General features: G+C 45.8%; 2 protein-coding genes across 3 annotated transcripts; both read right to left on the reverse strand.

Annotated features, from left to right (window-relative positions):
* Nucleotides 1-10639: 10639 nt before the first annotated feature.
* bnip3lb (BCL2 interacting protein 3 like b) lies at nt 10640-26528 on the reverse strand. Its single transcript, XM_062553917.1, has 6 exons — nt 26278-26528; nt 20680-20974; nt 18297-18369; nt 16049-16152; nt 15663-15812; nt 10640-13293 (listed from the first exon to the last, which is right to left on the reverse strand). Exons 1-6 carry the CDS (start codon nt 26354-26356, stop codon nt 13245-13247), a joined length of 750 nt encoding a protein of 249 aa, XP_062409901.1. The 5' UTR covers nt 26357-26528; the 3' UTR covers nt 10640-13244.
* A 2016-nt stretch (nt 26529-28544) lies between these two features.
* On the reverse strand, nt 28545-51786 carry ppp2r2ab (protein phosphatase 2, regulatory subunit B, alpha b). 2 transcript variants are annotated; one of them, XM_062554338.1, is made up of 11 exons: nt 51499-51786; nt 50886-50975; nt 49159-49236; nt 45120-45217; nt 44249-44414; nt 42610-42722; nt 39497-39674; nt 38836-39000; nt 34791-34960; nt 34288-34379; nt 28545-30488 (listed from the first exon to the last, which is right to left on the reverse strand). In XM_062554338.1, exons 2-11 carry the CDS (start codon nt 50917-50919, stop codon nt 30209-30211), a joined length of 1374 nt encoding a protein of 457 aa, XP_062410322.1. In that variant the 5' UTR covers nt 50920-50975; nt 51499-51786; the 3' UTR covers nt 28545-30208. The 2 variants fall into 2 exon arrangements, with proteins under 2 accessions (XP_062410322.1, XP_062410323.1); XM_062554339.1 differs by lacking the exon at nt 50886-50975 and having other exon boundaries at nt 51499-51785.
* Nucleotides 51787-72089: the final 20303 nt, after the last annotated feature.

The following is a 72089-nucleotide window of genomic DNA, read 5'->3' on the forward strand; positions in this document are numbered from 1 at the left end:
ACCCAGTCTGGTCCCAAGATGGAGTGCAAAAGTATCAATATATTAATGAATTTGAGTTAACACTTGTTTGGTCACAATGGACAGGCATATTTCATAGATTGGTTAATAACAGACAGTGGGAAAGGAAATGAACTACTGGATGCAATAGATGATACATAATCAAGCCATGATGACACCGTCCACTGGTACAAGCACCATGACATCGTGTCCATCCATCAGCCACACTTCTCCTGTGCTCATACTGCACCAAGCCATGTCCTGCTATTGATCCATTAGGGCCATCAGTGGGGAAGGGAAATATTGCAGTGGATTTCAATCACTACTACTGAGAGCAAGATGACTCCCTGGTCTTCGCTTTCTCTTACCCACCGTGTGTATGTGTGTGTGTGTGTGTGTGTGTGTGTGTGTAAATGCATAGAGCTTTCTAAGCCCAGAGGAAATGTGTGGCACCACCTCCATTTGGACAGGAAAGAGCCATGGAATAACCTTAGGGTGTTGTCCACTCAGGCTGGTGTGTGTGTGTGTGTGTGTGTGTGTGTGTGTGTGTGTGTGTGTGTGTGTGTGTGTGTGTGTGTGTGTGTGTGTGTGTGTGTGTGTGTGTGTGCGTGCGCATGATTGCAATAGCATCATGCCATCCCAACAGTAATTTGAGTTCAACTACAGATAACTCAAATGATCATTGATCCACAACACTCTGAATGCATGATTCGTGTCTCTCACATGTCCATGGGTTTGGCATTACTGTAAAATACTGAATACTTAATAATAAATATCATATGAGATGTTTTTTTCTAACATGACAGAACAAAACGTTTTCCCCTCAAATACAGTACCATTCTCTCCATTGGTAATGATGCATAGAATGCCATTTAATCCAGTCAAAGATTTTTGACAAGCGAATGAACTTGTAGAACACAAATAGAAGATGCACCGTGAGTTTGATAATCAGCTTAACCTCCTTTGCAAATGCGTCAATGGCTGACATTCCATTCCATGGTGTGAGAGGAATGCACCCCAATTAGAGTCACCCCTACATTAACCTACTGTGGATTAGAATAGACAGGGATGCATTGGTCATGACTGTCACATTCAGGCACAGTTGACAAAACTGAGCTTCCAAAACAATAGCATACAACAATAGCATACAACAATAGAATACAAACTAAAAAAAACATTAGAATACAAAGCTGCTGTCAAAGGGTAATGTCACAGTATCTTGTGGTATGTAGAGAACTTTGTCACAACCCCAGCAACAAAAATGCCAACAAACCCTTTCTTTGAATATCAGAGCAATGCTACTTCTAATTTCATAAAATAACAAATAATAATAATCTCAATAAATCCAAGATTGCAAATTGTGAGCATTCAACATTGTATACATTACAACATTGTTTTAGCAGCTAAATAATTAATACTTTAATTAATACAGATTAATACTAGGTGTGAACAATATCCTAATCCTAGAATAAGTCCTCATTCAAAAGCTATTATAGTAGCGAAGCTGTAAATGGCAACAGAGAGAATATCATCCATAATGCAACAGAAGTTATTCACCAAACAGGATGTAGGCCTTGGACAGTCGCTGACCGGTGCAGAAACACTGGTGATTACACTGCTGCTGTATGTGTATGTGTGTGTGTGTGTGTGTGTGTGTGTGTGTGTGTGTGTGACAAAGAGAGAGAGAGAGAGAGAGAGAGAGAGAGAGAGAGAGAGAGAGAGTACTGTACTGTATGTCATTTTACTCATGTAAAGTTGATTATTAACCTGTTATACCTTTGGCAACAATGACTTGACACATTCATGCCAATAAAGCATTATTTGATCTGATTTGATTTGATTTGATTTGAGAGAGTGTGTGTGGTGGGGGGTTGTGGGGCTCTGTTATATGTGCCTGCCTGTGTGTATTTATGCATATTTCTCCCCAGCAAAGGACGGTGCCCAGGGTCAATTAAAGGTCTATTAGGAAGGTGGAGTAACCACTCTCCCCTCCACCCCTCTACTGCACCACCACTGTGCTAATGGTCCCCACCAGCTCGGGTGGAGGAGGATGGATGAACTGTCACACAGCGCTAACATGCTCCTGTCAGACATGGGTGGGACTGGCCGCCCAATGAACACATACAGTACACTGAATGCATCCCATAATGTTCCAGTGGCCACACATGGGCGTGTATAGGGAATTAGACACATAGATAGATGGGTAGATAAAAACATAGATAGATAGATAGATAGATAGATAGCCAGCCAGATAGATAGATAGATAGATAGATAGATAGATAGATATTACACTTTTTTTCTGTGCTAGTGAAAGAACAGAAAGAGCAGGATTGGGATGCTGCATGAAAGGGTATGAAACGCGTCTGTCGGGATGACAGCGGCTAATTCCACCAGTACTTGCCTTGTCGTGAATGTTCTGAAGCGCTTCCTTGCCGGTGGTGTGACGGATCTCCACTTTGGGTCGCGAGATGTCTCCCTGCTTCTCAATCACCCGGCCGCCCGGTGTGACGGATCTTCCGCTGGCGGACAGGGCATCGAAATCCAGGGTTTTGCTGTCGCCCGAGCCCTCCACAGGGCAGAACATGCCACAGAATTTCTGCCGTGGCTTGGGGCTGCCCGAGCCCATGTTCTTGAAGAAAGCGGGTACATCCTCGGTAGCGGCCATTGTTGGGGAGACAAGAGAGGCTGATCTGTGTGTTCTTCTGGGTGAGAAACGGCTGGTCGCGAAAAGATGCAAGTCAGAGCCACCACCGCCTTTCCGGTGAATGCAGGTGGTCCCTCTCTCAAGCCTTGAACATCAATATGCGTCTCTGCTCCTCTGGACTGAAACGCACATAAAACATTTGCACTTCAACGGCTGATGCAGCGGTAACAGGCTATAGGTGCCACCAATTCCACCCATAGGTTTATTTATACATAAATTATTTATCAACTGTCCATGGACTTAGGTCTTAAACATGTTACGAGTTACGGTCAGCATCATTATAAAGCCGTCCAATCAAGAAGTCAAAACTATCTGTTGCATACAATTATTGGCTACAACACATGCAAGCCGTTCGAAACATGACAAAATACATAGAGCGTCTAGACGACACTTTTCTTACAGTACAGTAGATCGTTTAATATTTATGGCAATACTGAGGACGGATCTAGGCGAGATGTGAGCTCAATCTAGCGTGCATGATGAGCGGAGACGTTAAGATGCAGGCTACCTTAGAAGAGTCTCCCACTCACACACACAGGCGCGCAGAAGCAGGGCGGGAGTAACCGGAGGATTTCTCCGGAAGTGCAGCAGTTAGAAAGTGGCTGAAACTGACACGGACACCTCAGGATTCCTCGTCCCGCTCTCTCTGATCGTTTACCGATTCATCTGATCGGGAAAAATACGCCCCGAGAATGACGTCTACGTAGGATGAATAAGCACATACGGTCAGGCAAAAAAAAAAAAAAAAAAATCAGACTAGCAAAAAAAAAAGAAAAGAAAACACGTAGATGAAAGTTCTGATTCATCATAGTATGTAAATGACAGTTGCATGGGTCTTAAACATTGCTTGTCTTTATTAATGGTGTGATTGGAAGATGGGGCAGCCCTTAGTGTCCGAGGCTCTGCACACCTTTGGTGGTTTGCTGCGTCACGGTGGACGGCGAAGGGCGCTGTCCCTTCAGCACCAGACTGCTGTCATCCCGACGGAGATACGGGTGCAGCACGCCTCGAACCGGGCGTTTCGGAGGCGTTAGGTGCCACGGTAGTGCACATGAGAAGCTTAGCAGTGATGTTTTACATTAGAGCAACATACTGTAGGTTCATTCACTAGCGTGCTGTTATAGGTTACCTATGCTAAACCAGTAGGCTACTCTATCGCTTACACTGTCGTCAGTTTCCCCTCAACACTAAGCCTTTCAAATGCAAATAGTGTTTTTTTTTGTCTCTTTGCTTTGTATTTCAAAAACAAACAAAAACATTCGGAGTTGTAATTTCTTATGGAGTCGTCTGTGAAATGTTGCACCGTGCACACACTGTACCGACACACTGTCACAGACCGGCGCACACTTTTCGGCCACTGTCTGTGCGCTGTCCTGACACGACAGCAGCCCCAGCACAGAGCAGCGCCCGGTTCCCGAACACAAGGGCGTTTTGTTCTCCTCTCCAAAAGCAGTGCCATAATTGCCAGAGCCAGGGGCCAGTTTCCATAACAACGCAGAGACCAGTCTGGCATCCTCTCCCCCGGAGACGAGCGCGCTGGGCGGGAGGCTGACAGGAAGACGGGGGTGGGGGGTGGGGTGGTGACGGGGCGGGGTCATAGAGCAGAGCGAAGTTTCAGACACAAAAGAACCCCTCCCACACACACACACACACACACACACACACACACACACACACACACACACACACACACACACACTCTCTCTCTCTCTCTCTCTCTCTCTCTCTCTCTCTCTCTCTCTCTCTCTCTCTCTCTCTCTCTCTCTCTCTCTCTCTCACACACACACTCACACACACACACACACACACACACACACACACACACACACACACACACACACACACACACACACACACACACACACATACCAGACACCAGCCAATCTTAACCAGGCGGATGCCATGACTCCTCCCTCCAATACGTTACCATGGGTTACAGGGTGGTGGCCGGCTATATGACAGAGACAGAGATAGAGGATGCATGTGTGTGTGTGTGTGTGTGTGTGTTTAGAGTGCAGTGTAAACTCCTCCTGCCTGATTAGCTTGTTTGCTCCCCAATGACCACCTCTTCCTCTCACTCTCTGGCACACACACACACACACACACACACACACACACACACACACACACACACACACACACACACACACACACACACACACACACACACTCACTCACTCACTCTCTGACAGGGAAATGTTTTCCAGAGGACGCTCTGGATTAGTAGTCGTGGTGACGTTAACGTCATGACACGGCTAATTGTGCGGAAGAATGCTGGCTAAAAGCAAGTGTAATCAATCTTTGAAAACACACAAGGCCAAACAACACACACACACACACACACACTCAGAGGGTCTGTAACATCCAGCTCTCCTCAAAGAGAAGCCTGGTTAGCATATAAATTGCAATGAGGTATGAGCAACTTGACGATTTGTCTGAAGCTGGACCTTTCACACACACATACCAGTACCCCGATTTCTAGTTCCACACACACATACCAGTACCCCAATTCCTAGTTCCACACACACATACCAGTACCCCAATTCCTAGTCCCACACACACACACACACCAGTACCCAGATTCCTAGTCCCACACATACACACACACATACCAGTACCCCGATATACCCACACACACATACCAGTACCCCGATTCCTATTCTTACACACACATACCAGTACCCCAATTCCTATACCCACACACACATACCAGTACCCCGATTCCCAGTCCCACACACACATACCAGTACCCTGATTCCTAGTCCCACACACACACACACACATACCAGTACCCAGATTATTAGGCCCACACACACACACACACACACATACCAGTACCCCGATTCCTATACCCAAACACACATACCAGTACCCCGATTCCCAGTCCCACACAGACACCCCCATTACGCCACCCCAACTACAGAGACATCATTAGCCCAAGTCTCCAACTCTACTCAAGACCCCCCAACACCCATCACCAGAACACCACCCAGATCCCCTCCTCCATACAGACACCTCATCACCAGAACACCACCCAGATCCCCTCCTCCATACAGACACCTCATCACCAGAACACCACCCAGATCCCCTCCTCCAGAGAGACCTCATCACCAGAACACCACCCAGATCACCTCCATACAGACACCTCATCACCAGAACACCACCCAGATCCCCTCCATACAGACACCTCATCACCAGAACACCACCCAGATCACCTCCTCCATACAGACACCTCAATACCAGAACACCACCCAGATCCCCTCCATACAGACACCTCATCACCAGAACACCACCCAGATCCTCTCCGTACAGACACCTCATCACCAGAACACCACCCAGATCTCCTCCATACAGACACCTCATCACCAGAACACCACCCAGATCTCCTCCATACAGACACCTCATCACCAGAACACCACCCAGATCCCCTCCATACAGACACCTCAATCACCAGAACACCACCCAGATCCCCTCCTCCATACAGAGACCTCATCTCATCACCAGAACACCACCCAGATCACCTCCATACAGACACCTCATCACCAGAACACCACCCAGATCACCTCCTCCAGAGAGACACCTCAATCACCAGAACACCACCCAGATCCCCTCCTCCATACAGAGACCTCATCTCATCACCAGAACACCACCCAGATCACCTCCATACAGACACCTCATCACCAGAACACCACCCAGATCCCCTCCGTACAGACACTTCATCACCATAACACCACCCATATCACCTCCTCCATACAGACACCTCACCTCATCACCAGAACACCACCCAGATCCTCTCCTCCATACAGACACCTCATCACCAGAACACCACCCAGATCTCCTCCATAAAGACACCTCATCACCAGAACACCACCCAGATCACCTCCTCCATACAGACACCTCATCACCATAACACCACCCAGATCCCCTCCGTACAGACACTTCATCACCAGAACACCACCCAGATCACCTCCATACAGACACCTCATCCCCAGAACACCACCCAGATCCCCTCCATACAGAGACCTCATCACCAGAACACCACCCAGACACCTCTCAGATCTACTCCATATCGTCATGGACTGTCCTTCATCATTTCCTCATCCTCTCTGTTCACCATGTCTGTGTCTGAAACATGAGTACACACGCTGGGCAGTGTGCATTTTCCGGAAGTTACGTCAGAATAGACTGTCCGAAAGTCAAGCGCTCTCACTAGTGGGTACTTCGTTTGGCGTGATTTCCAAGCGTGCATCGATGCATCTTTTTTGGCCTCAGATATCCCATAATCCATTGCGCAGCGCAGGTCAAGCTCCACACGTCATGCAAATCGTCAACACACCCCCCTCCCCGAATCAGGTGACGCCAACTAGTTTGTGCTGTCCAAATGTAGGTAGGGACGCTTACTGAGGAGCAAGCTAACTGAGACGCTACTGGAAAGAAGGTACTATCCAGCGTGCACACTTGACTTTTGGACACGGCCCATGTCTGTGTCCCACTAGTTTTTCCATACTCCTTCCTTGGCTTTAATGTTGTTCCTTATTTCATTATGCTCTAATAGCTTCCTTATCCTATTGCTTTCCATCCCTGGGTCTTTTATGCCCTGCTACAGCCCAACACATGTTTATGTATATTGTTCTCAAGGTGTCACGCTAACTGGAAGCATTGTAATTTTTTATTTTTATTTTATTTTTGTGTTGTTACTCCTTGTTATTGCTGTAGACTTGTTGCTGTCTTGATTTGATGTGTGTGTGTGTGTGTGTGTGTGAGAGAGAGAGAGAGAGAGAGAGAGAGAGAGAGAGAGAGAGAGAGAGAGAGAGAGAGAGAGAGAGAGAGAGAGAGAGAGAGAGAGAGAGAGAGAGAGAGAGAGACTCACCCAGGCAACATGATGATCACACAGAATGACAGGTTGCCCAGAGGCAGGACAGCGTGCCGATCACAGAGCTTAAAATGAGGAGATGGATGATATAATGATGTCTAGAGGAATACATAGTGATGATGTAACCAATGACAATAATGTTAATACGCATTTACGAAATAAACAATAATATTAATAGGCATTTGAATAAATAAACGAAGATATGACAATAGCTGACACACAGACTCAAATGATGCTCTCATGCAGTTCTGCAGGTTAGAGACTGGCTGTACACTTCCCCATCGACTGAACCTTCTTGCATGAGGGCACACCTTAAATTTCAAGTCTTGGCCACTAGAGGGCGCCTGGTGGTTCAGCAGCAGCACAGCAGGCCTCCACCATGCAGAGGAGAGTGGAGGTGGGTGGGGAGGGAGTGGTGGGACATGAGCTGAGATGGGGAGAGAGTGTGGGAAAGCAGAGACTGCACTCAAGGGCTAAAATTGATAGAAAACTGTATTCAAAGTGCCGATAGAGCATTACAGGCCATATCAAACAAATAAACAAACAAACAAACGTTTCGGTCCTGTAGCTCGTCCAGCCTGTTCAGAGTGCAGTCTCTACTTTTCTACTACCTGACTGAACCTTCCTCTTGGAGTGACGCACGGCACTGGGCACAACCAAACTATTAGACAAAAGGCGCAGACCCCATCTCTATCTCCGAGAGCGTGTGGGAACCACATAATGAGATAACAGCATCAAGCTGCTGGGCGCTCATGTGTCTGTTTGAAGTCCTTCAAAACTAGAGAAGCTCGGAATCCTCTTCATGTCCGTGTTTTCCATGGGTGTATAGGGGACAAGGGAAGTGTTCAGATGTGACCAAGGAAAACCAAGTCACACACTCACACACATGCACACGCACGCACACACACACAATAGATTGGCACCTGCTGGGGGCCTTCAGGGAAGGTCCCCTCCTGACAATTGATTGATGAACTGTGGGTCAAAGGTCACATTGGTGGGCGTCCAGGAATGAAAACACACTCTGGCATGCACACACACACACACACTCCCATTCATAGTGAACACAAAACACACAGGTGCACAAGAGAAAGTGACTGACACCAGTTAAAGTGTCAGTAAAGTCAGCACACCATAGCATCATAATAGCACTGAGCCCAGACCATGATAGGCTATACCAGTGAATTATCAGAACTGAAGAACAATGTTGTTGGGGATCACTTTCAGACCAATTTAGAGAATGATAAAAAGCTAACAGCCAATCAGAACCCATCACATTTTAGCCATCACATTCATTTTCACGAGGAGAGACTTTTCTATCATTGGTCAGTGTGAACATTTATCGTTATCGTAATCGTTATCATAGTTATCGTTCTTGGTGTGAATGCGTCTTCATTCTGTACTACAAAGTGCACAGCACCTTGCACTTACTCTGCAAATACAAAACAACAAACACAGTCACATATAAATAATATGGGTATGCACACAAATACACACACAAATATAACTTTATATTGGCCCCCACACAAAAATAAAATCACAATCACAAACACAGTCACATTAATAGTACACACACACACACACACACACACACACACACACACACACACACAACCACTGGCATTGACTCAGGGTGCTAACCAGATTGACAAATAAGCACTCTGGGAATAACACACACACACACACACACACACACACACACACACACACACACACACACACCTCTGGGGCCAGTGAGAGGGGCTGTCTCTGCACCCGCTCCAGAAATAGAGCACTGGAGGGACATCAACAAGCGCTGTTGTGTGAGCGCCCGCAGGGGAATGTGGCGGCTGGAATGTGTGTGTGTGTGTGTGTGTGTGTGTGTGTGTGTGTGGCGGCTTCTAGAACGTGCCGTGAGTGAGGGCCAGTCCAGTGCTCAGTGGCCAGCACGGCGCGGCATAGTGAGGGGTAGCTTAGCACCACAGACACACTAGCATGACTTGCATAACTGCAGCCGTTCGTCCGCTCGGACCAGAGAGAGAGTCATGCGCTGCTGCTGCTACAGTTACAGCAACGCAGAGTGCACACACACACACACACACACACACACACACACATACAGACATACAGGCTACAATGCAGTCTAGTCTAACACACACACACAAGTTGCAAGGAAGTCTATAGGCATCCACAGCCACACAGGTTGTAAGTCAGTCATGTCGCACACACACACACACACAAACACACAAACAATGCTGACAAAGCGATTCTGGAGTTTGACGAAAGCCTTCATTACGCAAGCTTCCTGCCACTCGCTCTGCAGCAGGGTGGAGTAATGCTAGGGCATAGGACCAACCCACCTCAGTGTGTGTGTGTGTGTGTGTGTGTGTGTGTGTGTGGAGACTGTGGACCAAGCTGGCTTCCATTTCTCCAGCAGGCCACAAACACAACACACACACACGACTCAGCCTCAGGATCCCACTAAGGCAGGCCACACACACACACGACTCAGCCTCAGGATCCCACACACACACACACACACACACACACACGCACACACACACAAGATCCCACTACAGCAAACCACTTTGGCTGTCATCACACACGCCTTGGGGACAAACACTACCATATGACGTCACGGAACATCATTGACAAGCTGAGAACTACTGCGGCAACTGCCAAACACACACACACACAAAATAGAAAAGCTGCAAGATAGTCCAGTCACACACACATACACACATTACACAGCCACAAACACACAGGCTGCGTTTTGACCTGACAGGAACTGGACTAACCCAGAGTTAACTTTCAGTGAGCCAAATTTCCATTGCCTTAATAATGGACAACAGGCTCTAGAAGAGACCAGGAGCCGGCAGTACACACACACACACACACACACACACACACATATAAATAAATATATTTAGACATAGACATCCATTCCCCTACTGGGGCCTCATGTAGTATGTTATGGGGTTCAGTGAAGTCTTGGTGCTGGGCACGCACGCACGCACGCACGCACACACACACCTGAATCTGAAAACATAGAGAGCCAAATGGACAATCAAACGCAGAAGACCAGTTCATTAGGAGCAGTTTGTTCTTAAATTTTTATTGATAAAATCTGTTCAATTGTCCAATCAGGGATGGAAAAAAATTAAATAAAAAACAAGTACTATATATATTTTTATTTTACAAATCCTGTAAATCCATGTCTGTCTTTGCCCTCCTCCCACTTCATTCCAGCTGCAGATCCATCTAAAACACACCGCTGTTGGTTTCACCTCCGAGCAGTCCTGAGCCACTTCCTCTGTGCGTTCAGTTCGTTCTGAGTAGCTTCTGAGTCTCCAAACACAAGAGGAAAACAAACACACAACAAAAAGAAAAAAAGAAAAAAGAAAAAAAGAAAAACCAACAACAAAAGTCCAAACACTTAACACAACACTCTGAGGAGAATGAAGAAATGCAAAATGCTAAATGCTGTTTTTACACCTTGTTTTCCCGGCAGCCAAGAGAACTCAACCCTGACTGTGTGGCACCAGAAACATCTTGCGCCCAACCCCACCTCTATGCACTACGAGACACTATGATACACTATGATAGCTATATGACCCCTCCACTCATGCACTAGGGGACACTATGTCAGATCTAACACCCATCTAGTAAACCACTATGAGATACTATGATACACTACGATAGCTCTATGCCCCCTCCATTTTCATGCACTTTGAGACACTACGATAGCTCTATGCCCCCTTCACTCATGCACTTTGAGACACTATGATGAGAATAAAAAGCTGCAAGGCTGTACTACACAGGCACAGGGGTCTTCTGCAGGCGATGAAGAGAGAAATAAATGTATGTATCTACGCATTTATCTGGTGCCTAGTTCCAAAGCCATTTGCAGAATCGCCACATGCAAGGACCAGTCTCCCTGGAGCAGCTTAGGGTCCAGTGCTCAAGGGTGCAAGGGTGGCAGTTGGGAATGAAACCCATGATGTTTGTGAGGTCTCAGTTAGGAATGAAACCCATGATGTTCGTGGCTACTGCATGCTACGCTAGGTGGGGAGTGGGGTCCAACAGGTGTTTGTGTGTGTGTGTGTGTGTGTGTGCATGAATGATCCTCAGAGAGAGGGTCATGGGTCAACCGGTGTTTGCATCCTCGCATCACACCACCCACACCAAGTGCATCATGGGAGTGTGGCGTGGGGGGCGGTGGGGTGGGGTGGGGGGAACCTCACACGCAAACAAGGACACAAGCAGAGAAACTCATCTCTGAGCACGTAAACTACCACAACAACAACAAGCAACACAGAGTTCCAACGAGTCAGGAGGTCACTCTGACCGCGTCCTTTTCACCTGGCCATGACCGCACCTGCCTGGCCATGACCGCACCTGTCTGGCCTGGCATGATATGATATGACGATTTAAAAAAAAAAAAAAAAGACAAGCGTGGGTGAATGCCAACTTGAAGCCATCGGGTGCAGTGCCCTAATAACACCACCACTGCCACACACAGCCCACACGGGTCGGCTTGGCGTGCCGTTTCCATGACAACTCACAGAGCAGGCATTTGTTCCCATCATGCATTTCTCTTCTTGTTAAAAGATAAGACAAGGGACATTAGCAAAGAAGGTACTTAGAAACAGTGTAGGGTGAGATGTGTGTGTGTGTGTGTGTGTGTGTGATGTGAGTGTGTCTGCATGTCTGTCTGTGTGCACATGTGTGTGTGTGCGTGTGTGTGTGTCTGTGTGTGTGTGCATGTGTGTGTCTGTGTGTGTGTGTGTGTGTGTGTGTGTGTGCATGTGGGTGTGTCTGTCTGTATATGTGACGGAGGACCAAGCTGGTCTCCATTTCTCATGTCCTCTCAGGCCACTGAATCCTCTACTATGTCCAAACACACAAAAGCTTTCCAAAAGTCACTGCCCTGAACACACACACACACACACAGCAAACAAGCTCTCCAAAACCACTGTTCTGGGCCTTAACTGAAAAACATAACTACATATGAACTGAAACTTAGAGTAACATGCACTTAAAGTCATCTGGAACAAAAATGCATTTTCACATTTCCAGATTTTTGGGGTGAGTTTCCATTCAGGATGCAGGAATAAGTTGTGTGTGAGAGTGTATGTGTGTGTGTGTGTGAGAGAGAGTGAGAGAGAGAGAGAGAGAGTGTGTGTGAGCACATCTTGAACTTGCTTCTCTGCTAACGAGCTGACACGACTGGACAGACACGACTCTCGTCTTCCACAAAGTCACGGCAGGAACTCGAGCCACCGCTCACAGCTATTTGGCTTCCACGGCATCCGTCTTCCTTTCATCTTTCACAGGACGCCCTTCGTCTCCTTCTCAATCAGACCAACAGCCGGGAGAGGGAAAAGAAAACAAAAATGGGGGAAAAAAACGGGCTTCTCTTCTCCAAAAAACATGGCACTTCTCTGGCCTGAACATATATGGCAGGTGGGCCGCAGAGAGGAGGAGAGGAGGAGGGGAGAGGAGGAGGGGAGAGAGGGATGAGGGTCAGGGGGAAAAAAGGGGGGTAAAAAAAGGTGTGTGGGGGGAGAGAGGGAGGGAAGGCGGAGAGAGGGAGGGGCGCTCCTTTGTACAAACTGCAACATTTGACTCCCCTTCCCCAAATCCCCCCCGGCCTCAATGGGCAGGGCCCCAGGCACTTTAGTCAGCTGTCAATCAAAAGGAGCTGGCGGGAGGCGTAGTCAGCCTTTTCCCAATGTACACCCTGCAGAGAGCGAGAGAGAGAGAGAGAGAGAGAGAGAGAGATAGAGAGACAGAGAGGGAGAGAGAGAGAGAGAGAAAAAGAGAGAGAGAGAGATAGAGAGATAGAGAGAGAGAGAGAAAGATGGAGGAGGAGAGAGAGATGGAGAGAGAGGGAGAGAGAGAAATGAGAGAAAATAGATGGAGGGAGAGAGAGAGGAGGAGGAGAGAGAGGGAGAGAGAGAAATGAGAGAAGAAAATAGATGGAGGGAGAGAGAGAGGAGGAGGAGAGAGAGGGAGGGAAGGAAAGATAGAGAGGGAGGAAGAGGAGAAGAAAGAGAGGGACAGGAAATGAGAGACCAAAGAGAAAGATTAGTCATGATGACAATAATAAGAGTGTGTGTGCATATGCACTTGAGCTAGTGTGTGTCTTCCAGTGAGTGTTTATGTGTGTGAATGTATCTGTGCGTGCTTCATATTGAGGGAAGATTGCGCACAGAAAGGCACCAATCCAAAATAGATGACCATGACCTACTGTGCTAATTTATGACCTGACTCACAGTTAGACTCAGTGGCACAGATACCTAGGGTGTGAGTGTGTGTGTGTGTGTGTGTGTGTGTGTGTGTGTGTGTGTGTGTGTGTGTGTGTGTGAGATGCTTGTGAGACACATAAATCTTGCATACACACAACAGGGAGTCTTCAGTTAGATAGGTGCAGACTTTTGTATCCACGGCAACAAGCACACAAGAGGCTTCAGAGAGCCTTTATGTCTGTGTGTGTGTGTGTGTATGCATGTGCTTTCAATCTAAGGGCCAGACTATGTGAGATAAGCAGCAAGGGCCTGTGTGTGTGTGTGTGTGTGTGTGTGTGTGTGTGTGTGTGTGTGTGTGTGTGTGTGTGTGTGTGTGTGTGTGTGTGTGTGTGTGTGTGTGTGTGTGTGTGTGTGTGTGTGTGTGTGTGAATATGTGAATGTATTGTCATCCCAGTTCAAGTTTGGGCTGTTGGAACGATTTTTGGTAGTCTGGTAGTTAAATTGAATATTAAAAAAAAAACCAAATACTAATCGAATGTTGAAATTTCTAATCAATTGTGTGCTTTCAGGGATTTTTTTTTTTGAATGTGCTGTCTATCTAACAAATCTGTGAAAACTAAATGTTTTTGCTACATCTGATTTAAACAGAAAAGTAAAAATGTTGTAATCTGCAGAAAATATATAGGGTGAGGCCCAAATGAAATATCACTCAAACAAAGAGGAGTCTGAGAGCACGATGGCTATCGCTACACCCTGACCAGCTACAGTAGATCTGAGGGAGAGGGGCCGCAGCTGAAACAGGGGAGAATTAGCCTAGCGCCTTTTGGCCTCCTCTATGGCCTGTGCCTCTGAGGCATGCAATTAAGTGGTAGAGGTACAAGCGTTCAGTCAGAAGTCCAATAGTGTGTGTGTGTGTCCATAACCCAGTCTGAGGCCAAGGGGGTATGTATGAGATGAGCAGTGTGTGTGTGTGTGTGTGTGTGTGTGTGTGTGTGTGTGTGTGTGTGTGTGTGTGTGTGTGTGTGTGTGTGTGTGTGTGTGTGTGAATATGTGAATGTATTGTCATCCCAGTTCAAGTTTGGGCTGTTGGAACGATTTTTGGTAGTCTGGTAGTTAAATTGAATATTAAAAAAAAAAACAAATACTAATCGAATGTTGAAATTTCTAATCAATTGTGTGCTTTCAGGGATTTTTTTTTTTTTGAATGTGCTGTCTGTCTAATAAATCTGTGAAAACTAAATGTTTTTGCTACATCTGATTTAAACAGAAAAGTAAAAATGTTGTAATCTGCAGAAAATATATAGGGTGAGGCCCAAATGAAATATCACTCAAACAAAGAGGAGTCTGAGAGCACGATGGCTATCGCTACACCCTGACCAGCTACAGTAGATCTGAGGGAGAGGGGCCGCAGCTGAAACAGGGGAGAATTAGCCTAGCGCCTTTTGGCCTCCTCTATGGCCTGTGCCTCTGAGGCATGCAATTAAGTGGTAGAGGTACAAGCGTTCAGTCAGAAGTCCAATAGTGTGTGTGTGTGTGTGTGTCCATAACCCAGTCTGAGGCCAAGGGGGTATGTATGAGATGAGCAGTGTGTGTGTGTGTGTGTGTGTGTGTGTGTTCCCTATTCTGAGGGGCAGTATGTGGGAGATGAGCAGTGTGTGTGTGTGTGTGTACCCTATTCTGAGGGCCAGTATGTGGGAGATGAGCAGTGTGTGTGTGTGTGTGTACCCTATTCCGAGGGCCAGTATGTGGGAGATGAGCAGTGTGTGTGTGTGTGTGTGTGTGTGTGTCCATACCCTATTCCGAGGGCCAGTATGTGGGAGATGAGCAGTGTGTGTGTGTGTGTGTGTGTGTGTGTCCATACCCTATTCCGAGGGCCAGTATGTGGGAGATGAGCAGTGAGGGGATAAACACTTTGAGGAATTCAGCAGAGAAGATTCCGCCTTTCTTCATCACTCCAGTCTTCCTCATGCTCAACGTCAAGGAGCGCCGCGGGTGACGGAAGTGGAACTCTCTACAGACACACACACACACACACACACACACACACACACACACACACAGAGAAACACATCAGACTTGATAGACACAATAGAATGGAATAGAAAAGCCTCATCCATTCCACATTCCACAGCTGATCCTGATCAAGTGTTGTGTCTCTCACTATTACAACTACACACACACACACACACACACACACACACACACACGCACACACACACACACACACGCACACACTCTTTCTCTTACTTGGGTGGAACGTTTTCTGGTCGACTGGACCAGTCTGCCACCCAATCAGAGTCCTTCATAAGGATGTCCTCCTCACGCTCCCTCTCCAGAATGTCCACCTCCGACTGCAGAGAAAACAACATGATCAGTCAGACACACACACACACACACACACACACACACACACACACACACACACACACACACACACACACACACACACACACACACACACACACACACACACACACACACACACACACACACACACACACACACAATTCCTCTCCAGAATGTTCACCTCCGACTGCAGAGAAAACAGCATCAGAAGCGTACACACACACACACACACACGCACACACACTGTCCTGAATGTCCACCTCCGACTGCAGAAAAAACAACATTAGAAGCGAGCACACGCACACACACACTCACATACCAAACACACCCTCCTGCAGAACAGCCAACCTCAGACACATCCACACATTCCACATCTCCCATGAAACTGCCAGCGATACACAGTTAGGCCAAGATACAGCAGAAAAGTGTGTGTGTGTGTGTGTTTTAGGGTGCCTTCATTCAGCCCAACAATCCACAATTAGGCCAAAACAGCAGAAAAGTGTGCGTGTGTGTGTGTGTGTTAGTGTGTCTTCAGTCTATTCATGCTCATGACGTCATAACTACTGGCTGGCTGGCAAGAACATCCTTCTCTAGCAACAACACCCAGTGAACTAATCAAGGGTCTTGCCAGGACGTCACCAGTTTTACTATACGAAAGTTTGTGCTTTAAGGTGATAATGACATGCCAGATAGTTGTTGTGTGATTTGATGCACTGACCACCAAAGAAATAAGCCAGGGTTATGTTTTATTTATCTAAACTACTTATCAAGCAATCATTTGCTGGCAGGCAGGGTGCACATATTCAGATGAGGACTTTATCACACAATAGAACACGTATATAGCCTATAGTATAGCGACAAACATGCAAACGGTAAACATGTTTGTCACCATTTCTGGCTCGCCAAGTATCCATGGTAGGCACCTGACTGCAAAGTATGACTGAATAGCAGCCCGTCATATCCACAGTTAGGCCAAGACACAGCATAAAAGTGTGTGTGTGTGTGTGTGTGTGTGTGTGTTTGTGTGTGTGTGTGTGTGTGTGCCTTCATTCTACAGCAGCCCAGAACATCTGCTGACTGTGGTGAATACACGTGTTTCAGGCTGCGGTCATCTAACAAGGCCTGCAGTTCAGCAACCTCACAAATGTTATTAAAGAGATCGCGACGTCCTGCCAGATGGATATGACTGTGTGTGTGTGTGTGTGTGTGTGCGTGTGTGTGCTGATGCAAGCAACAGACAGCATATCTTTCTCAAGAGAACAGAAAACATAAACACTATGAAAGCAGAAGCACATTATCATCACATTCCCACCCAAGAGGAACTAAAGCACAGTGATCCACAAGCTGCTAATTACACACTGGAACCATATCCTCCTACACAGTAGAACTGGGAACCACATCCTCCTACACAGTAGAACCGTATCCTCCTACACAGTAGAACATGGAACTGTACCCTCCTACACAGTAGAACATGGAACCGTATCCTCCTACACAGTAGAATATAGAACCCTATCCTCCTACACAGTAGAACATGGAACCGTATCCTCCAACACAGTACAACTACAACTATACCGTCCCAACCAACACTATGTTGTTTACACACACCCTAGCTCTGCCTGTTTTACAAACACTCCAACTATGCCTGTTTTACAAACACTCCAACTATGCCTGTTTAACACTGGAACTGTGTTACACACACTCCAACTATGCCTGTTTAACACTGGAACTGTGTTACACACACTCCAACTATGCCTGTTTAACACTGGAACTGTGTTACACACACTCCAACTATGCCTGCTAAACACTGAAACTCATGGGTTGCCATTGAAACATATACGTGAACACATTAGGCATGTGAATTGAAGGGTCTGTGTGTTGTGCACGTGTGTGTCGGGGTGTATCTGGGAGTGTTTACAATAAGTGTGTGTGTGTGTGAGTAATGAGCGTGATGAACTCTTTGTTTCAAATCATGGCAAACACACAGCAATGTACGTGCTAGTCAACAGAGCTAGTTTGTTTGTGTGTGAATCTGGGTGTGTGTGTGTTTGTGTACTGTATCTGGGTGCTTCTATGTGCCTCTGTGTATGTTTGGGTGTGTGTGTGTGTGTGTGTGTGTGTGTGTGTGTGTGTGTGTTTGTATGTGTCATACCTGACTATCTCTCCTGTTGTCCGCATCAAATATGATCTGGCCTTCGTCCAGGGGAGTGTGGGGCCTTGGAGGACTGAAGAGAGCACACACACACACACACACACACACACACACACACACACACACACACACACACACACACACACACACACACACACACACACACACACACACACACACACACACACACACACACACACACACACACACACACACACACAGTTTGGAATCATTTACGTAAGTCTCAAAACTACACATCAAACACAAAACACACAAGCACACACAGCTAGGAATCACTTCCTTTTTTAAAGCACACTTTGGTCTTTTTGACTCTACTGAGACAGGAGAGTGATGAGTGCCTGCATGCGAGTGGGGAATAGATGGAGTGGGGTCAGGAAATGACCGTGGGCTGGACTCAAACCCGACGGCACTAGGACACCTATGTGGTTCATCCCTCTAGAATGGTAAGGTTCTATCTAATCTGACATTTTTGAGAAGTTGCAACATTATATCTGATGAGGCTTGTTCCACTTATCAAGATAACTCTATGGAGTTCTGAAACTGAGGCTCAATACCTCAGAACTACTAAGAATGCAAATATAACCTTACAATTCCAAGGAATAAACTTGTGCAACAGGCGGCCACCTCAGGAATCAGTCACTGATGTCTTGTGTAACGTGTACACACAGACACACACACACACATACTCAGAGTACGGACAGTACGAACTTTCTACAAAAAATCTACATGCACAAACAAGCAGTTATAATCAAAGGGCACTTAAAGACTACACACAGAAGCTGACGGAAACATATTTAATGTAAATGTATCAGTTACAGAGCATTCACTCAACTCTGGTCACACGATGAGCACTTAGACAAGCAGAATGCATCACTCTGTCTCAGTGTAAATACATACAGTGCTCTTCAGTGTAGTGCATCGTCTATCTACTTATACACACAAAGGTATGTGGTCAAATGTATACCAAAGGATCCCATTCGAATTATCGGATCACAAGTACGTTTTGTTGGCTGTTTACACTTTTCTTTAGTGCTGTTCACTTGAGATCTGATTGCCCGAGACTTATTTTAAAATGAAGAGTAGCTGGGGTCTAAGAAGGATCTGTGGTATAAGAGGGATCTGTGGTCTAAGTTCTGTCCGGCTGGGGTCTAAGAGGGATCTGGGTCTAAGAGGGATCTGTGGTCTAAGTTCTGTCCAGCTGGGGTCTAAGAGGGATCTGTGGCCTACGTTCTGTCCAGAACTACATGGAAGCCAGAACATCTCTGCAGGTCTGATGTTCTGGTCTACACAGGGAGGTGTGTGTGAGGTGTGTGTGAAGTGTGTGAGGTATGTGAGGTGTGTGTGAGAGGTGCTGTTGGCCTTGCAGGTCTACATTTGACACTAAATGACCTTACTGTCCTGTCCTGTAACTGACCCTAGGCAGATGGGTCAGGCCCTTGAGTAGTGGATCTGCCCAGGGTTTCTTCCTATTTCTATTGTAATTCCTATTTGTAATTCTAGGGAATTTGTCCTCACCCCTGTTACTCACTGGCTCTCTCTGAATGTTTAACATCCTGTAAAGCGCCATGAGACATCTGTAATGTTTTGGTGATCTGTAAGTGAAATGAATTTGAAATTGAAATTGAGATGGGTGGTCAATTATCCTGTGTGTGTGTGTGTGTGTGTGTGTGTGTGTGTGTGTGTGTGTGTGTGTGTGTGTGTGTGTGTGTGTGTGTGTGCATTGAGTGAATGTGTGTGATGTGTGTGTGATGTGTGTGTGTGTGTGTGTGTGTGTGTGTGTGTGTGTGTGTGTGTGTGTGTGTGTGTGTGTGTGTGTTTGCTTGTTTGTTTGTGTGGGTGTATGTTTGTGTCCAGTAATGGGTTTCAGGCAGGTGACTCAGACCCAGCTGAGTCTGACTGAAGATAAGGGAAGCACAGATAAAGTGAGGGGTGTGGAGTAACCCACAGTGAGGGCACTCCGTGAGATTTGGAGTGTTCACGGAGATGACGCAAGCAACAGGTGCAAGGGACAACCCGTCAACACTCTTGTGAAACACTTATACACACACACACACACACACACACACACACACACACACACACACACACACACACACACACACACATCCTGTTTGTAGGGGACATGCACTGAGGCCATCTTATTAACACACTTATGTTAACACACACACACACACACACACACACACACACACACACACACACACACACACACACACACATACACACACACACACACACACACACACAGAAACACACAGAGAGAGACACACACACACACAGAAACACACAGAGAGAGACACACAGACACACAGACATGCACAGGCACACGGACACGCACACGCACACACACACACACACACACCTGTCACAGGAGGAGTTGCTGCGGCTGGACTCGTGCTGAGCGTCCAGCAGGATCTTCTCCATGTCCCCGTTGTGGATGGAGGAGGACGACGGCACGTGCTCCAGCCCCCCCACCACCCCATCCTCCTCCTCCTCCACCACCTGCGGCAGCACCGGGCCCGGCACCGCAACAGGCCCTGAGGAGGTGGAGGTGGAGGTGGAGGTGGAGGAGGTGGAGGAGGAGGTGGAGGTGGTGGAGGGAGGAGGAGGGGGGGCGGCACCTCCACTTCTATTCATCTCCAGTTCCACCCATGACCCTGCAGAGGAGAGGAAGAGGAGGAACAGGAGAGGAGGAGAAACAAGAGGTAACGTTAAAGGAGGTAGATGAGGAGGTGAGAGAGAGGAGCAGGGCAAGGAACATTGAAGGAATCAGAGGAGGAAAGAGAGAGGAGGAGAAAGCAGAGGAGGGAGAGGAGGAGGCGATGAAGAGGAATAAGAAGTTTTATAAAATGTCAAGATGACCATATTAGTTTCCATTGATCCTCATATCTAAACATCAATCACATCCAAAGGTCAGTCCTCTAGAGGCCAGATCAGGGCTAGAGAAGATCAAAGTAAACAGTGGGGAGCCATACAGATCCAGAAGAAGCAACAATATTGACTTGAAGCAACACTAAAGCACTTTTCCTCTGTTGCACGCACCCTATTTGTTTATCCACCAAATAACGATGTCCACAGACATGGTAGAGCATGTTGCATGATTTTATGAAAATATGATGTATTGCGACATCAAAGCAAGTCAAATGTATAGTTTCTTAGGTCTCATTGCATCGACCAACAGGTACACTACCCGATCTGGTAAAGTTACATAGTGCGGTAATAGCCGATAAAGGGTCGCGAAGTGAATGCAGAAGTGCCGTTCACCCTGTTACGAGTTGATGAACCACTGCAATGATTTTGGAAACATTATGTTAAGGTACGAAAAACTCTTTAGTGTTGCTTTAAACACACTATACACAATCTCAAACTGACCCCAAATCTTCAACAAAATGATCACTCAAATCTCATTTCAGTAATGTCATGTGTGGGTGGTGAGATATTAATGGAGTAGATCCATTGGATGTTCTGTGCGTACGTGACGGGACGTGACGGCTCCTCAGCAGTGCAGATACATGCCTGGGCAAGAGGAACCTTAGACAGAATTCACCCGGGACAATCATGACTCTTTGGACAGGGATACAGCGCTCTGACTGAGACACAGATAACTGGGCCTTTGACTAGAACATCCCCAGGAGAGAGAGGGAGGGAGAGATTGAGAGAGAGAGAGAGAGAGATAGAGAAAGAGAGAGAGAGAGAGAGAATGTTTTCAGCAATAAGGCTACATGTTGCATCATTATGATTTATATTTTGGGTTGCACCCTGTGCTTAGAAATGCACTATATAAATAAAAATACTTTACTTATCTTTTTCTGAATTCCCACTAAACTTTTTAAAGTATGTATGTGATTGAGTGAGTGACGGAGCCATTTGTTTGCTGCTTTGCAAGCACAGTCATGTCATAAAAGCTCATTTGAACTGAATTGAACTGGAGTGAGAGAGAGAGAGAGAGCGAGAGAGCTAGAGAGAGGGAGATAGAGAGAGAGAGAGGATCCTGACAGTCCTATATGAGATGGCTTTGAGTGTGTGTGTGGGGGGGGGGGGCGGCATTAGTAGGGGGGTAGAGGGGGCATTTGTGTGTGTGTGTGTGTGTGTGTGTGTGTGTGTGTGGGGGGGGGGGGTGATGCCGGTTCTACGTGAGCCAGCCCAGGAACACACACACACACACACACACACACACAAATCTACATGGTCATTAGCCTCACTCTTACTCCTCTCACAGTCACACACCCACAGTCACACAAAGAACAATCTACACACAATCATTAACCATACTCCCTCTCACTCACTCACTCACTCACATGCACACACACACCAGTCCACACTGTCATTACACACACACACACACACACACACACAAACACACAAACACACAAACACCAGCTGTCATCAACTGTGATCTCTATATCTCGCCATGTGATGCAAAAGAACACAAAGCTAGCTTCCTCAGATGCTATCTATAGGCTAGTGGTGAGAGGACAATGAGCTAAGATAAATGGGCTTTTGCCATAGTAGCCTACATATTCTGTCTGAAGTAAAATCATTTTATCCAACTGTACTAGGGTTCTCTAGCCACAGATACACTTGGCTAACGGGGGAACTCATTCTGGCTATAAGATGTGCTAAGATATGTGCAGTAGTAGTCTAACCCTAGCCTAACCTGGTCCAGGGCTATACAGCAGAAAGAGAAGCTGTCTAAAAGAGGGAACAACTTTCTCTTTTGCCATGCACTCTGAAACTTCCTCATCATCCACACACACACACACACACACAGACACACAAACACACATTCACACAGACTATAGGCAGACCGAGTGAGCTTTGCTCTTCTCACGTATTTACTACCAGTGGCATGTCTGGCCATCAGACAGGTGGAACACCGAAATGCATATCTGAGAGTTGTGCAATGACAGTGTGTGTCGTGTGTGTGTGTGTGTGTGTGTGTGTGTGTGTGAGGGAGTCATGACTATCAGCTGGACAGACTCTGCAATCGCTGCAAACCACTGGGAATGGGGCGGAACACTCTGGCCATATTTCACTCTGAAGGCCACACACGGCACAACCCACACACACACACACACTTTCACACATTCTCACTTACATGCAGCGTCATCCACTCAAATTAGACTGTCTTACATTTGATATGTGGTCATGATTATGGTTGCTCATGATCATAAGAGCATGCTCTGAATGTGTGTGTGTGTGTGTGTGTGTGTGTGTGTGTGTGTGTGAGATTTGCCTTTTGGGGAGTATGTGTGTGGGTGGGCTGCCTGTGGAACAAGTGTGTGTGTGTGTGTGGGTGACTACTGAATACCTATGGAGCAATTGTGTGTGAGGATGTCGGTATGTGTGTAGGACTGTATAGGAGTGTGTGTGTGTGTGTGTGTGTGTGTGTGTGTGTCTGTTTGTAGGAGTGTGTGTGTGGTGTGGAGTGAGACAAAGAGGATCCAGAGAGCCCGAGCACATGACTTCCTCTGGCTCAGTAAACACAGTAGTCATGTGACCTCGCCTCAGGCACTCGCTCTGCTGAGGTATGAGCCAGCAGGCATAACTCACACACACACACACACACACACACACACACACACACACACACACACCAGACAGCACACGGAGCGCACGTAGCCTACCACTGCACTGTACTCCCAGTCCTGCACTCTAGGTCCCTTAGGGATTCCCAAACGGTGGTATGTGTAGCGCTATACTGGTAGGCCTACGCAAGCTGCTTCTAGGGGGTGCGCGAGATGAAAAGGGCTATGGCAGAGAGGTGTTGAAAATCTTAAATCTTATGTAATTAATTCATGGATAAATAAATAATCTCGAATCAGGTCATAATTATATGGAAACAAGAAATTAAAGGATAACATTTGTAACCTCTATAGTAGGCCTAGGCTATGTTTTCATTTAAAAAAAAAAAAGGTGGCTTCTTAAACTTGATGTCTGGAATAAGTCAATAGAAGGTGCTACTTTAGAATGGGTCGGGTCGGGTGGTGGGGGTACGGGAACGGGAGCCAAGTCAGGATGTAGAGGCTGGTCGGTGGAGAAAAAGGTTTGGGAACCACTGCTCTAGACTATTCAGTGAGTTGTCCATCCTCTTGTTCACAGCCCTACGTTGGCCTCTGTTCCCACGTAAACAAACAAAGTTGCCATGACGCCACCCTCGCTGAACGTTCTAGCAGCTGGGTCCTGGCAGCTGGCTGGTCAGGTAGGCTAGGCTAGGCTAGGCCTGGGAGATCTACCGAAACCACAACGGCCCCCGACATCACACTTAGCCTACTGGCGGACCTAGCCTGGATGGCTGTCCTAGCTGTCCGGCTGTCACTTCTACCCAGCTTGATTTAATGGGCTTTACTTAGGGATTAGGCTACCACACACACACACAGACTCATAAACAACACCTAACAAGTCTCTGTCCTCACCACAGGGTGGCCTGGAAATCAGTGAACACAGATCACATTAAAAAATAAAACTCATACTATTGGGGCCGTCATCCCATGACATGACATGACATAACATAAAGGCTATGCACTCATAGCCTCATGTGCTGAATATAATGCAATATCCCATAATAGGTTTGGAGAACTCAAGGTAGGAATCTACAGAGTGTAAAAGAGAAAGACAACCTACTCCTCAATGCCAGCCTGGCACTGCCAATCCCACTCCACCCCTCCCTTGTCGTCTAAGTTTTCTGAAAAACGTTCCACTCTCTCCTCACGTCCGAAACGTTCGCGCTCGCTGTGACTGGAAATAAAGACGCGCTCAGGGGTCTACATGTGACTTGGGGCCAGGGCTGCCGTTGTTCTCGCGCCCAAGGGGCTACAGGGGGGGCTCGGGACCTGCGCTGCCCTTGTCCTCGCTATTCTACCGGGACACATCTCTCCAAACCCATACGTAACTCAGGCACGTGCACTCAGACAGCAACACTGTCGCCTTTTGGTAATTGCTGAGACGCTGTTTTAAAACTCTAGAATCAGCGATGCAGGCTACGCAACAGCATGTGGAAATCAAAGTGGGCTATTTAATAGTGTAGCCCAGACCGACTTTAAAACAACATGGGAGTCCACAGCAACCACGAGATAATGAGAGTGGTAATTGCCAGTCAGCTGACTATTTATTGCAAGTCTCTTTGTTGAGCTGCAGGGAAGGCTACACAAACAAGTCAATATTGTCTGTTCCTGGCAAACACAAAGAAGAGAAGACCTAGAGATGTTTACAGAGGCTCAAGTAATTTTACAGAGGTGTAACCGACAACATCAGTAGCCAAAAACCTTTCTCTGAGTTGGACAAGTGTGTCTGAAGATTTAGGGTGATTGCCTGGCATGTCATGGGAGGACGTTTTTCACATGATGATCCAATGACTGCTAACGTCTGAGGCAATCTAGGGCAACAGCTACAACAGCATGTTTGTCTCCGAAACAAAGCGAGTTTATAAATGTCCATTAGGCTTCCTAGCGCAAGCGCTCACACACCACGCGTTCAATTTCCAGCGGTAGTTTTCTGTTTTACTGGCCCAGATGTCTATGTTTGTCCCATGGCGGTATTACACTAAATTATTTTGAACACATCTGCCTAATCTCCATGTTAGAGTTGAGTTCCATCGCCCCTTGTTGACATCAGTTTCTGACCGCCTACTGCGATGCTTCTTGTTGACCTGATAGGCCTCTCAAACCATCAATCAATACAGTGACACTACGTTTCAACCACGTCTGCAGAAAACCTCACAACGTTCATTGGATGATATGCTTGTCGCTTTAAAAACAAACGCTCTTCAGTTCCTAAGTCCCACCCACGAGGCTTCTAAAGGGAGGAAATAGAGTCCATCGAACTGAATTCATTCTCTGTTAGAATATTACATACAGACATTAAAGTGTTAAAAAGCACCTAAACAGTTGACCAAGACTGTCCCAAAACACGTCGCCCGAATGACAACTTTAAAGAAATAAAGATATCGGGTTAAATTTACCGTTTAGTGCAGGGTCCCCGTTGTTACCTGCTGGAGAAGCAGCGTCGGACATCGTGTCTCTGTGTAGGGTGGCTTGCATAAGACTGTCAGTTCAGCACGCACGCACTGTGAGCACACATCGGACGTGCGCGTAATCGCGTAACGATGATTGACCCCCGCTCGCTTGTACTTTGCGGACAGAAGTAAGTGCAGAGACTAAAGCAGCCGAGGCTGATCTTGGAACTGTGGAGGAGACCAAAGATCTTCCTGCAGTGCAATGATTACGTCAGCAGAGGCAGTGCTATGATAACAAAGAGCCCCCGCGTTACGCAACGGAACACAGTTCCTGCGCCGACTCTCTCACGCCAATCATAATACACCAAGTCATCAGAGGCATTCTAGGCAAAAAGTAAACATTTTAACAATACAGTCTGAGATGAAAATTATTGTCACTTTAGTGTACTCGGGCTAAACAAGGTCAATTCAGCCTTTTTTTCAAGAATTTTATGTTCATTTTAATGTTCAAATGCAAACATGTAGGCCTATCCATTTCATAACAAACTGATGTAGGACTAATTGTGGACTGCCTTAGTTTATTTGCGACATGTTAATATGAAAAACAAAATGTGTATCTTCCAGACAGTTCATGGACATCTGTCAACACATCCCCCATCTGACCTACAAATGGAGATAAGGATGATGGGGGTTGTGACGGTCTGACCCGAGGAGTCTATCAGGGTCCTGTGGGTTATTTTTTGTGTTGCGAGACCAACCCGGATCAGTTAAACTCTGAGTAGAGTTCTAAAAGAAGACATATAGGCCTACATGTTGTTCATACAACAACATAGCCATATTCATAGTTTGCTCTTACAGAGTTACTGCTAATATACTGCACATATTTATATCTAATTCAATCACTGTAAACCAAGTGTATACTGTCTACACTGCACTACATGCCCTGTCCTGTCTACACTTTGTGTCCTGTATCACAGCACTTTTCTGCTTTTTAGCACATCTGATTAGGCGCAACTGCATTTTGTTGTCTTTGTACTGGTACTCTGTACAAAGACACAGTTAAATCCAATCTAAAGCAACTTGCACACTGCTCCAACAAACTCCAACCGTTGGGTCAATCGACCGTCTGTGTTTGTTGGATGGAGTCGTTTGAGTTTTACATGCCCATAGGAGCCTTTTGTTTTTTTTACCAGGAGAATGACAGCCATAGGGTGCACATATTAGAAGGTGTAGCATGGTCAGTTAAAGAGGTTGTTCTTTGGCGACAATGTCAACCATTGCAGTTGAGTTGGACTGGAATATGTACATGTATTTATAACTAAATATACAGCATAACTCTACTTGGAGTACCCCCTCTGGTGCACCCTAACCCACTTTCTATCTTGTGACTGGACAAAGACCTGAAGCGAGTACGCATGGTCAGAACCAAGCTAGAGGGTACATACAGTAGCCAGTTGCACATTACTAGGCTCTCTTGTGTAAGGTGTTGACAAACCCTACACTAGATCTGATCTGGAGTAATTTGTACTACAATAGCAGTAATCAAACCCTACACTAGATCTGATCTGAGGTAATTGGTACTACAATAGCAGTAATCAAACCCTACACTAGATCTAATCTAATAAAGTAATCGGTATTATCATTTTTTAACAGCACAATAACACATATCATACACTTCCCTCGTCTTCTATCTCTCTTAACTTCCATTAATAGTAGTATTGACAGATGCAGTAGTAATTCCTTTGAATTGAGTGCTATTTTCTTTCTGTAAGTGGCTCTGGATAAAGGTGTCTAATGCTAAATGAATAAAGATATATAATGCCTTGCTAACCCAATGCTAAATGAATAACGGTATAAGTAATGCCTTGCTAACCCAATGCTAAATGAATAACGGTATATGGAATGCCTTGCTAACCCACTAATCTCCCTTTGTAGTACACCGCTCAGTCTCCCTGGGGCGACAGTCTGGACACCTCATGACCAAGAGTTCAGCTCAGGAGAAGCACTCATGTGGGACCTGTCTGGTGGCGTGAGAGGCAGAGAGGGAGAGTGTGTCTGTGTGTGTGCCCGAGAGAGAGAGAGAGAGAGAGAGACACCACAGAAAAATACAAGTATATACTTAAGCGCACACACTCTCACTCACTCTGTGTGTGTGTGTGTGTGTGTGTGTGTGTGTGTGTGTGTGTGTGTGTGTGTGTGTGTGTGTGTGTGTGTGTGTGTGTGTGTGAATGTTGTGAAAAAATACTGAAATGAAGAGACAACTCCGGTTGTAATGTTTGTTCCATTTATAAATACCGTTTTTTTGTTTGTTTTTCCTTATCATAATCTCTATCTATGTGCTTCTTTCCTGACTTGCATTTTCTCTGCAACTAGAGAAAAGGAAAAAAAAAAACCATACAGAATGGGGAGAAGGAGGCTGGGGTACAGTAAGTCACGTACGGCGGCAAGGACTTCCTGGATAAGACCATCAGAGAAGGGGGAGGGGGTTACAGTAAGTCACATATGGTGGCGAGGACTTCCTGGATCAGACCATCAGAGAGAGAAAAAAAGGGGGAGGGGAGGGGTTCAGCAGGCTGCCCCACTTCAGTGTTCGAGTGAGCAAGTCCACAGCCGGGAAGTCCAGCACCGAGTCCAGTTCACTCCGAGTTGGGGACGGTCGCCATTTTGCCCCCTGACCACGCAAACAAACACGCACACATACACTCAGACACACAGACACACACACACACCTCTGTGGGTATGACATGTACTTCCATTCTTGGGAGTAGCATGTAAAAAAGTCAAAGCTGGTTCCACACCAGTTTGTTTGGGAGCCATGGCTGCAGATCTCTCTCTCTCGCTCTCTCGCTCTCTCGCTCTCTCGCTCTCTCTCTTCCCAACATCTTTGTATGTGTATGTGAATCTGTGTGAATGTGTGCATCTCCATACAGGGAACGTTTCAGCGGGCTTTGGACGATTAAGATGACCGAAGTATGAAGGGAGCAGAAAAATAAACACGGAGCATGGGGGGCAAAGTCTGCAACATAATGCGGAACTTTAAAGAAATTGGCAGTTTGACGAAACTCAACAGAGGAAAATGGCGAATGGCACAAACAGTAAGAGGGCAAGGCGTATACGGGAGCGCAGGAGCTCGTGGTGTTTTCTGAGAGGGGTCATCTGTGGTCAACTCACAGCGCACAAGTGCTGAGCTAAAACACAGACACCCAAGCAGACCCGACCAGAGCTGAGGACCAGACGGCCTGGTGGGGCCATCGGAATAAACCCAGGGATGAGAAGGGGCGGAAGTGCAGATAAGAGGGGGTAGTTGAAGAGTGAGAAGGGGCAGTTGAGCGGATGAGGGGGTATTGGAGTGGGTAAAAGTGCTGATGGGGTGTCAGTGGGTAAGGGGAGGCAGGGGGTGGCAGGAGGGGGTAGTTGGGTGTATGAGAGTACAGGTGGGTAGATTAAGGATGGGGTATGTGGATGGGGGCAGGTGAGGGGGGTATGTGGATGGGGGTGGGGTACAGACTGAGGTTGGCACATCATCACCATCAGAATGAGGTGAGTGTCACGCGCCACTGAGCCCTCAAACGGGCCCAACCAACATGGGTATGAACCGGGCACACTCTGGCGCCAACCAAACGCGTCATCAAACGTCGCCAGTTTGTCCCGTCCGAGGGGGGTTACGTCACGATGGTTATGCGATGCCTGGCAATGGTCAACAGCAGTTTGTTTTTATCCTTTATGCAATCAATTTTTTTTTTTTCCTCAAATATTTTCCCAGTCTTTCGTTGTTAAGAAAGTTTCGACGGTGTTGACCGAGATGTTCCCCTTCAACGACGACGACGACAAACAACAACAACGGGTGATCAAAATGACTTTTTTTTTTTTTCGACGAGTGTGGACGAAGGACTCTTTTGTTTTGACGACGGCCGCGCACACACACGCGCGCGCGCGCTTAGTTCACTTTCTCCTGGAAGATGTAGAGGTTGTTGGTGGTGGCCACGGCGATGACGTTCTCCTGCGGGTGCCAGGCGGTGTGCAGGATCTTCTTGTTGAAGTCCAGGCTGTCCACGCTGATCTCGTCCTTCTTGCGCTTGCCTCCGGCGCAGACGCGGCGCGGCTTGAGCACCTGGCGCGGCTTGCTGCACTCGCGCGAGGCCTCCAGGGTCACGTCGTGCCGCTGCGTGCGCTCCAGCATGCGGAAGAAGTTGTTGTAGGAGCCCGTCATCACCACGCTAAAGGAGGGGGAGAGAGGGATAGAAACGAGGGATAGAGAGAGAGAGAGAGAGAGAGAGAGAGAGAGAGAGAGAGAGAGAGAGAGAGAGAGAGAGAGAGAGAGAGAGAGAGAGAGAGAGAGAAATGGTAGAGTGAAAGAAACGGGTTAATGTTTTGCTGTAACTTTAAGCCCTTCAACTTTAAGGGAATGGTAGCTGGTATGAGGGCTGCGCTGTACAGTAAGTAAACCTCCCTCTGGGCCTTAAGAGAAGAGCTAATAAGAGGTGCTAGCATCCATGGGCTCAAGGGAAGTGCTAGTGAGAGGTGCTAGCATCCATGGGCTTAAGGGAAGTGTTAGTAAGACACGCTAGCACCCATGGGTTTAAGGAAAGTGCTAGTGAGAGGTGCTAGCATCCATGGGCTTAAGGGAAGTGTTAGTAAGACACGCTAGCATCCATGGGTTTAAGGGAAGTGCTAATAAGAGAAGCTAGCATCCATGGGCTTAAGGGAAGTGCTAGTGAGAGGTGCTAGCACCCATGGGCTTAAGGAAAGTGCTAGTATGAGGTGCTAGCATCCATGGGCTTAAGGGAAGCGCTAGTGAGAGGTGCTGGCATCCATGGGCTTAAGGGAAGTGCTAGTGAGAGGTGCTAGCATCCATGGGCTTAAGGGAAGCGCTAGTATGAGGTGCTAGCATCCATGGGCTTAAGGGAAGCGCTAGTATGAGGTGCTGGCATCCATGGGTTTAAGGGAAGTGCTAGTGAGAGGTGCTAGCATCCATGGGCTTAAGGGAAGTGCTAATAAGAGGTGCTAGCATCCATGGGCTTAAGGGAAGTGCTAATGAGAGGTGCTAGCATCCATGGGCTTAAGGGAAGCGCTGGTAAGACACGCTAGCATCCATGGGTTTAAGGGAAGTGCTAATAAGAGAAGCTAGCATCCATGGGCTTAAGGGAAGCGCTAGTGAGAGGTGCTAGCATCCATGGGCTTAAGGGAAGTGCTAGTGAGAGGTGCTAGCACCCATGGCTCCCTTGTTAGCATGCCTCCTCCCAATCTAAGGTTGCTGCAAGGTGCCGGTCTGAGCCCTGACAGATGCAATGCTGGACCACATTTGGTCAATAACATTTACATCCTACTCTACTCTGCGGGTGTGTGGGTACTCTTGGTGAGCTCACTGCTCCTAGTGTGTGTGTAAGAGAGTGTATGTGTACATGTGCATGTGTGTGTGTATAGTCCTAGTAAGCCCACACACACACGTACAGGACGCTCAGACATCCAGACAATGACTGAAGTGAATGTCAAACCTGTTGCTAATCTCACTGCTGAATCAACCGTTCACTGATCTGGACACCGAGTCTCTATACACTGACATTCCACCACCACAAAGCCACTATTACTGCAGATAGAGTCTGATAATGCTCTCAGGATCAGATAAGGCCTGATTTCCTTAACTACCACTTGGTGGCTTAAGCATGGTCTTTGTAAACAATGCACGCAACAGAAACTAAAAAGGCATTGACACAAGCCATGAAATTGGTGTTCTTGTCCAACGGTCCCTTCATGTCCTTTAAAGGAGTCATAGAACGCATTTTTTGACCATTACAAATTGATCTTTGAGCCTAAATAATGTCATATGTAAATTTGTGGGGCTGAAAACGCCCCAGGAGCACTGCTAGATCGCCTAATACAAGGTCATAAATAGCCTTGCAATGAAACAGTTTGTTTTTCCCGCCCACTCAGCAAGTTCATGAATATTCAAATGAGATGCGCGCTGATTGGTCTATTGGCCGATATGTCCTGAAAGTTGATTGGCTCAATCCACCGGTCTGAAGCTAGAGCAAAGTGAAACTACGTTTACTGCTAGTAAATAAAGCCAAAGTCTTTGATAAAGCTATCAACAATGGATTTAAATAAGGAATACAGCCGTACATGTATAAACCGAGTCAGAAGAAGGTTCTGACGAAGATGAAGTGCAGCAGATTCCCCAACAGAATGAATGTGTTAGATTGGTAAGTTTTATCAGTACATTTCTTAGTATTAACTCTCCAAAGTTAGCTGTAATAACGCTAGCATTACAACGTCTCTGCCATAGACCACATATCTAGATACTAGCATCGTAAGAGCAGTTTAACAAGAATTATTAATCGAAGGTAGGCAAATGAGAGGGGGTGTATCTAAAGGGGGATGGGCGCCTATTACGTGTTATCTGAGCTCTGTTCAGATTGGAGCATTTCAACACGGCTGTTTCTATTTCCCAATTTGCATACGAAAGCAGGCGGGGGACGCGGTAAAGTCTTTGGTGTTGTCCTTTGGACACTGCTTGCAGCCTAAATTCAACAGGAACAAGGTGAATGTGGTTTTGAATTCTAGGACTCCTTTAAGTCTTCCATCGAAAAAGTCCCATTTAAGCCCTGGTCCTTCTGTCTGACTCTAGCAGTCATCTCCCCAGACATGGGGGTTTTACCCTATAGTGGAAATGAATGCGCCTTGGAGCAAGCAGGAAACACACCCAAGAGATGGTGAGCAGTGTGTGTGTGTGTGTGTGTGTGTGTGTGTGTGTGTGTGTGTGTGTGTGTGTGTGTGTTTGTATGTGTATGTGTATGTGTGTGTGTGAGAGAGTCCTAATGAAAGTAAAAGTTGCTTGCGTACATGTGTTTCTGCATGTGTATGCGTGTGTGTGTGTATGCATGTAAGAAGTGATGTTCGGACAGCCACTCAGTGCTGGCTGTGTGAGATAACCAGTGTTCTGCCCCACCCTGGTGTACCACAGCACAGCCAAAAGACTACCACCCTCTCTAGTCCCTTTACATACCCCTAGCCAGTCAAATTACCCTCTCCAGTTCCTATACACCACTGCAGATACCCCTAGCAATCACAATTACCCTCTCCAGTTCCTTTACGCCACTGCAGATACCCCTAGCCAGTCAAATTACCCTCTCCAGTTCCTTTACACCACCACAGATACCCCCAGCCAGCCTAATTACCCCTCTGCTGCCCCTACACGGTTCTACACAGAAACTCAGAGCCACCAAATGTGCAATCTAATACCTACAACAACACAGAGACCAGACCATGTCAGACACTCTGCAAACAGCAACATACAAAACTCCAACACAGATAAACACCCTCTCCCCCTCTCAGTGCCCACGCCTACCATCGACCATGTAAAGATGCCAACGTGGAAATGCCAACGTGCCTGTGGAGTGCCCACTCACAGTGGCAATGCCCCTCTCTGATAAATGACCACCTCGCTACCACTACCAGCATCAACACACACAACACCCACCGGGCTGACCTCCCACTCCACATGCAGCCAATGCAGACATACCCAACCCAGCTGCAAAACTCACACGCACGCACGCACGCACGCACGCACGCACGCACGCACGCACGCACGCACGCACGCACGCACACACACACACACAATGGGGTCCGGGTTTCCTCTGCATTACAAGGCTGACTCAACTCTGACTCCGAGTCCGAGTCTACATTCCTAACAACAGAGTGGTGGCCCCGTATGGTGGTAACGCAGGGGGGCCTACCGTATACGTTTCACACGCTGAGAGGGGGCTGCTCATGGTGAACCCACAGATAAGCACAGCACTTACCGGCCACATTACTCAGACTGGCAGGGACGCAGGGCTAGGTTTCAGTGAATGGAAAGGAACTGAATTGCAGCGAACTAAAAAGACATGCTGGCAGCAGTGTGTGTGGGCGCTCTATGAGTGTGTGTGGGTGCTGTGTGTGTGTAAATGCTGTATGTGTGTGAGTGTGTGTGTGCATGCTGTATGTGTGTGAGTGTGTGTGTGTGTGTGTGTGTCTCACCTGTCGTTCCCATTCCAGCAGCACTCAAACTTATCAAAGATGCAGTCGTTCTCATACAGTGAGCACAGCTTACTCCTCAGGTACTCATGCACCTAAGGATCAAACACACGACATTAGAGACTCATAGGGTGTGTGTGTGTGTGTGTGTGTGTGTGTGACCACTGACATGAAACATTTAGGAATGTACAGTGAGGGAAGAGGTTACTAAGCATTACAAAAAAAAAGAAAAATCCTGAAACTATTTCTGAAATTTCCTGAAAACCCAAAAAAGCCCCCCAGATTTCACTTGTGACCGAACATCTGTGATAACCATCAGAACATAAACTCAGAAAAACTCAGTTTACCACAGAGCTCCTCCTAGTGGCTGTCTTAGGAAATAGCATCCAACATTGTCAGACAATGTCACACACACACACCTAAATGACCCATCTCATCCTCACAGCTTCCAGCTTCTCATATGATCTATCCCACCTCACCTCACACACACACACACACACCCCTACCTGATAGGTCTCCACTGGCCTGTTCTCCATGTTGAGGTCCCAGATCTTGACGGACAGGTAGTCCCGGGTCATCATGTAGCGGCCGCTATGGCTGAACTTCACGTCCGAGATGGAGGAGATGATCTCGGAGAAGAATGATCTGTTGCTCGGATCCTCAGGCTCCTCAAACACTGCAGGCAGACAAAAAGACAAAACACCAAACCGTTCAAAATCCCCTTTAAGACCAAACACTGATGGGAGGAAAAATAGTTCTCGTCTTTATAACCGTCTCCAGAGAATGGAAACACAGGACACTTTGTGGATCAAATCAAAATGGGAGACAGAGCAGCGTAAGCAAGATAGTAACTTCTTCCAATAGCTGGAGAGAATTCAAATGGAAAATGGTAGCAAGATACTTTAGAACACCACACATAAGAGGAAGGTAGTTCTTCGGCAAAAAAGAAAATGCTGCTGGAGGAATTGTGGAGAAACTGACTCAAGCTTTGTCCACACCTTTTGGTCCTGTGGAAATACTAGGATGATCTCTACTTAGCATTAGTTGATATGTTTAACAGCTCGACAGTCTGAAGCCAGCTATTAAGGTCTACATCTTTTTGATTTTCCCCATTTTACTGCTTATGCCACAAATATCACTTTATGATTTAAATTCTGCTTTGATGAACAAATACTGCCATGTGACAAAAAACACTGAATTAAGTTCACGTCAATGCAGACTTGCTATTTAGGGACATTAGAATAGAATAGAATATATACTTTTTTGATCCTGTGAGGGAAATTCGTTTCTCTGCATTTAACCGAATTAGTGAACACACACAGCACACACACAGTGAGGTGAATCACACACTAACCCAGAGCAGTGAGCTGAACATATGCAAACATGGTGGAATTGGTTAGGGTGAGGGTGTATGGACTAGTTTGGAAAAGGCCCACAATCACAACCAGCCAGAACAGAGGCACCCTTTATGGCACAACACTGCTCTCTGCTGCTCTGGAGTGGTATTGCATCTGTTCTGTTCTCTATTGCAGAGCTCTGTGCTTGAGGCAGCTTTCTTGAGCAGAGGGAGCCATGTCCAGGAGTGTGTCCACAGATCTGAAGTGCTGTGTGTGGGCTTACTCTAGAGACGCCGATCCAGGTGCTTGTTCCTCTGCTCCTTTGCTCTGTGTATATCCTCCTCTATCGTCAGAATCTCTGTACATGATCCCGCATGGGTTCTTTTCCAATAATACCTTTATGGATGTACCTACAATACCGTTGCCCTATGTAGCCATACGTAATAACGCGGCATTAAAGTAAAACCATTTGGAACATCCACAACTACTACAACTGTGTATGTGCTTCCTCCTGCTCTGTTACTCTGTTAATGTGCCTGTTCTCTGCATGTGACCAAAGACCCAAAGCAACATAATGCATCTCTATGGAAGAAACATTTGAACAGTTCCTGTCTGCTTAAGGAGGCGTGTCGCAACGACGTCATAGTGGGATATCGATCTCTGTCAGATTGGCAAGCAGTTCAGTTCGAATGTTAACAGGTCTGCTTAAAGGGGGATTTAGCCCCCCTCCCCTTTGCGAAGACAGAACGCGGAAATTATCGAACGTTTGCGCCTCTCGCTCCGCTTTAACCCTCTCTGATGTGACTGCTCTCTGTTCTAGAACACTCTCTTCATGGCTGCTCTCTGTTCTAGAACACTCTACGTGGCTGCTCTCTGTTCTAGAATATTCTCTACGTGGCTGCTCTCTGTTCTAGAACACTCTACGTGGCTGCTCTCTGTTCTAGAACACTCTACGTGGCTGCTCTCTGTTGTAGAACATTCTCTACGTGGCTGTTCTCTGTTCTAGAACACTCTACGTGGCTGCTCCCTGTTCTAGGATGCTCCCTACATGTCTGCTATCTGTTCTAGAGGTCTTTGCATGTGGCTGTTATCAGTTCTAGAGGTCTCTGCATGTGGCTGCTCTCTGCTCCGTGTAGTTCCGTAGTACATGTTCCAGAGTGTTCCTTTTTTAGACTCTGCACTGACTTGAGTCAACAGGAAACAGAACAATGGATCCCAAGGTGACCTGAGCGAGCGTGTCGTGGTGCGGCAGCCAGACTGCCCACCCGTGCCCCTGCAGGATTACAGTGGAGACCCCTTGTGGTCTCACCTCAGTGAGGGGACACAATGAAATCTTTCCATGACGCCATGATGCAGAACCAGAAAGGCCACACAGCCACTGAGGACTGAGCTTAATGGAGATGCTGGCATCACACTGGACATACTAGATCCCAGGCCAGTACACTAGATACCAGGCCAGTACACTACATAGTATGTCAGTGAGTATACTGAGTTGGCTGGAAATACTCAACATACAGTATGAAGACAGGTATGTTGTGTGGTTAGTATACTTGGCAAATATCCTCACAATTGGAGGGGATAGCACAAAGACACTTAATAGTGCAGTATGACGTTACCTTCAGTACCAATTATAGCCCATTCACATTTAGAGTGCAGTTTGTGCCATCAGATTAGTGAATGCACTCATTTAAAAACACAGCGTACAATTTAGACTAGCGAGTACACTCACATTTGGATTTCACTACACTACACCTTACACAAGTGTGGATACTACCGTTTGGAGCACAGAATCATGTGAAAGTGGTGAGGGTGATCACAATTGAAGTGCAGTAATATTCCCTAAAACTAATGCATAATACTGATGTTTGAAGTGCAGTAATATGCCCTAAAACAAGTGCATTTACTCATGCTTAGTGCTCGTCTTAACTATGCAGTATGCTGTGAGACTAGTAAGTATACTTACCTTTAAAGTGCTTGTCTTTAATACAAAGAACCTACTTGTGAGTATACTCACGTTACACTGCTCGTCTTTACTATGCAGTATGCTGGGTCACTAGTAAGTATACTCACATTTGGAGAGATTGGCCCTTTCCGAAACGTGCCCCTAAACCCTAGTCCTACACACTTCCACTTCGTTTGCGCGTTCACGCGAGGGTCCGCCACATTAAGTATCATCCGAAACGAATTTTGAGTCGAGTGAAGTGCCTAGGGAGAGGGGCTACCACGCCTCCAGGAGCAAGTCAGCATGGATGCTGTCTTGAAACGCAGGTGCAACCGTTTTCAAGTGTTCGTGCAAATCGTGTATCTCCCTGCCAGTTGTTTTTTGGTCCGTATGACAGCATTTACAGACAAAAGCGTGATTTAAGCTACATTGTAACAACTCATGTTTAGTTTGATACTCAGTAAAATGTGCAAGATCGTACAGAAGTAGGCTGTAATATTTAAACACGTGCAGGTCGCATTTACAGCACTTTTATAATTTGATGTTAAATAAAGCATAAAATGCAACTGTCACTCATAGTAATGAAAGGAGAGAAGAGGGATGTCCAGAACATCTTAATTGGCGATTTAATATATATTGCCTTAATTTCTATGAAAACTAATATGACGTCAATTTCCTTCTCCCTTCAAGCGCATCCGAAATATAGCGCTGTTTTAACCCCCTAACCCTTCAATGCGAGTGTTCTCCGCACCCACGAGTGGACTTGAAAAGGAAGTTCACTCGCTAACCGAGTCGAAGTGAGTAGGGATCCGTTTCGGAAAGGGCCATTGTCTAATGAGCAGTATGCTGTGTTACTAGTGAGTATACTCACATTTAGAGAGCTTGTCTTTAATAAGCAGTATGCTGTGTTACTAGTGAGTATGCTCACATCTAGAGTGCTTATCTTTAATAAGCAGTATGCTGTGTTACTAGTGAGTATGCTCACATCTAGAGTGCTTATCTTTAATAAGCAGTATGCTGTGTTACTAGTGAGTATACTCACATTTAGAGTGCTGTGTTCCTACTGAGTATACTCACATTTAGAGTGCTGTGTTCCTAGTGAGTATACTCACATTTAGAGTGCTTGTCTAATAAGCAGTATGCTGTGTTCCTAGTGAGTATACTCACATTTAGAGTGCTGTGCTCCTAGTGAGTATACTCACATTTAGAGTGCTGTGTTCCTAGTGAGTATACTCACATCTAGAGTGCTGTGTTCCTAGTGAGTATACTCACATTTAGAGTGCTTGTCGCAGAGTGCGGAGGCGCGCATGTCACACAGGCGGATGGTGCCCTTGCTGCTGCTGTAGACGAAGGTGTTGCACTGGTGGGGGTGGAACTCGGCCGCCGTGATCACCTCCGTCAGCTCCTCCATGTTGGCCGGCTTGATGTCCACCACGTCTGGGAGGTCACAGGTCAAGGTACAGTAACATGGCGTCTGGCCTAGTCTTAGAACAACGCCGCGCTACTCCATTCACCATCAAAACCCCTCCACCATCTCCATCTCTCGCTCTCTCTCTCACACACACACGGGGTACTGAAGATGCAGTCTTACTACTCAGGTCAGGTCTCACACACACACACACACACACACACACACACACACACACACACACACACACACACACACTGAGGATGCAGTGTTACTACTCAGGTCAGGTCAGGTCTTAGTCTCACACACACACACACACAATACGAAGATGCAGTCTTACTACTCAGGTCAGGTCGCACAACCACTCCACTTAGAGAACAAGGCCACAGGGATGCACAACTCTCTCTCTCTCTCTCTCACACACACACACACACACACACACAGGTACATACGCACTCACACATCTTTACACGCACGTGCGCACACACACACACACCCTTATGCACACACGCTCAGTCAGGATACTGAAGCTGCGGTCAGTGATCTCTAAGTGCCAGAGGTTGATGCGCAGGTCGTCGGCGGACAGGTAGGTCTCGTTGTCGCTGTTGACGGAGATGGAGTTGATGTGGTAGGTGTGTGCGTTGGCAAAGATCCTGCGCGGGCTCGCCTCCACCATCAGGTCCATGGGCCGGAACACCGGCACCTGGGGGGGACAGGGACGGAGAGTGTGTGAGAGTGAGTGTGTGTGTGAGTGTGTGTGTGTGTGTGTGTGTCCCAGTGGAGCACTATATATAGTTTCTGGGGGCTTCTCCCTGAAACCTGAAACAGGGGTATGCTAGCCCCACTTCGAGGGTGAGGGTGTGTGTGTGTGTGTGTGTGTGTGTGCAAAGAGGGGGCGGACTAGCACACACCGGCCTCATTTGGAACAAAGCAGCTTCCTGGCTGCCCGCTGGTGCCTTTACAAGTGTGTGTATGTGTGTGTGTGTGTGTGTGCACTCTCCAGCCACCAGAGAATGCCAAATCCATCTCTGGGAGAGAGTCCACACACCCAGGAGCCTACAGCAGAGTGTAAATCCCCACACACACACACACACACATTCTCAGGGCTCCGGGCCAAAGTCCCATCCCATCTACTTGCTATATGCTTTGTCATGACGGCAAACAGGTGTGTGTGTGTGTGTGTGTGTGTGTGTGTGTGTGTGTGTGTGTGTGTGTGTGTGTGTAATGTGAAGTTGAACCAAAGCGGCAGGGTGATGCAGGCTTCTGTACAAGTACAATGATGGGAAAAACAGATTCATGACCTCAAAGACAGATATGCAGTGGGATTCATATCTGGGAAGGCCCTACCTGACAAATAAGTTGACTTTTTTTCACAGAATGATTCAATGGCATTTTTTGTTGTTGAATGGCCTCTTTGTCCACCACTCACAATGGAGTTCCCATTCCACTTTAACCTGGCTAGCACCAGACTAAGCTCAATCTTTTGAGATCGAACATTAGTCTGGGGAGACTGCGCTGTAAGTCTACTGCACAGGAGGCGTGATCGTTAAATGACAACGATCCAGGTGCGCCTGGTGGATAAGCCAGTTTGTGATTGGTTGCCTGGTGGATAAGCCTGTTTGTGATTGGTTCCAGCAAACGTGGACAGGAAGCAAGAGAGATACATGTGCAGGTTTCCAGCCTGAGCTGCAGAGCGAAATCCAATCGCTGGCAGTTCAGGCTGGGTTTAGCCAGTCTAATTCCACTTCACAAATCCACCTGCATTTGGTAAGTGGCGGGTGCCAATTTCCAGTACTGGAATGAAGACACACACACACACACACACACACACACACACACACACACACACACACACACACACACACACACACACACACACACACACACACACACACACACACACACACACACACACACACACACACACACACACACACACACACACACACACACACACACACACACACACACACACAAATAGGCATGCACACACACACACACACACCATGTACCCGGGGTGTCTTTTGTGAGATTCACATTACATACCTGCAAGGCTGTCGATACTGTGTGTGTGTGTGTGTGTGTGACAGATGTGCACATACTTGTGAATACAGCCCGCAGCAGTGTTCTGTATGTCGGTGCACCAACATACCTGTGTGTGAGAGTATATGTACAGGCATGCTGAAATACATGCTTGCGTGTGTGTGTGTGTGTGTTGGGGCTGGAGCAGTGGATGTCCATAGAAGTGCCTAGGTATGTACCTTGATTTGCATAAGAGAGGAATGTAACATTGGATGGGATCTGTGGTGAGGGAAAAGATTGTGTGTGTGTGTGTGTGTGTGTGTGTGTGTGTGTGAGCTGTAGCTCTCTTAAAGGGCTGTATATCGCCAGACATGACCGACTTGTGGACCTCCTAGCTGCTCAGATCCCACACACAGAGAGAGAGCAGGTCTATAAACACACCACTGTCCACTCTGAATGGAGCAGGTATATAAACACACCACTGTCCACTCGGAATGGAGCAGGTCTATACACACACCACTGTCCACTCTGAATGGAGCAGGTCTATAAACACACCACTGTCCACTCGGAATGGAGCAGGTCTATACACACACCACTGTCCACTCTGAATGGAGCAGGTATATAAACACACCACTGTCTGTCCACTCTGAATGCTTTAATTCATCTGCAAACACCTTCTCTAGAATTGCAAACACACCAGACATTACATCCATTTCTCAGAGTGCTAAAAAGCTCAAATATTTATGAGTAGTGTCATGTGCTTTTGATCTATTTATGGAAGACTCATAATGTGCACAAACTCTTAAATACCAGCCGTTGATTTCTGCCATTGAGAACCTAGGATACAAATGCCAGCTCACTGTGTTAGTGTTTGTTCATCAGTTGGCGGGCCGTGGACTTTGTATTGGGGGACTGTATAAAACTAAGGCTAAGCAGCTAGTAAAGTAGCGCTCCATGTCAGCAGTTGTAGGAAGCGTGTTTACTTGGGAGAGATGTGCTTTTCTATACCCTTGAACTCTTGATAGATTGCTGTACATAAAACGTGTGTGTGTGTGTGTGTGTGTGTGTGTGTGTGTGTGTGTGTGTGTGTGTGTGTGTGTGTACCCGTAGTATTGTGATTGTACTGGTGTCTCTGTATCGTCCGTCCTTCAGTTTGTGTGGCGTGTGTGTGTGTGTGTGTGTGTGTGTGTGTGTGTACCCGTAGTGTTGTGATTGTACTGGTGTCTCTATATCGTCCATCCTCCTCCTTCAGGTTGTGTGGCGTGTGTGTGTGTGTGTGTGTGTGTGTGTGTGTGTGTGTGTGTGTGTGTGTGTGTGTGTGTGTGTGTGTGTGTGTGTGTGTGTGTGTGTGTGTGTGTGTGTGTGTACCCGTAGTGTTGTGATTGTACTGGTGTCTCTGTATCGTCCATCCTCCTCCTTCAGGTTGTGTGGCGCGTGTGTGTGTGTGTGTGTGTGTGTGTGTGTGTGTGTGTGTGTGTGTACCCGTAGTGTTGTGATTGTACTGGTGTCTCTGTATCGTCCGTCCTTCAGGTTGTGTGGCGTGTGTGTGTGTGTGTGTGTGTGTGTGTGTGTGTGTGTGTGTGTGTGTGTGTGTGTGTGTGTGTGTGTGTGTGTACCCGTAGTGTTGTGATTGTACTGGTGTCTCTGTATCGTCCATCCTCCTCCTTCAGGTTGTATCCTTCAGGTCTCTTGTCCCGTTCACTGATCTTCCACAACTTAATGGTTTTATCTGCAGAGCAACAGAGACCAAACAATCAACACACACATCCTACACAACACAATACACACACACACACATCCTTCTCAACACAACACGATACACACACATCCTACACAACACAACACACACACTCACTAAACATCTGTCAGGACCTCAACATATTGCAGAGATCAGATGCACAATACTAGTCAGAACACACACTGGCAGAACCTGGCAGAACTACTATGTGTGTGTTTTATTTGATTGTGTGCTTCACTGATGAAGTGACTCCCTTTTTCTGTGGCAAGCATCTCTGTATCTGGCTGTGACTCTTTTGCGCTCTCTCTCTCTCTCTCTCTCTCTCTCTCTCTCTCTCTCTCTCTCTCTCTCTCTCTCTCTCTCTCTCTCTCTCTCTCTCTCTCTCTCTCTCTCTCTCTCTCTCTCTCTCTCTCTCTCTCTCTCTCTCTCTCTCTCTCTCTCTCTCTCTCTCTCTCTCTCTCTCTCTCTCTCTCTCTCTCTCTCTCTCTCTCTCTCTCTCACCAACACAGGAAGTACCTGCTCAGAGTGTGAGTATGGGAGGGTGAAGAATCTCAGAGCCTGTTGCACACGCTTTTGTCAATCACCCCGGAAACCGTGCAGAATGCTGCCGTGTTCTCCCCCCCACACAGGAAGCACCTGATCAGAGCCTATTCTATATATGAGGGTGTATATGGGTGTGTGTGTGGGTGTGTGTGTGTGTGTGTGTGTGTGTGTGTGTGTGTGTGTGTGTGTGTGTGTGTGTCCAACTTTTCATTTGTCCATTTGTCTATGGCTGGGGGTGCAAGGGGATGGGAGCATGTATGTGAGCGTGAGCGTGAGTGTGTGTGTGTGTGTGTGTGTGTGTGTGTGTGGGCCGCCGAGGGCGTGAAGAGCGGCCATCACTCCCACACTCTTAAAAATACTGTGCTGTTGTGTAAGGCCGGTATTTATAGTCCACTCGGAGAAGCACAGAGATGGGATCTGACTCATATCGGCGTGATTTAACCGTCTGGGTGGAACTGGCCATCCCTCTCTTTCTGCTCGTCTCTCTCTCCCCCCCACACACACACACACACACACACACACACACACACACACACACACACACACACACACACACACACACACACACACACACACACATAGAGCATAAGGCTGCATGGCTGTGTGCCACGCACACAGAGATTTAGACCTGGAAGCAGTTTGGGTCAACGGGTGACCCAAGGGGGCATCTGTGTGCATGCACATATATACAGGTGACCCAAGGGCGCATACATACAGCTCTTGAACATGAAGAGACCACTGGTGACATTTCTCTCTGGTGTCATCCTACGGTTGCTGAGTGACATTCAAATGAGTTGCTGGTCATATACAAAATTAAGAGACCACTGCAAATTGGATATGACCGTCAACTCATTCAAATGTCTCTATGCAACTGTAAGATGACATTAGAAAACTGTAGAGCTTTATTTATGTATGTGTGTGTGTGTGTGTGTGTGTGTGTGTGTGTGTGTGTGTGTGTGTGTGCGTGGACTGACCATTAGTGGACAGCAGGAACTGGGCGGCGTTCTTCTGAGGGAGCCAGCGGATCTTGTTGATCTTCTCCTCGATCTCCAGGCTCTTCAGGTAGTCAAACTCAGGCTCATGGCTCTGGAAGGTGCTGTAAACATTATACTCGCTACGGCTCTGGGGCTGACTCTTATTCTGGAGAGAGAGAGAGAGGGAGAGAGGGAGAGAGGGAGAGAGAGAGAGAGAGGGAGGGAGAGAGGGGGAGGGAGAGAGAGGAAAATCAATAACATACTAAGTCGATATTATTGTAAAGTTGATACTAAACATGTTATACCTGTAGCTTTAGCAACAATGGCTGTTCATTCATACTAGTGAAGATTCGTTTGATAAGATATTTGAGAGAGAAAGAGGAGAGATGAGAGGGAGGGAGGGAGGGAGGGAGGGAGGGAGAAAGCAAGAGAGAGAGAGAGAGAGAGAGAGAGAGAGAGAGAGAAAGAGACTGAGAGATGTGCCTTATAAGGGTAGTTGTGAAAAAGAAGGAGGGATAGATGAGAGATCAGAGAGGGAGAGAGAGATGAAGGGAGTAAGAAGGGATATGAGACAACAACGCCTGTCTTGACTAATCTTGTACTCAGACTAGTGTGTGTGTGTGTGTGTGTGTGTGTGTGTGTGTGTGAGAGAGTCCCGCATTACTTATGTCTGTTGGAAGATGACCACTGAGGTGTGTGTGTGTGTGTGTGTGTGTGTGTGTGTGTGTGTGTGTGTGTGTGTGTGTGTGTGTGTGTGTGTGTGTGTGTGTGTGTATATAGTGTGTGTGTGTGTTACCTCTATGTCCTGCTGGAAGATGACCACTGAGGTGTGTGTGTGTGTGTGTATATATATAATGTGCGTGTGTGTTACCTCTATGTCCTGCTGGAAGATGACCACTCGGCCTCCTTTGTCTCCTGTGGCAAGAAGCTCCCCTGAGTGGTTGAACTCCACAGTGGAGATGATGTCGGCTACGAAAACAAACAAACACACACACACACACACGTTATCAAAACTGGGCTGAATAGTAGCTGACACTGGGAATGTGTGCTCGATCTGATCTACAATCATTTTCTCTCCTGTTCAGTCAGTGACAGCTGTGACACTCTTAAGAGAACCAGTAGATATTTGCTGCGCGCACACACACACACACACGCACGCACAGCACAGCAGTGTGAGACTCCCCTGAACAGCAGGGAGGGGGAGTCTAGCTCAAGTCAAACAGCAATGCACTCAATAACAGCATCATCTGTCTGTCTCCCTCTCTCTCACACACACACACACACACACACACACAACCTACTTTCCCCTGGTCACAGCACAGTTTCTTCACATCAACCTAGATACTATTGCTTCTGGAAAACACACGCTGTGTCTCTCCCTCTCTCTCTCTCACACACACACACACACACACACACACACACACACACACACGTCTCTCTGTCTCTTACTTAACCCTTTGTTGGGCAGTGGAGCAGAAACACAATGCTGAAGAAAGGATGCTGTGGAGGTCCATTGTGCAGTAGTGAGTGCCTATGGGGACAATGGTAGGCACCAGGGTCTTTGTGTGCAGATATATACATACAACCATGTGCGGATAAAAGTGTGTGTGTGTGTGTGTGTGTGCAGGTTTTGTTATCAAAGCCCATCTTTACTAGTTAATTACATAATTTAGTGTTGAGTGAGCATGTATACATGTATGTGTGTATGTATGTGTGTGTGTGTGTGTGTGAACAACGCTGTTGAGATGACCATTAGCTCTCTAGAGGGAGGTCAATGGAGGGGGTGGGGGCCGTGGAGACGTTCATAACACTGATACGTGCATGTGTGTGTGTGTGTGTGTGTGTGTAAGGGGGTTGATGGAGGGGGAGGGGGCGGTGGAGGTATATACAACACTGATGCCTGATGCAGTAAACAGATGTTTGCACTGCGGCCTGAAGCAGCAGAAACACAACCAATACTTCAGACATCAGTGCCTCCTCCATCACACACACACACACACACACACACACACAAGTCAGCATGTACAATGTGAACCCCGCGTAAGAGTCTTAGCTGGTAAGCTAATGTTAGAACAGGTGGGTTTTTGGTGGTAGGCTGTGTGTCAACTACTCAAGGATAACACAAAAGGGCTAATAGACACCAGCACCTCATCTTAATCCTCTACCTAACATGCTTCCATTGTCTCAAAAGCTTTATTGTTTTTTTGTTTTTTTTAAATGTACGTTGCCAATGGTCATATGAGTCTAGCATGCAACGGTCTCTCGTTACTAGTGTCTGTATGTCAGAGGGGCGTTAGGCACCTGCACCTCCATCTAACTCACACACACACACACACACCAGTGCCTGATAGACTGCCAGCTCTACCTCCTCTCTCTAATCTACTGCCAGCTAAGGTGTGTGTGTGTGTGTGTGTGTGTGTGTGTGTGTGTGTGTGTGTGTGTGTGTGGCCTAGGGGGTGGCTGCCAAATGTCACCCCCATGTTGCCCCATGCTGTGGGCACAGCTGTGACAGTCATCTACGGAAGCACCCCTACCAATGGCACCGCATCCTGACCTCCTGCCATCTTCCTAGCAGAGAACATCTCCCGCCAACACACCTACACCTAGGCCTACTGAACAAATCATCATTTAGGCTTACCTGACTGGAACACCACTAAACATTTACAGTAAGAACTATTCCACAACTTCTCAGAACCTTAAATAGAAATGCTCATGACTTTTCACAAATAAATAGCACAAATTGTATCACAGGTTGTGTTTAAATATCATTATCAATTCAACCAATATCATTAATACCATCACATACTTTACTGAAATATAGACATATTGTAGCCATCTGTGTAAAGATGAGAATCTGAACTATCAATTTTTTAGGGTAAATGTATTTTATGCGGTTAATTTAATGTCATTCAACTAATTTTGAGGTATATAAATGCAAGACGTTGTAAAATTGAGTCATCAAATCACGTCTTTATGGAAATACTGGAGGTGTCAAAACTTGTCATTATGGGTACAGGGGGTGTCGCCAAAAGTCGTTTTTATGGGGAAAAGAGCTAGGGCCAATATCAACTCAGGCGTCGTCTTATAATCGGTGTAGATTGTTCCTATGTCTCTTTAGAGAATGGCACTGTGACTTAGTTTGGTTGGAACGTACAGTGAAAGGGATAGTACACACACACCTCCAACTGATTCAGATTCCTTTTATAATGCGTGGGTTGTGTGCGACATGTGCTGGATGGTTGCACATCAGGTGTGCAATGGTGATGCAATTCATGACAGAGCTGTGTCTGCTCACACACACACACACGCACACACAACACACACACACACACACACGAGTGTGTGCAAAGAGTTGACTTCTTCCTCAGCAGAGTAAAACTAGGAGTGCCTTGTACAGACGCTCCTCTAGTGAAACTGGCACAAGGAGTGTGTCTAGAGTGAGTCCCACCCATCTTCACTCACACCATTTCAACACTTCTCCACGACTTTGAGAGGAAACCTTAATGAAATGTTCATGAGCTTCAACTGCTTACAAGTACAGAAATGCATATTTCACTCAGACATGGGTCCAAGTAATGAATGAAAATGAAAATGAACCGACAACCTTTTGAATTCCGTATGTAGCAGGCTAGTTAAGCCACAAGTGGAAATTGTATCACATTGCAGGACACACATGAACATCAGAACATCTCTGGAAAGGTACAAAACTTTTCAGTGAATCTCATGGCATTTTCCAGGCCTGGAAAAATGGATTTTAAAGATGAAGATTTATCCAGAATTTCCATGGAGCATGACAATCCTGTTTCTACATGGTGGCTCAAAAGGCAGCGCGTGTGTGTGTGTGTACCAGATTAGCATGTTTAGCAGGAAAAGAGCACGGGAAGAGACTTCTTGTATGGCTGGTCTATCAGGAGTGAAACTGGGAGAGTGTGATGTGTTCTAGAATGCCTGCTCTAGCTGAAGTGGAAGCTGAATATGGCCAAACAGTGGCGAACAATCGTGGTGAACATGTTTTCTTTGAACAGTTACATTTGAACGATTTGGTGCTAACATTCAATTCCAACGGTAATTGCATTGTTGCCTTCATCAAACTCACATCCAGTTCCACGGTATGTTCGGGGAACTAGCTCTTCAGATTGTTATTGTTCACCAAAACTCGAGGGTAACAGAAAACAGTTTTGCAAATGCGAATGTTTGCGAATTTGAACGCACCTCTGGAGAACATTTGTGAACATCTGCAAACATTTGCAAACAGGTTTCCGTTAGCCTTGAGTTTTCGGCGAACATTTGCGATCAATCGCAAACAGTCTGAGGAGCTACTTCTCCACGAACATGCAGTGGAACTGGACGTGAGTGTGATGAAGGCAACAATGTTAGAATGAACAGAAGAACACCGAGAGTGTGACGTGTTCTAGAATGCCTGCTCTAGCTGCAGAATGATGTTCTGGGAGTGTGTTATTGGCAGGCTACACCGACCGGACACGTAACTGAAGCGCACCGTTTACGGAGCGTGTCCTGCAACAATTACAGAACCGGCTACACCAGATGCAATGGCAGCTCGTGCATTAGAACAAATTAGACCATCTTTTACGCGTCGCGAACAGAATGCTTCAGTTAAGTGCCTGTTAGGGAGACTGACAGCCAGGCCTGGCAGGAACAACACCTGGGGAGGGAGTTTTCCTAGGAATGGTTTACCAGGAAGAAGACGCAGAGAGCATATTCAGCATATTCCGGCATGTTCTCGTGTGTTCTCTAGCAGTAGTGACATATGAGGAATGTGGACAGCAGCAGGACAGTAGGACGGCAGGACAAACAGGACATCTGTGTTGCCGTGTGGTTCCACTAGCAGTAGGGGGATATGAGGTGTGTGTTTGTGTGTGTGTGTGTGTGTGGCTCCCGGGCATTCTTACCTTCAGCTACGTCGTCATCGATGGCTCCTTTCACCTGGGAGAAGCACCACTGCACGTCATTGCCCCCGCCTCCGGCTCCTGGGGAAACAGCACAGGTGAGCACAGGTGTGGTCACTCGCACCTGCGGCTCCTGACACAACACACAGCACAGGTGAGCACAGGTGTGGTCACTGTCACTCGCACCTGCGGCTCCTGACACAACACGCAGACAAGGCTTACAAGACACACAGGGCCCACAGCCCCAAACACACCAGGGCCTCCAACCTCAAATCACACACAAAAGCACCTGACACAACATCTAAATAACCAGTCAAAAAAACCCTCATTACACTTCAGGCCTACATCTCCAAACACAGCCAAACCGTCTGAACATAAAGCCTCTGGGTCCAAAAGCGCACACACACACACACACCTTCCCAATCCCAGACCCACTGCTACTGTGCCCGATGGCAGTGGCATCAGGCCAAGGTGTGGGGCGGTGACCGGGCACTCTGTCTGAGCCGGAGAACAGAGAGACACAACAGCTGGGCTCGCCTCGTACATGAGGCTGTGGGAGTCTCAGGAATGGAATGAGGTGATGCTACTAAGCATGCCGTCACACTCGCTTGTCACACACACCTCTCTCTCTAACTTACACACACACTACCTCTCTCTAACACATACACACACACACCTATCTCTCTGACCTATACACATACTACCTCTCTCTCACTCTCACACACACACACACACACAATCTTTACCTGTAGGCGGTACTATCAAAGGTCCAACACAATGACCCAATGACCTGAGGGTCAAGGATCACTTGTGTCTACAACCGACAACAACCTGCCTGAAACAATCACTTTCACATTCAAACAGAATATTCAACCTACCTCCTTGTCAATGCACATTAAAGATGTTTCGATGAAAGGTCTCCGTAAGAAATAAGTGAAAACCTCATAATTGGTTTAATAGCCTTACATGGCGTCCTTTAAACTTGATCTTGTATAATTTGACAAGCCTTTTACGATAGGCCTCAGCCTGGGGCTGCCAAACAGTGGAAGGAGATTTACCAACACAGCAGGAAAAGGCTTTAGTTTGGACATGTGAGCTCACAGAAAACTCAGTAATAAACAAGGTCAGAATTATCCACAGTCTGTAGAAAGCTGCCTATTCAGATCTATCCTAGCAAGACAGAGGCTAGTCTATACACCAAACACATTTTGAGGCCCCTAGAATCCAATGAGATTCACATCTAACTTAGCAAGCCAGAAGCTCTAGGATAACTCATACACATTTTCAGCGCCCCTAGGGTCTTTACCACTGAGCCTCAGGCTGTCATGACATTCACAAAAGAAGCAGCACATCTTTGGAGAATGTGGATACAGTGTAGTGGAGATATTGTAGGGGTTGGCGGTCATATTACTGGTTTCTGTAGACAGTGAGACGGTCTCAATTGTTTTCCCATGTGCACACATTGCATGATTGCCATCTCCGTATAAAAAGAAGAAGGATGTTTCCGTTTATCAATCCTCCCAACATTTCTTCGTGTCACGACTTCCTGTCGCGCTCAATACCCGTGGGACCTCAGACAACGTGCTTGGTCCCCGATGGGTCCTCCCCGTAAGCAGTCATATCATCATGACAAAGACATGGTCCATGGACACACTAGATGTTCGTGGATCAAGCAGGTAACAAAAGGGAAGGCAGCCGTGGCCAGGGCCACTTGTCGCTAGATAGCTCACCATCAACTTGGTAGCGATGTCTCCTTCTCCACATCTCCGCAAATTCAGGGCCATAAACTGAGTTTGATGACTAATGTCAAGCACAAGCACCTACGAAGTGGGGACATCAAAGTTTGTCAATTGACTAACAAGAGGGTTTTGCTGCCTGCTAGCAGGGTAGCTGATTTTGGCAACACAATTGTATGGATTGCCACAATGCAAGAGGACGTGAATCATATAACATTACATGCTGCTAACAGAGTTGGCAACATAGCAAACCAACCAACTTTTATTCACATAGATGGAAAGTCTGAATAATGTGCAAATAAGACCAAATTGCCGGTCGTGCTATTGCGTTATCAGAGGTCCAACTCATCATTAGACGTGACACCATTCAGCTGAAGTGGGGAGGAAATGGAATGGTCTTGATACCACTGCCGTTAGCTGGCAAGCTAGCAGAAATAGCCAGCTACAGATCTTTCAAGTGCAATGATCCAAGATTCATGGACAGTCGATTTGCCCGCAGAGGAATCGTGATTTTGTTATCTAATTTGCATGAATTAACATAAAACTTTATTTGCATGGGAAGCAAGTTATCAAGCTAATTCTACGTCTAGCCCGATTTTTCCATTACCTGCCATGGCGAGACAGGGAATCTCAGTCTCGGTGTCGGACCCCGGTCTTGGTTCGTTTTGCCGGGTGCGGGTTTCCTAGACCTGTTCCTTCTGAAAGATGAGCCGGGATCGTGGAGCTGAAGCGCTGGGGTTTTCTTGCCTATCTCACTCTCTCTTTCCTCTCTGGCTGCCTCTCAAACTCATTCACTCTCCCTCCCGAGGCTATCCTCCCACAGTCCTGTCCACATTCAAAATGGCGCAACCCCTCCCTGCAATCACGTCATCACCATTCGACCCTCTCCAGCAGAGGATGGGAGGGTGACCGGAAAAGGTGGGCGTACTGCACCGTCTCTCTGGTCAAACTCTAAAGGCGATGTCTGTAACTATTTCTAATTTCTCTTTTCCAACGAAGAAGACAACAGAGAATGATGGTGGCCGTTAGGATATGCAATAAGTTCTTGTAGGCTATGCTATGCAATGGAAAAATGAAACGCTGCAATGATACGCTGTCAGTCGCTCCTCTCGCTCTGTTGCTCTCACGCTCGAATATTGTGCATGATGAATAAGTGCATCTGTGTGGCGAAGCATACAACAAATAAACATTGAAAAGTAGACTACCTAGAATAGGCTATATAAGATTGATAGTCTTGTGTTTCTCTAGGCTATGTATCTACACCTCTGTTTAAATATACAACACAACAATTGCTTATTCCTTAAGTTCATTATTATATCAGTGTAATTCAAGAAAAGTATCCGTGAGCAGTGCAACCAACTCCATAATGAACTTCATTATCGGCAATGACAGCGCAATTTAGTTCCTAGAACTTTGCTGACCTCTAGTGGCAATACTTGCAATAAGCAAAAAAAAATAATCTCACCAAGCCCTATCTGAGGAGACCTGTGTTCGAGTCATGGATGGCTTGCCAATGTCATCCGCCTGAGCCCTGAACCCTCACACACTTCACTGATATCAGTCGTAAATGATCAATTTGGCAAAGGTGTAAGGGTCCAAAACACTAACAACAAGAATGGGTCAGCACCTGTAACCTAAATGGACAATGACTTGACCGTAAATGACCTGAGATTAATGTCACAATGCTATGAATTGTAGGTTATTCCCTTGAGTAAAGTATTCAGCTTGGGGAAAGGGCTCAGAGAGGATGTGCCGTCACTTCACATTTTCACAGTGGGACAGTCCTAAGCCCTCAAGAAGTTCATGGGAATGCACATCAAAGAGTGTGAGTGGTAAGAGGAGACGCTGGGATTGGGCCTATGACTCGGTGTGATCATCCAACCCTGCCCACATCCAACATTCAACCAAAGATCATTATGGGCGGAGCAAGATACTTCATGAGAAGCCACTTCCTGCAACCTGAATCGCAAGAGGGGGGGGGGCGTCAAAATCCCCCTCTAAGCAGAGCAGAGGCAACACTGTTCCATTGAAGTCTATGGGCATGACACACCCCTTTATGCAGAGAAAGTGATCCCCATTTTGCGCCCATGAACTACGACAAAGTATTTTGCTCCGCCCTTAATGATCTTTGATTCAACTCTGCCCACATTCAACTCTACCCGCATCCAACACTGCACACATCCAAGTCGGCCATTGCACTTAATATGTGCATGTAACACCACAGTATTGGTGACTTCTTTAGTTTATTAAAACAATAGCCATCAATATTGTTTTTCTCAGTCGCTTTGGCACATTTGACAGACTAGCATTGAAATTCTCAAAACTATTTGTTCAAACTCCATTATGCCAAACTCCATGTCATCGTATTACTTGTGCACATCATTAAAGGCACCTTAACAGTTTTTTGACCTTCAACATAATGTTACCAAAATCATTTTTGATGGCACATAACCTCATAACATGATGAAAGGCACTTCTTCACCATTGTCTGACCGGCCCTTAGGTGATTACCTAACAACTTTAGTTTCAGGTAGGACACTACAACATACTTTGGATTAAGAATGGGATGTCATTTGAAGGTGAGCCAACACGTTTGGACACCCCTGCTGTAAGAGAAGCTCTGCAGAGAAACCTGCAAGCGTAAAACGAGAAAACAGCAAATAAATTGTCAAACCACTCTTTAAGTTCATTTGCAAGTCAAGGCAGATGACCTATACCACTTATAATGTATCTATATGCATATGAAGTATTCATTATTGGCCTAAAGAGTCATACAGTTGAGGGTAACACTGTCCACAAGTCTTTCATCAAGTACCGATATATGTGGTAATGACTAAGCTTTATTTGCCTTGGTTGAGACACTGTCAACTTTAACGGTAGATCTTGGATCAAAAAAGGTTGAGTACGGTACCTCTGTTGTACATCAACAATGGTGTTCTCACAAGCGTCAAAGTTTATCAGAGGAATCCACCAGTATAGTCAAGTCAAGTCAAGTTTATTTATATAGCACATTTCATACACATATGTCATTCAATGTGCTTTACATAAACAAAACCAAACAGTAACAGCAGATAAAAGCATATGGGCAAAGAGTAATTACAAATAATTTTAAATAATTTCAAAAAAGAATAATTAACAAGAAAACATAGAAGACTTAAGGTGGAATAATTAAACGACAGATACAGGTCTGTTAACAGATAGACTTTGCCAGAGTCTAATTTAGCCAACCACTGATAGTGATCCTTCTCAAACACCTAGAGCTGTTGTCACATAGGCCCGTCTGTGCGCGCAAACAATATTTCCTTTCCCCTCTGGTGAGACCTTAGGGCCGATAGCTCAGCCGTCACTGACATATAGCAGAACAATTGGCCTCTGCATGTATCAATATCATGCTTCAAAAGCAATTGCATGTATCAATATCATGCTTGAAAAGCAATTGTACATATCAGAATCATTGTACAGTATAACACTTCAATGAAAGGTAAATACCAGTGTGTAAGTAAATCTTGCTTAGCTAAAGAGTTCTCATCCGGACAGCAACTGTTCTCTGGTGCTGAGTAGCACCCAATGTACCACCCCACATATTGCTCTGATAACACAAACTTCAAATCAAGTAAAGACAGTGATTTATAACCTTAGGAGCCCACAAACACAAAGATATATACGGAACAATTTCACAAATATTTGATGGTGATAATCATTTCGGAACTACTCTCCCATTTCACCTCATCTTTGAGGTTCAACTCATTGTTTTTCCAGCCGCTCCTCCCGTTACGTGACCCTTTATAGGCAGAGAAGCAGTCGAGCACAGAGGTTGGGGCGGATGTTCCCAAACTACGATCTGACACCCTTGTGAAGGTGATCTTACCACCACACCCTACCAACGCACCGTCCCTCTGTGTCATCCGGATCATTGTGAATGTGGTGTCCACAACCTTTCCATGGTCTGGCTCAGAAATATGGTGCTCCAGATCGGGGGGATGATGAATGGTGAGAGTAGCTTTACCCATTCTAGAATAAAGAAACAGGTTGAATATGGCAGATCTATTGGGGGTTAATACTGGTACTAATGTTTAAATATGTCACTTAATAAAAGAAGACTTTTTTTTTTAAAGACTACAGTGTCAAACCCTCTCACATCTTAAGAGAAGTCACAGATTCTATAGTCATATGAATCTTACAGGGTCACTATACTTGCAACTACATTCCTTTAGTAAGTTGATTTGAAATAGTGCATTTCACAGACATCACAAAGTGGTTAAAAAAAAGTGCATGGAAAATAAAAGCAAAGTAGTAAAATAGTAACCAAGAATAATTTACATACACAATAGTTGCAAGAGTAGGGGATGGAGTAGGAGATGCAAACAAATTGACAGGCGTCCCAGCAAACACATACCCTTTAGGGAATGTTCCCTAAAGGTTCTCTGAAGGTAATACCTTTAGAGATTTGAGCTTTTAAAGAACCTTTAGGAAACGGCTGCACAATCAATTGGATTCAAGAGCTACGTCAACGTTCGAACCACGTTTCTACAATAAGTGGTGCATGTGAAATTATAGGCTAAAGTAGCAAATTACCTCATATGGCCTACTTCCCCCACCGAAAACAATTTACATTTTAATTTTTAACATTTGGGGTGTCATAGCACCAGAAAAGGTTGAAAAATCACTGTTCTAAGCCATTATACACCCCAAAGAGATGTTGTCATTCAATGTTATGTTATGTCAGAACTCACAACTGCTGTAAAATACTCACCCAATATGTTGGATCCAACAGTCTCTGTTTGTGTGTGTGTGTGTGTGTGTGTAGCTGTCCTCTTGTTGAAGTGACTTAGAGGAAAACGAGAGTTATATACTCACAAGAACATTGGCTCTAAATACCAGTCATTCCAAAACCCTTCGTGTGTGTGAGAGAGGGAATGTTACATTACAGAAAATAACATTAGGCTATATTTCCTCATTCCTTCTGACAGTCAAGGACTTCCTGATAGGTTACAGAATATTTTCTTTGACAAGGCGCCAATCACAAAGAAATATGTTTGTCTTGTGTCTTGTCTTTATATGTGTGAATGCTTCTTTGTGATTGGAGCAAGGTTGCCAAAGAAAAAAAACCTGTAACCCTTGTGTAACAGACAGTAAAGTATTATCTTATCTTATCTTATCATATCTTACTGTATATTATACTTGTTAATAGTGCTCTGTTCTGCCTCCACCCCTCGAGTGCTGGAGATTCACATCTCATGAAGCCCAATGAGAGACAGAAATATGAATAAACATCTTGCCGAAAACATGCAGACACCAGTTCATGTAGCGTATGTCTGTTTAATACAAAATGCTATACAAATAGGAACATACAATATGTCCAAATAAAGCAATGAAGGTTTGGATGGGTCTTGCGAAATGTTCTTTGCATCAAGCATCATTATATGGTTGTTGCTGGCCAGTGTGGAGAGGGTTGGACCTGACGCTGTACAGTTACCCAACGAGTTGGTGCTCTGTCCCTAGTGGGAAATTACTGATGAGGTCATGGTTTGCCCTGTTGGGCATGCTCTGCCCCAGCATGTCCAGACACTTGGGGCAGCAGTGTGAAACTTGGTGGGCATGTAGCCCCAGTAGACTTCTGTGGAAAAATTTCGTTTCGTCCCCGGGGGTCACTCCACCCCCGCGCTGCCCCTGCCCGAAGCCCAAAAATTACAGTTTTTCCTACATAACTACCTGAACCGTGGCGCCGAGGATGACAAAATGTTTATGGTATGTTGGTCTCAAGAGCTTGCATCAACTTAGCTTATAACCAGTCATTTGTGATTTGCACCCCCCTGGTAAAAATTTAAAATGCAATGTAATATTGCTTTAATTGCCCCTATCTTCAGATGAGATGTTATTAACTGCACCAAATTTCATGTGTATGATGAACCTGACACCCCCTGGGAATATGCCAAGTTTTGTGGAATTTCATCCATGGGGGGCTATAAAATAAATGGATTTATGTGTACATTCATGACTGTATACCCATCGGCCTGTAGATGGTGGTATTAACCCTCTGGAGTCTAAATCCCCCGCTGGGGATTTGAAAAACTGTTCCAAACACACATCTCAATCTCTGCTAGTTTTTGTCCTAGAAACATATAAGTGACACCATTAGAAACCTTTAGTGAACTAGTTTCCAAATATATATGTTTTAAAAGAGAACGGTTGCTCTGGGTGCTGGATGCTACGGTCATACACACACACACACACACACACACACAAACACAGACAAGCACAGGCACATACACACACACACACACACACACACACACACATAAATACACACACACAGACACATACCTACTGTACACACACGCACCAGCACACACATGTACATAACAAATTACACAAACACATGCACAAACACGCCCACACGCATGCACACACACACACACACACACACCTACACACAAACACACACACACACCTTTGAGTAAGTTTTGTGAGACCACCGGAGCTGAGAAGTGAGTGTGTGTGTGATGTACTATAGCCTGTGTGTGTGTGTGTGTGTGTGTGTATGGGTGCGTTTCTGTGTGCCCGTGTGTGTGTTTGCATGTGTGAATACAGTATGTGTGTATGTGCATGTTCTGTGTGTATTCTTGTGTTCTCTTTCTTTCTCTCTCTCTCTGTCTGTGTGTGTTCTGTGTTATCTGTGTGTATTCTGTGTGTGTTCTCTCTTTCTCTCTCTCTCTCTGTGGGTGTATCTGTGTGTGTGCCTGTGTGTGTGTGTGTGTGTGTGTGTGTGTGTGTTTTTGTGTGTGTGTGTGTGTGTGTGTGTGTGTGTGTGTGTGTTTGCCTGCGTATGTGTGTGTGTGCACTCGTGCGCGTGTGTGTGTGTGTGTGTGTGTGTGTGTGTGTGTGTGTGTGTGTGATCTGATATTGGAGTGACAGTGACGGCAGAGAACACAGTGAACATATACACATAGAGACACATAAAACTCTCTCTCTACGGCATTCCCCCGAACGACTATGCAAGCAGCAGTCCAACCGAATCACACCTGCTTGCCTGCACCTGAGCAGACACCAGTGCTACGACTGCTAACCAAATTGTACCTACCGGCACCAAAGGACAATTCTGGGATTTTCGCGCGCTAGCCTACCTGACGCTCTGCACCTGAGCAGACCATCCAGGTGATGCATGGATGTTGTGTGTTTGCAATGTGTCTGAGTGTAGTGTTGCATGTCCAAAACCCAAAGTCAGAATGGCCCTCTCAAGGGGAGAAGCAGCAGGTCTCTTATCTGCACCCCTCAGGTGCAGCTCATCAGCTCGTTTGGTCTTGAGTAGGGCTGGGATAAACGATTATTTTTTAAACGATTAATCTAGCGATTATTTTTTCGATGCATCGATTAATCTAACGATTCATTTTTTCAGTTCGATTCGATTTCGATTCGATTCGATTATCGATTATCTCCCCACTAATTGACTAATTGCAATATATACAAGTCTTTGGGACTTTGGGGCCATAGGGCCCACCTACACTGTATACCCCCATCAAATCATCATTATGATGATCATTATTATCATTAATATTATGCTGTATTAAGTGTACTTTCACTTCAAAGCAGTCAATGTTTTAAATGCTAACATTGTTCACAAAAAGTTTGCGAAAAATTCAGACCTGCTTTAGTAATGTAAGATACAGTATAATTACAATAGCTTTTGCATGGTTGCATGACAGTACTTCTGAAAACAACAGCAATAATATGGGTGCTATTGTTTTGGGATGTTTCCCTCGTGCAAGCATCAAACTCTGGTAGGCAAATGGAGACAAAATTGACATGCTTTTTAATGAAATTCCATTTGAATCTCTGAATGTAAGGATTGAGGAAACACGTACCAACTTTAGTCTATGTATTACGGCCGAGCAGATAGGCGTAAATCACTGATCTGGAGATTTTTAGATGAAAGACTAAGGCTACAATCTTTTGACCATATTCAAATTTGACTGAACTATACTCTGCTCTGTATCAAGAATCCACGTTGTTCTATTAAATGTCGTTAAATAATTAAACAGCAGGTTGAACGGAACTTGCCACCAACGTTATCGATTAGTTTCAGTTTCTGTCGCGCAAACACGCACATGCATGCATTCAATGAACGCTCATACCAACACTTAATTGTGTTGCTGTATGTTTATTCACATCGAATTAGCAAGTATTTCCTCCTGATTGCTGAAACTTTTGTTTTCTTTTTCTGTCGGGCCGCGGTTGCTTCATCAATTGCGCAGCAAATTATCAGGTGAAGCACCGAGCCTAATTTCACTCCACGCCTCACAGACCAGCAGTCTCTCTACATTGCGGACCGGTGCAGCTCCGTCCGCGGCCCATAGTTAGAGAAACGCAGTAGAGGAACGAGTGCGTGCTGTAGTGCCTTGCACTTTAGACATTCTGAGGAGTCACTCACATTGCCGCCAACCTTGTTTTGATTTTGACGACGTGTCGATTCGCATATTTTGAACCGACGTATTTTTTGCGTCGAACTAATCGGTTAAGTCGATGCGTTGTCCCAGCCCTAGTCTTGAGCACACCTGAAAACAAAGACAATGAGCAGAAGGCCTCACAGGCCGTCACACACACACACACACACACACACACACACAGATGCACAGACACACACACACAGATGCACAGTGCACACACACACACACACACACACACACACACACACACACACACACACACACACACACACACACACACACACACACACCTTTGAGTAAGTTTTGTGAGACCACCGGAGCTGAGAAGTGAGTGTGTGTGTGATGTACTATAGCCTGTGTGTGTGTGTGTGTGTGTGTGTATGAGTGCGTTTCTGTGTGCCCGTGTGTGTGTTTGCATGTGTGTATATGTGTGCATGTGCATGTTCTGTGTGTATTCTGTATGTGTTCTCTTTCTTTCTCTCTCTCTGTGTCTGTGTGTGTTCTGTGTTATCTGTGTGTGTTCTCTCTTTTCCTCTCTCTCTCTGTGGGTGTATCTGTGTGTGTGCCTGTGTGTGTGTGTGTGTGTGTGTGTGTGTGTGTGTGTGTGTGTGTGTGTGTGTGTGTGTGTGTATGTGTGTTTGCCTGCGTATGTGTGTGTGTGTGCACTCGTGCGCATGTGTGTGTGTGTGTGTGTGTGTGAGTGTGTGATCTGATATTGGAGTGACAGTGACGGCAGAGAACACAGTGAACATATACACATAGAGACACATAAAACACACACACAAGCAGACAAACACACACACACACACACACACTCATAGACAGAGAAGCACTCATACACAAAAGCAAGCGCACATGCACACACTCATTTACATACATAAAAGTTGCAAGAATAGGGGATGGAGTAGGCGATGGAAACAAAAGCGTGATATTTGCGGACAGAATGTGCAGGACTGAGCGGCGGTCATATTGTTTATCGCTTTGCGGTACATCTAGTTAGTAAAGTAACTAATTACTTTTGGAAAAAGTAACAGTAACAGGATTACTTTCTTGGATAAGTAATCAGTAATCAGTAACTAATTACTTTTCCCAAGTAACTTGACCAACACTGGTAGTCAATGAGTTGATTGACTACACCCTCCTGCGATTCAGCCATTCAGTGCAGGTTTTTTGGAACTTTTGATCGCGTGGCGGCGACATCAAAGCGTGTCGCAACTCTCTCTCTATAAGGCTCTGGTCCTGCTACAACAGGAACATGTTTTTTTAATGACAAATTAGCTTCTAAACCTGAAGATCCCTTCTGTCCAGTGTGTTGTGAAATTGCTGACGATAAGATTTAAGTAAAATTCTTGATTGAATTTGGATTCTTTGTAAATTATTGTCAAAAAGGCCAAATGGATTTGATTGGGATTCCAATTATAAAAGTAGTAAAAGGGGAAATATCCAAGTGAACACTCCATATAGGCACTGTATTTGTTGACTGGTCATACTTGTTATGTTGCACTTACCATATGGATTACTGCAGACGGGATGTATAAACCCTCTGTGGCATTTGGCAGACTTGTGGTTAGTGCTCACCCCAGGGCCATGCACCTCTCCTCCCCTTCAATCATCCTCACAGAATGAGGAAGAGAACATTATGTTCATACGGTGGCCCTGAAGTGCAAAACACAACACAAAGACAACACAACACAAATAAGACAACACAACACAAAGAGAGAAATCACGGCCCCAAAGTGCGCAACACAACACAAAAAGAGACAACACAACACAAAAAAGAGACAACACGGACCCGAAGTGCACAACACAACGGCAAATCACACAACACAACACAAAAAGAGACAACACAACACAAAAAGAGAAAACACAGCCCCGAAGTGCACAACACAACGGCAAATCACACAACACAACACAAAAAGAGACAACACAACACAAGACAACACAACACAATTAGAGAAACCTCGGCCCGGAAGTGCACAACACAACGGCAAATCACACAACACAACACAAAAAGAGACAACACAACACAAAAGAGAGCACCATCAGAGAAAAATTAAGACTCCATTTTACTTACACACATCTTATATGTCCAAAACAGCCCATACAGCATCCATAGACCCCCTGGCCTCTATATCCTGCTTCTCTCTCTAGGCTAGCCTACTCCTCAGATCCCGTGCAGTTCTATGTCCTTAATCGATGATTTCACGTAGGGAATGGGATTGAACCGGGTAAGCGGTAAGCCGACAAGGCAAAGAAAGAGTTGTGAAGAGAGGGGAGAAGATATGCTCTATTTGTTGTGCAAATGAATTTCATCTGCGAAAAACCCAGACGTGAAAGAGAAGACAGATAACAAAACTGAACTCTAAACAAACTTTTATTTAATGAATGAATGAATTATTATTTGCGTTATTTCATTGTGACATGGTCATGGAGGTGGTGCCGGATCCAATGTCGGAGGTTTCGGATCTCAAAGTAAGCCTTGAACCACGCCTTGTTCAACCCTAATTGTAAGTTTCCAGCAGCTTCGGTTCCTGGGTTGTGATCCTCAGACATCATAGATTTCATTTTTGTATGACAACCTTTTACAGCAGCCCATGTCTGGTAAACCCCCTTTGCCTCCTGTGTATGTTTATTTTGGAGTCCTACCAACAATGGCAAGTTCTTCACTGTATAGCATTCCAATCTGCATTCCACAGTGGGGAGAAATTCACCTCGTCTGTCCTCATGCTTCCTCATAATATGATGATGGTATTTGAATTCCCGTCCTTGTAACATCCCCTTTATTCAACAGCGAGAGAAAGATCACCTTGTCTAAATATTTCTTTCTTAGTGCTCTTAGTGGTACGTTGGACCAAAACCAAAGCGAGACACTGTTGGCAACAAATAACAGTTGTATTTCCTCATGTCTCCTCATATTATGATGCTGGTGTTTGAATTCCCTTCCTCGTAGCTTCCCCTTCTACATTCAACAATGGGAAGAAGTCCACCTTGTTATTACGATGATCCTCCATAATGTGCGTACAGGATTATGGGTGTTTCTAACATGCAGAGGATACACACATGCACAAATTTGGCAAAACAAAGGACTTCAGCCTTGGTAGAATTTGATAGACTTTGATGGTTGCTTGACATTAGAACAGTTCTACAACGGAACTTTATGACATAAGTAACAAGGCAGCCTTGAGAAACTGCCATAGACCTCTGAAGTTTGCCTACATAAAGTACCCAAAGCTGCTATTTCTGCCCATATAAGGAGATCTGGGTGTTAATTGAAGCTATCTACCTATGGTAAGTTGCATTGTTAGTTAGCTCTGGGGTAGCAAAAATCAAAGTGTGAAGTTTTAATTTATACTGGAAATCGACTCAGGAGGAAAGTGTGTAGAGCAAAACGCTTGTAATTAAAATGTCTTTGTTCCCGCAAGAGTTTAAAGGAACACTTCACTGTTTTTTTCATATTAAACTACGTTATTCCCTTGACTAAGACGAGTTGATACATACCTCTCACGTTTCAATGCGTGCACTCACTGGCTCTGGTGCGCGGCGCTACTTTGATAGTTAGCTAGCCCAGTTCATTCATTAGGATCCAAACTGAGATGCAGCAACGAAACACCTCCATGTTTTCCCTATTGACACGAGTAGTCACACGACCAAGTATGGTGAGACAAAATAAAACGTGGTGCATTTCTAAGCAGGTAAGAGGGATAACTATATTGTGTGGCAGAATATCAATTGGGAGCAGTTAGACTCGGCGCAGTAATATCCTCACTCCAAAGTGAAACTGAAAGTGCAAGAGTGATCATATTACTGCGCAGATTGCCGCTCATAAACGAGTGTGTGCATGGGTGACTTTGCTATTGTGTATAAGTGTGTGTGTGTGTGTGTGCATGTGTGTATATCTGTGCGCATGTGTGTGTGTGTGTGTGTGTGTGTGTGTGTGTGAGTGTGTATCATTCTTAACCAGCAACCCTTTGCTCAATAGCACCATCTGCAGGCCGATGGGTGTACAGTCACTAAATTCTATAGCCCCCCATGGATGAAATTCCACAAAACTTGGCATACTCCCAGAGGATGTCAGGTTAAGTATACACTCTTTCTTACAGCTGATGAGACCAAGGGCCCCAGTTATGACCTGCTGTTGTACAGTATGGATGGGCCTCTGGTATGACCCTGCTGTTGTATGGGCCCCTGGCATGACCCTGCTTTTGTACAGTATATGGGCCCCAGGTATGACCCTGCTGTTGTATACATGGGCCCCTGGTGTGACCCTGCTGTTGTATAGATGGGCCCCTGGTGTGACCCTGCTGTTGTATATGGGCCCCAGGTATGACCCTGCTGTTGTACTGTATATATGGGCCCCTGGTATGACCTGCTGTTGTATATGGGCCCCTGGTGTGACCTTGCTGTTGTATATGGGCCCCTGGTGTGACCTTGCTGTTGTATATGGGCCCCTGGTATGACCCTGCTGTTGTACTGTATATATGGGCCCCTGGTATGACCTGCTGTTGTATATGGGCCCCTGGTGTGACCTTGCTGTTGTATATGGGCCCCTGGTGTGACCTTGCTGTTGTATATGGGCCCCTGGTATGACCCTGCTGTTGTACTGTATAGATGGGCCCCTGGTGTGACCCTGCTGTTGTACAGTATATATGGGCCCCTGGTATGACCCTGCTGTTGTATCTATGGGCCCCTGGTATGACCTGCTGTTGTACAGTATATATGGGCCCCTGGTATGACCCTGTTGTTGTACTGTATAGATGGGCCCCTGGTGTGACCCTGCTGTTGTATACTCAGTGCAGGATGCAGACTCAGTCTTCCGCCGCCTGATCGGGCATGTCAGCCCAGCATATTACCTTATGAAACTCTCTCCCCCTGATGGGGCATGTCAGCCCAGCATATTACCTTATGAAACTCTCTCCCCCTGACAAATCCTGAGCCCTCCGGCGCGTCACCTCTTGCGGAACACAGAAAATAAGAGCGCAACACTTGTCTGGTACAGCAAGGTACCACATTTTGTTTCCTCAGAACATGAACTCATTTCTTTGAGCCGAGACTGTTTGTCTCCGCGCTACCTGGCCGGATCTCCATGGCAACAGGGTTTTAATGGAATCAACACAGTCAGTGTGTGTGCGCTGGTCTTGAGTGAGCGGCCTCGTGCTTTGTTCATCTCAATGGCAAAATGAAAACACTCTTAAATTGGTTAGCTGACAGGATGCTGCCCTCTCCAGACGAGGCCGACAGACAGAGTGAAGAGACTCTCGCTAATAAAAACAATTTAGAAATCATGATCCCCTCAAGCAGACTTGTTCATGCAGGAAGTCATATTTATTTATTTATTCATTTGTGTTACATCTATTGATATTGCTGTTCAAAAGTTTGTCCTAACTTGGTTTTGTTAGAAAAGGAGATAAAGGATTCTTTGAAAAAAGATGTATACATTTCACAGGACATTATTTAATAATTAGAAAAAATATCTATATTTTGATTACTTTGTCAATAGCTACATTTCCTAATCGTTTTGCTACACATTTCCTATTCAAACTCTTGTGAATCTTTCATAGAAAATAAGGTCATTTCCAAGAGACACTAAACTCTTGAGAGTGTGTGTGTGTGTGTCCGTATCGCTGTCATTGTTCAGCTCTGTGCAGTGCTGGCTCGCGCTCGCTTGCTGAACCTCATGATCTTGCACCGTTTTCAAGGAGTCACAGCCTCTCCAATTATACGCCTAGAACATTCCTGCAACTGAGTGCACATATTTATTCAAATGAGATGCATTCATATACATTTATACATGTTCAAGGACGTGGCCTACATTCAACGAAGAGGGAGAGAGAATGCGGGTGTCAAAGACAGGTGTCTGTGTAAGTGTGTGTGTGTGTGTGTGTGTGTGTGTGTGTGTGGGGGGGTAACAATGGAGAAAGCATGAGTAATTGTGTAGGAGGATGATCTGTTGACCTCTTCTTCAGGTGTACACCGCTTCAGCTGACAGAAAACACACGTCTGTATTAGTGTTAATTTTGTCACCTATTTTTAATTTAGTCATAGTCTTAGTCTTGTGACGAAATGTTCTTTTTAGTCTTAGTCATATTTAGTCATTCAAATATCATTTTTGTCAGTCTAGTTTTAGTCGAGTAAAAGTCTCATAATTTTAGTCTCGTTTTAGTCAAAAGAAAACTCAAGGTGTCTTAGTCAAGTTTTAGTCAAAACATTCTAGTCTTTTTTATATAACAAGATACTTTTGAATAGGCTACTATTTCAGTCAAATAGTGTTTCAGCTATATGTTTCACACATCTCAATTTTCCCCCAATAATGTCCAGAGCAGACCCAAAGTAGGCCTACGAATGTTTTACTCCGCTACACTAGATGGCACTATGCGCCTAAACGCAGTCCCATATAGGGATGGGTATTGATACGTTTTTATCAATATCGATGCCATTATCGATTCTGCCTATCAATCCAATTCTCTTATCGATTCCCAAAAAATGTAGGTGCACACACATTTTTCATTGCATCGCCTTTAATGCCAAAAGGTCACCTTTTATCGCTCTCCTTTCATATAATGTGAATGATTTTTTAACAATAAGGCGTAGAAAAAGCTTGTCTTTAGCCTATTTAAAACACAATAAGGAATATACATATTCTTTATAAAGAATGATAACGATGTATATATAGCCTACAGTATATATATAATATAATATAATTCTTTATATATTCTAATCTATAGCCTACTACTGACATTTCTGATATTCATGACATTCATGACTATTCATATTACAACTCTGCCTCTTTAATTCAGCTGTCGGCTTGAAGCCTCAAATTGTAAACAAAGTAGCATAGTTGGCTAGCTTATTATAGTCTACTGCAGGCCTATTCAACTAGCGGCCCGCGGGCCAGATGTGGCCCGCTTCAAATTTCCTGTGGCCCGCGTGTCTCGTCATGAGAATGAACTCGCTTTGACGGGTGTGCATAGATCTTCATATGATTGGCGAGTAGCGCACTGTCGGCCCGCCCCTATTGGCCAGACTAATTCTTCCAGTTATCTTCACTCAGAGAACACAGCACATCACTACACAAACTGACATTTCCAAATGTGTAACTAGTTTTAAATCTTATCATTAAATGTTGATTAAATTACGATTTCTTACCGCCAAAGATTCTAAACCTAAATTTGCGTGCGCAAATCAAAAATGTTACAATCATACCCGGTCTCCGTTCCTCCGAGCCCTCGGGAAAGTTAGTGAAGGAGCTGTGGTTTGTAGAGAATTGCCTCTTGACTTTATATTCCTTTCCAGCGATGGATTCGTTGCACAATAAACATGAAAGTCTCGTACTTGTTGCAGAGGGTAAAATGAACGATTCTCGTTGTCAATTAGACGCTTCTTTAGACAGAGCCATCTTCACTCCACTCGTGGGAATGTTATTGTTTGTGATTTGCGCAGGCTCGAAGTTTAGAATCTTTGACGGTAAGAAATCGTGAAATAGATAAACAGAGGCAGAGCTGGCATTACTTTTTCTTTAAATTCAATGCTAAGTATATTTGAGAGATTGGCGCTGTAGGCTACTGTGTGTGTTTGAAACACTTATGAGCCTAATTATCTTGAAGTAGGCTAGTTAAATCAACACTGCAATTTTTCCCACTGATGCATGACATCAGGTATGAAATACTATGTATATACAAATACTTGTATAGTTTGTGTGGCAGCCTATTACCTGTCTGAGAAGATTTTTTTTTTATGGATATGGATAATAGGCTATGTTCTTAGTTTCTATGCCAGTGTGTAAAATTCAATTGAATTGAACTGAATTTTACTCTGATTTTATCAAATATTGTTGGATACAATTATTTTGCGGCGTCTTATTTTATGCGGCCCCTGAAAACCCAGTGATTTTTCCATTCGGCCCTCTTGGTACTGAAGTTGAATAGCCCTGGTCTACTGGTTGGACTGTTCAGTTTCCCCACGTGTGTTTAAGTTGTAAGGTAAGCTAATACTTAAGAAGGAACCACAGGGCTGCTCTACTCTCTCTCTCTCTCTCTCTCTCTCTCTCTCTCTCTCTGTCTCACTCTCTCTCTCACACACACACACACACACACACACACGCACACACACACACACACACACACAAATACACATATATTTACATACTCACACATATGCAAACGCAGATGCGCAAACAAACAGGCACATACACAAAGGTTAACATACACTGAGACACTTAAACACACACACACACACACATACACATACACACCCACTTAAACACACTCTCACACACTGGAGATACACACAGACATGTAGCAGTTGAAATTAACTCTCAAACAGACAAACAAACAAGTCATACATTATATACGTTAAGATCAGGGATTACATACATTACCTATCAGGGATTCTCAAACTGTGGTACGTGCACCACCAAGCTGCTTCTAGGAGGTACGCGAGATGGCGAACGTTTTAAATCTTTTGTAATTAATTCATGAATAAATAAATAATTTTGAATCAGATCACAATGATATGGAAAAGGATATAAGTTGTAAACTCTATAGGCTATATTTTCATTTTAAAAAAGGGCGGCTTATTAGACATGATGCCTGGAATACGTCAATTGAATGTGTTATTTGTAGATAGTCTGCTCACAGTAGGTGCCTCTCATTCAGCGTTTATACGTCCTCCCTCGCTCCTCGGGCCTTGATCCTCACTGATCTACATAAAGAATGATGGGGCGGCAACAATGGGATAGTCTATCCCTTCTTCTATCTTTCTTTATGTAGATCAGTGAGGATCGAGGCCCGAGGAGCGAGGGAGGACTGTGATAATGTGTCCGTGCAGATGTAGAGACTCAGGTCGAGAGATGCCAAGTAGAAGAAAACTTCTTTTTTTTTATTATAAGCTACCGGTAGGTTGTAGACCTTAGACATAAACAAAAGAAAACACTGATCAAACGAAAAACAAAATATGGGATAATGCCCAATAGATAGGCCCTTTGCGTACCCATAACGACCGAGACAATGTGCCCTCTCACGGCAGAGGCCCATCTCCCGAATGAAGCGCCCAATACTCTTTATATACTCTTGGCGCGGACCAAACACAGCAAACAATCAATCAGCGCACCCACATACTGTATCCTCTAGGCTAGATACTATAGGAGCGCACCACATTACTTGACCACATTCCTGTGCAATCAAAACTACTTGGCTAAAGTCCCCCCAAAATAACAAATAAAACAAAACTACAGAAACACCCCTGTCTCTATGAGCGCTTCCCTTATGGGAGCGCGCCCCGTCCCTTTAACTGGGTCTCACCTCCGACACTCTTGTCGCACCCCGGAAGACAGGTAGACAGGTAAGATGCACAATACACAATACAAAACACACAATACACAGACAAACATTGGCACAGTCGCAACGGTTTCATTCAATATGTCAATTGTGCGCACACGAAACCCGCCACAACTGCCCCGACATTATGCCTTGCATCAGCCGCTAATAGCCATGTTTAGCGCACGGCCTACCCAATATTCCTTCGCATCATCCAACGACCTAATACATAGTTATTCTTTACTTTTCAAAATATGCATTTCAACATTTCATTTCTTAATCTCCTGTATGTGTCTACTGAATGTAATGTCTGTGTTCAAGCGCAAACTCCGTTCCCATTGTTCTTACTGGCGTGAATGAGCCTGCTTGCGTGACAGACGCGGTGCGCTCTGTCACAAGGACGTATAAACGCTGAATGAGAGGCACCCAGTATATCTACAGATACCCAGATGATCAAGCTCTCGGTTGACTACTCTAATTAACTGCAGTTCTTAAGGTTAGGGGCTGGATTTGATGCCGGTGATGTTCAGTAATTGTCTGGAAAACATTTGAATCTTTTAACAGATGATGCGTGTGATGAAGTCTCTATGGGCAGAATCTCAGCCCTCATGAACACACAAATAACACACACACACACACAAAGCATAAACCAGTAAACACACAATGCACAATAGAGAAATACACACATACTCCCACAAACATTAGAAGAGACGCAGATACAACACGTAAACCAGTAAACACAACACAATATGAGACACATACACACAGACACGTACGAGACGAGATACAAACAGACATGCAAACCAGGACACATTCAAGTGAGTGTTGAGGGACTGAGCAAAGGTGATAACGGTGATCTACAGTAAAGTAACGGGACTGAGCAAAGGTGATAACGGTGATCTACAGTAAAGTAACAGTAAAGGGCCGTTATGTTCTCCATGTTAAACTGTTAGATACATTTGATGGGCCTCCCCATTATCCTCTGATCCGCTAAGGAAGGGGCGAATCACCGCTCCACATTATCCTCTGATCCGCTAAGGGAGGGGCAAATCACTAAGGGAGGGGCGAATCACTGCTCCACCAGCCAGCGCTCTGGCGGCGTTTGATAAATGCTCCTCTGTGGCAACAACATCACTCTGCTGATTATTTGAGCCTCCGGCACTGCAGTTACGGCGGCTGCTGCTACTTTGCTGCTGTTTTGTACAGGGAGGGTGCAGTTCATAGAGCCACCTGCAGAGGGCGCTCATGCTCCATAGAGCTTAGGAACTCCGGCGCTGGTGCGGCTGCCGCAGCTCGGAGACAGAAGGAGGGGAGGGGGGGCCAGGACAGGCGTCCGAAGCAGCAGGAGGAGAGGAGAGGAGAGGAGATGGAGACCCAGGCTTAAGATGGCAGTATTACCCCAACGCACCCACATGAGCTCTCAGCTCATTAAGACCATCACAGTGTTTACAAACAAGGGTGAGGAAGGGCCATGACCGCCGGCCAGAGAGAGAGAGAGGGGGGGGGGGGGGGGCGGGGGGTAGAGCGAGAGAGAGAGAGAGATGGACGGAGAAAGACAGATGGTGGGAAGAGGGAGATGAAAGGAAAAGGGAGAAGAGAGAGGAAGGGAGGGAGGAGATGGAAAAATGAGGAGAGGAGAGGAGAGGAGGGGAGAAATGAAGATTGGAGAGGAGAGGAAGAGAGGAGAGGAGTGGGGGAAGAGGAGAGTCTGGTGGAGGGGAGAGGAGTGGAAAGGAGACGAGAGGAGAGGAGAGGAGAAATGAGGATCGGAGGGGAGGGGGGAGAGAGGAGAGTGTGGTGGTGGGGAGAGAAGAGAGGAGTATAGAGGAGAGGAGGGGAGAAGAAAGGAGAGGAGTATAGAGGAGAAGAGAGGAGGGGAGAATAGAGGAGGAGAATAGAGGAGAGGAGGAGAGAAGAGGAGAGGAGGGGAGAAGAGAGGAGAGGAGGTGAGTGTGTGGTGGTCGGGAACAGATGGGCGTGTGTGTGTGTGTGTACGTGTGTGTGTGTGTGTGTGTGTTGCTCAGGAGGCCACAGACAGGGCTGTGGTGGCATCTGGGGGACAGTTTAATTCTGACACTCTACACCACCCTCTCACTCACGTGCCAGGCCAGCAAGCTGTTCACACACACACACACACACACACACACACACACACACACACACACACACACACGGGTACAGGTACACGTCACGCACGCACGCATGCATGCACGCATCTACACACACACACACACACACACACACACACACACACACACAGCCCGCACAGGAGTAATTAAACCATTTTTTAGCATGGCTCAGAACCAACAACACCACCAGAAAACCTCCCTCCATCATACACACACACACACACACACACACACAAACACACACACGCACACACACACAGATACACATACAACATACATACACACACACTTGCACATGAATCATTCTCAGCGACAAATACACAGTCAAAAGCAAACACACACACAGGCAAGCAAACACACACACACACACACACACACACACACACACACACACACACACACACACACACACACTCTGTGAATTGTAACCATAGCCCCCTTGTGCTCCCCTCCGCCTCATTTCTCCATCTCTCTCCATTTTTTCTCTCCTTCTTTCACATCTTTCTATCCATCTTGCCATTTCTCCATTCTTTCTCTCTTGCTCCCTCTGTTACGTTTCTCTGTCAATCTCTCCATTTCTCCCGTCTTTCACTCTCTCTCCTTCTACTACATCTCTCTATCCATCTCTCCCCATCTCTCCTCTTCTCCCTTGATTCTCTCTCTCTCCATCTCTCCTCTTCTCCCTTCAATCTCTTCTCTTTCTTCTACATCTCTCCCCATCTCTCCTTTTCTCTCTCTCTCTCCATCTCTCCTCTTCTCCCTTCAACCTCTTCTCTCTTTTCTACATCTCTCCCCATCTCTCCTTTTCTCCCCTGATTCTCTCTCTCCATCTCTCCATTTCTCACATCATTCTCTCTCTCTTCTACATCTCTCTCCCATCTCTGCTCTTCTCCCTTCATTTGCTCTCTACCTTCTTCTGCATCTCTCTATCCATCTCTCTGGTCATCGTTTTTCAGTGATCATTTACAAGCTGTTTTCATTCAGCCCAAACACGGTTTTACTGAGGCACAAAAGAGTCAAGCACCCTGTTAAACTCAATACACTTAGATTGTGTACACACACACACACACACACACACACACACACACACACACACACACACACACACACACACATTGCAGTTTGATTACACACACACACACACACACACACACACACACATTGCAGTTACAGTAGATTGTACAGCACACACACACACACACACACACACACACACACACACACACACACACACATTGCAGTTAGATGTACACACACACAGACACACACACACACACACACACACACACACATACACAGGCGCACACACACACA

This window comes from Sardina pilchardus, chromosome 14 (genome assembly GCF_963854185.1).
Source record: "Sardina pilchardus chromosome 14, fSarPil1.1, whole genome shotgun sequence".
Classification (NCBI taxonomy): domain Eukaryota; kingdom Metazoa; phylum Chordata; class Actinopteri; order Clupeiformes; family Clupeidae; genus Sardina; species Sardina pilchardus.

Excerpts from the sequence above, each read along its gene's own strand:
- bnip3lb (XM_062553917.1), bottom strand. The coding sequence starts at position 26,356 with ATGCAAGCCACCCTACACAGAGACACGATGTCCGACGCTGCTTCTCCA. Across the intron at positions 20,975-26,277 it reads CGGGGACCCTGCACTAAACG|GGTCATGGGTGGAACTGGAG; the intron begins GTAAATTTAACC and ends TCTCCTCTGCAG. Across the intron at positions 16,153-18,296 it reads ACAACAGGAGAGATAGTCAG|TCGGAGGTGGACATTCTGGA; the intron begins GTATGACACATA and ends TTTTCTCTGCAG.
- ppp2r2ab (XM_062554338.1), bottom strand. The coding sequence starts at position 50,919 with ATGTGGAGAAGGAGACATCGCTACCAAGTTGATG. Across the intron at positions 45,218-49,158 it reads CGATGACGACGTAGCTGAAG|CCGACATCATCTCCACTGTG; the intron begins GTAAGAATGCCC and ends TTGTTTTCGTAG. Across the intron at positions 39,001-39,496 it reads GATCACTGACCGCAGCTTCA|ACGTGGTGGACATCAAGCCG; the intron begins GTATCCTGACTG and ends GTGACCTCCCAG.